At 48.4% G+C, this 72,089-nt stretch overlaps 1 long non-coding RNA gene across 2 annotated transcripts; it reads left to right on the forward strand.

Annotated features, from left to right (window-relative positions):
* Positions 1-26,510: 26,510 nt before the first annotated feature.
* LOC142244538 (uncharacterized) lies at positions 26,511-30,100 on the forward strand. Of its 2 annotated transcripts, none has more exons than XR_012724582.1 (7): positions 26,511-26,619; positions 27,129-27,300; positions 27,444-27,515; positions 27,613-27,903; positions 28,174-28,235; positions 29,294-29,377; positions 29,898-30,100. It is a non-coding gene; the product is annotated as an uncharacterized LOC142244538 (long non-coding RNA). The 2 variants fall into 2 exon arrangements; XR_012724581.1 differs by having other exon boundaries at positions 26,511-26,591.
* The last annotated feature ends 41,989 nt before the right edge of the window (positions 30,101-72,089 follow it).

The following is a 72,089-nucleotide window of genomic DNA, read 5'->3' on the forward strand; positions in this document are numbered from 1 at the left end:
CCCATCACTGCCAAGTAGGAAGCTGTGCAGGAGCACATCAGCAAAGCGGCAACATGCTCTGCTGAGGCTGATCTGTTTAGGTCAGAAACAACACACTGCAGCAGAGTTGTGGCAAGGTATAAAAGAACAGACCAAGCAGTGGCTCTCCTCGCTGCACCTCCAACCCAGTCTGGTTGTCTGCGATAATGGGTATAACCTGGTGGTGGCTTTAAAGGTGGGCAAGCTGGTTCACGTTCGTTTCTCAAAACATACCCTGAAAAAAAAGTGAGCCAGAGTATGAGTTGGTGTACATGCAACATGTAAGTTCATGTTCACTTGAGAAGGTGCGCCGTTTTAAGGGTACTTTACATGCTGCGATATCGGTATCGATTTCGCTAGCGAGCGTACCCGCCCCCGTTGGTTGTGTGTCACGGGCAAATCACTGGCCGTGGCGCACAACATCGCTTACATCCGTCACACGGACTTACCTTCCCTGCGACGTCGCTCTAGCCGGAGAACCGCCTCCTTTCTAAGGGGGCGGTTCGTGCAGCGTCACAGCGACGTCACACGGCAGCCATGCAATAGCAGAGGAGGGGCAGAGATGAGCGGCCGTAACATGCCGCCCACCTCCTTCCTTCCTCATTGCTGGTGGACGCAGGTAAGGAGATGTTCGTCGCTCCTGCGGTGTCACACATAGCAATGTGTGATGCCACAGAAACGAGGAACAACCAGCGGCAAGCCCCACCAATGATATTTGGTAAAGGAGAGATGTGTCAACGATCCACGATTTTTGACGTTTTTGTGATCGTTGAACGTCGCTCCTTGGTGTCACACGCTGCGATGTCGCTAACGGCGCCGGATGTGCATTACTAATGACGTGACCCTGACGATATATCGTTAGCGATGATGCAGCGTGTAAATGGCCCTTTAGTGACCATTTCCGCCATTCCTCTACAGCTTTTGCTGGTCTTACAGTGCTGCAAAAGCACTTGAATTTACGAAGTGATTGAGTCATGTGCGACCTGCCCACGCAGTGGAACTCTATATATCTTATGTTGGCAAGGATTAGTGAGCAGCAGAAGGCAGTAGCTGAATACCAGCTTCAAAATGCTCGTCACACTGAGAGTCAGCCATCACACATAACTGTTGATTGAGTGTGAATCGTTGACATTTGTGAGGTTCTTGAGAACTTTGAGTACTGCACCAAGCTCATGAGCGGTGATCAGGCTTTTACCAGCTTAACAATCCCGCTGCTGTGTCTGTTGAAACAATCACTGCATAATCTCAAAGAGGAAGCTTTAAGTGCCCAGCATGTGGCCATGGAGCCAGATTTCCCAATGCCTAAAGGTGGCTTTACACACTGCAACATCGCAAACGACATCGCTGTAACGTCATCGGTTTTGTGACGTAATAGCGACCTCCCCAGCGACATTGCAGTGTGTGAAACACATCAGCGACCTGGCCCCTGCTGTGAAGTTGCTGATCGCTACAAATCGTTCAGGACCATTCTTCGGTCCTTTGTTTCCCGCTGTGCAGCATGATCGCTAGAAAGTTTCAGTGTGTAAAGGGGACTTTACAGCGACTTTGTTAGCGACTTCCCTTTCAAAAAGCTGCTTTACAACGTCCCCAATGACTAGCTAGGTCGTTCTGCAGGTCCGGATCGCTGTTGCGTCGTTGGCCAGGTTTGCCTGTTTGACAGCTCACCAGCGACTCACCAGAGACTTTGTAGCGATCCCGGCCAGGTTGGGATCGCTGGTGGGATCGCTGAAAGTCTCAGTGTGTAAAGGGGCCTTTATACTATCCAACCCAGCCACTATTCTGAGGCAACATTGGGTGATGAGGAGGAGGATAAGGAGGGAGAGGACTTGTTTTTCTGTGCTACTGTGGAGACTCCCAACACTACACAGGGGACTCTCAACCCTAGCATCATGTCTGTACAGCATGGATGGGCTGGAGAGGAGGAGGTGGAGGAGGAGAAGGCAAGTCAATGTGAGGAGAGGATGGATATTGTTCCTCCTGGTGGGGACACAGAACCTTTGCCTGTTTGCAGCTTGGCCCACATGGCACAGTTCATTTGTAAGTGTCTGTGGCAAGACCCTCGCGTGATACACATTTTATCCAACAACCTATACTGGTTAGCCACCTTTCTGAACCCATGGTACAAGGAAAAATTTCCTTCTCTCCTTTTGGAGTCACTAAACGGTTGCACAATGGAAGCCTTCAAGAGGCTCGTTGTAGATCAGTTGCAGAAAACATCACCCTCAGACAGCGCTGGTGGGAGAGTTACTGACTCTTTTCAACACCAAGGATTAATGAGGAGAGACACAAACACCAGGTCTAACAGAGGTGGGGGGAAAATGTGCGCAAACTGGGCCATTTTCAATAAACCAGTTCATCAGCAAGGGCTATCTGTGCCTGTAACAATGCCAAAGAGGGAGAATTTGCACAACATGGTCAAGGGGTACTTAAGAGACCATACCTGCATCCTTTCTGACGCTTCAGTTCCCTTTAATTATTTGATGTCCAAGCTGCACACTTGGCCCGCCCTCTCCTTATACGCCTTGGAGGTGCTGGCCTGCCCAGCTGCTAGTGTGATGTCAGAGCATGTTTTGATTACTGATAGGTGCACAAATCTCTCCACAGAAAATGCAGGCAGACTTACTCTGATTAAATTTAACAAGGACTGTATTTTTCCACTGTTTCTAATCCCTCCACATGAGAGCAAGCCAAATTAAATTCCCCAAAAATGTTGATTTTGACAACTGCTGTTAATGTCCACCCCTTCCCATATAAGGGTATGTGCGCACGTTGCTTTTTACCTGCTTTTTACCTGCTTTTTTGCTGCTTTTTCTTCTGCGCTGTTTAATGCCAAAATGGATGTGTTCTTCTATTCAAGCAAAGTCTATGGGAATTTGGGTTTCTTGTTCACACTATGTTGTTCAAAATGCTGCCTTTTTGTGGCAGAACTTTGGTCAAAAACTCAGCTTTGCAGTGCAAAACCCAAATGGCAAAAACAATTGACATGTTGCTTCTTTGAAAAGCTGAGTTTTTGACCAAAGTTCTGCCACAAAAAGGCAGCATTTTGAACAACATAGTGTGAACAAGAAACCCAAATTCCCATAGACTTTGCTTGAATAGAAGAACACATCCATTTTGGCATTAAACAGCGCAGAAGAAAAAGCAGCAAAAAAGCAGGTAAAAAGCAGGTAAAAAGCAACGTGCGCACATACCCTAAAGCTGTTTCTTTCCTGAATCAACCATGGCTCAGCCCACACGGCTAATTTTTGTAAACAATGCACATTGTGCACTGGACAAACCAGGACAGTAATCATACCAAACTAATATTTATCATTGGAGACCCTTGTCACAGGTTGTCCCACATTGTGACTGATATAGGGACAACATATTCGATAGAAATTTACAGTTACTGTGGATGAACAACTGATGATGGCCCTCTGAAAACTTGAATTGAGGGCTGCAGAATGATATGGAGAAGAAGGAGCAGGGTAAAGCCCAAATGCTACAATGGGCACATTGTAAACTGCTATGGAATAACGATGCTGAAGTTGGTTTCTTATTCGTCCAGTTTCTTATTCGGGGCTGAAGTTGGTTTCTTATTCGTCAGTTTCTTATTCGTCAATTTAGTTTTTTCAGTTTTTTATGCATTTATCAACAAAAATGACACATCACAATAATAAAATACAATGCACTGATGAGCCCTAATATACATACACTCAAAACCAGCTGCGAAAATAAAAAACTGGCAAAAAAATGGGCATCAAAGTGGGCACCAAAGTATGTCAGTGAAAGGGTTAAATGGCTTTGGGCCACTGATCTAACACCACAATTGCATATATAATGATGCCTCTAATCAAACTCAAGTGTCTCCAGCCTGGCCCAAAGGGGTTCTGGGCATCAGAACTGGCATCAAAGTGGGCACACAGCCAATTTTCACAGATTTGAATAAGTAACTGGTGTTTTTTAGGGGTTAAATGGCTTTGGGCCACTGATCTCACACCACATTTACATACCTAGTGATGCCACACATCAAATTCAGATCACTCCAGCCTGGCCCAAACAGGTTCTGGGCATCAGAACTGGCATCAAAGTGGGCAAAACCCCAGTTTTCACAGATTTGAATAAGTAACCAGTGTTTTTGAGGGGTTAAATGGCTTTGGGCCACTGATCTCACACCACATTTACATACCTAGTGATGCCCCACATCAAATTCAGATCACTCCAGCCTGGCCCAAACAGGTTCTGGGCATCAGAACTGGCATCAAAGTGGGCAAAAACCCAATTTTCACAGATTTGAATAAGTAACTGGTGTTTTTGAGGGGTTAAATGGCTTTGGGCCACTGATCTCACACCACATTTACATACCTAGTGATGACACACATAAAATTCAGATCACTTTAGCCTGGCACAAACAGGTTCTGGGCATCAGAACTGGCATCAAAGTGGGCAAAACCCCAGTTTTCACAGATTTTAATAAGTAACTGGTGTTTTTGAGGGGTTAAATGGCTTTGGGCCACTGACCTCACACCACACTTACATACCTAGTGATGCCACACATCAAATTCAGATCACTCCAGCCTGGCCCAAACAGGTTCTGGGCATCAGAACTGGCATCAAAGTGGGCAAAACCCCAGTTTTCACAGATTTGAATAAGTAACTGGTGTTTTTGAGGGGTTAAATGGCTTTGGGCCACTGACCTCACACCACATTTACATACCTAGTGATGCCACACATCAAATTCAGATCACTTCAGCCTGGCCCAAACAGGTTTTGGGCATCAGAACTGGCATCAAAGTGGGCAAAAACCCAGTTTTCACAGATTTGAATAAGTAACCAGTGTTTTTGAGGGGTTAAATGGCTTTGGGCCACTGATCTCACACCACATTTACATACCTAGTGATGCACACATCAAATTCAGATCACTTTAGCCTGGCCCAAACAGGTTCTGGGCATCAGAACTGGCATCAAAGTGGACAAAAACCCAGTTTTCACAGATTTGAATAAGTAACCAGTGTTTTTGAGGGGTTAAATGGCTTTGGGCCACTGATCTCACACCACATTTACATACCTAGTGATGACACACATAAAATTCAGATCACTTTAGCCTGGCCCAAACAGGTTCTGGGCATCAGAACTGGCATCAAAGTGGGCAAAACCCCAGTTTTCACAGATTTGAATAAGTAACCAGTGTTTTTGAGGGGTTAAATGGCTTTGGGCCACTGATCTCACACCACATTTACATACCTAGTGATGCCACACATAAAATTCAGATCACTTTAGCCTGGCACAAACAGGTTCCGGGCATCAGAACTGGCATCAAAGTGGGCAAAACCCCAGATTTCACAGATTTGAATAAGTAACCAGTGTTTTTGAGGGGTTAAATGGCTTTGGGCCACTGACCTCACACCACATTTACATACCTAGTGATGCCCCACATCAAATTAAGATCACTCCAGCCTGGCCCAAACAGGTTCTGGGCATCAGAACTGGCATCAAAGTGGGCAAAAACCCAGTTTTCGCAGATTTGAATAAGTAACCAGTGTTTTTGAGGGGTTAAATGGCTTTGGGCCACTGACCTCACACCACATTTACATACCTAGTGATGCCCCACATCAAATTCAGATCACTCCAGCCTGGCCCAAACAGGTTCTGGGCATCAGAACTGGCATCAAAGTGGGCAAAAACCCAGTTTTCACAGATTTGAATAAGTAACCAGTGTTTTTGAGGGCTTAAATGGCTTTGGGCCACTGATCTCACACCACATTTACATACCTAGTGATGCCCCACATCAAATTCAGATCACTCCAGCCTGGCCCAAACAGGTTCTGGGCATCAGAACTGGCATCAAAATGGGCAAAAACCCAGTTTTCACAGATTTGAATAAGTAACCAGTGTTTTTGAGGGGTTAAATGGCTTTGGGCCACTGATCTCACACCACATTTACATACCTAGTGATGACATACATAAAATTCAGATCACTTTAGCCTGGCCCAAACAGGTTCTGGGCATCAGAACTGGCATCAAAGTGGGCAAAACCCCAGTTTTCACAGATTTGAATAAGTAACCAGTGTTTTTGAGGGGTTAAATGGCTTTGGGCCACTGATCTCACACCTCATTTACATACCTAGTGATGACACACATAAAATACAGATCACTTCAGCCTGGCCCAAACAGGTTCTGGGCATCAGAACTGGCATCAAATTGGGCAAAACCCCAGTTTTCACAGATTTGAATAAGTAACCAGTGTTTTTGAGGGGTTAAATGGCTTTGGGCCACTGATCTCACACCACATTTACATACCTAGTGATGCCCCACATCAAATTCAGATCATTCCAGCCTGGCCCAAACAGGTTCTGGGCATCAGAACTGGCATCAAAGTGGGCAAAATCCCAGTTTTCACAGATTTGAATAAGTAACCAGTGTTTTTGAGGGGTTAAATGGCTTTGGGCCACTGATCTCACACCACATTTACATACCTAGTGATGCCACACATCAAATTCAGATCACTCCAGCCTGGCCCAAACAGGTTCTGGGCATCAGAACTGGCATCAAAGTGAGCAAAACCCCAGTTTTCAGAGATTTGAATCAAGCCATTTAACCCCTCAAAAACACCAGTTACTTATTCAAATCTGTGAAAACTGGGGTTTTGCCCACTTTGATGCCAGTTCTGATGCCCAGAACCTGTTGGGGACAGGCTGGAGTGATCTGAATTTGATGTGTGTCATCACTAGGTATGTAAATGTGGTGTGAGGTCAGTGGCTCAAAGCCATTTAACCCCTCAAAAACACTGGTTACTTATTCAAATCTGTGAAAACTGGGTTTTTGCCCACTTTGATGCCAGTTCTGATGCCCAGAACCTGTTTGGGCCAGGCTGAAGTGATCTGAATTTTATGTGTGGCATCTCTAGGTATGTAAATGTGGTGTGAGATCAGTGGCACAAAGCCATTTAACCCCTCAAAAACACTGGTTACTTATTCAAATCTGTGAAAACTGGGTTTTTGCCCACTTTGATGCCAGTTCTGATGCCCAGAACCTGTTTGGGCAAGGCTGGAGTGATCTGAATTTGATTTGTGGCATCACTAGGTATGTAAATGTGGTGTGAGATCAGTGGCCCAAAGCCATTTAACCCCTCAAAAACACTGGTTACTTATTCAAATCTGTGAAAACTGGGGTTTTGCCCACTTTGATGCCAGTTCTGATGCCCAGAACCTGTTTGTGCCAGGCTAATGTGATCTGAATTTTATGTGTGTCATCACTAGGTATGTAAATGTGGTGTGAGGTCAGTGGCCCAAAGCCATTTAACCCCTCAAAAACACTGGTTACTTTTTCAAATCTGTGAAAACTGGGGTTTTGCCCACTTTGATGCCAGTTCTGATGCCCAGAACCTGTTTGGGCCAGGCTGGAGTGATCTGAATTTGATGTGTGGCATCACTAGGTATGTAAATGTGGTGTGAGGTCAGTGGCCCAAAGCCATTTAACCCCTCAAAAACACCAGTTACTTATTCAAATCTGTGAAAAGTGGGTTTTGCCCACTTTGATGCCAGTTCTGATGCCCAGAACCTGTTTGGGCCAGGCTGAAATGATCTGAATTTGATGTGTGTCATCACTAGGTATGTAAATGTGGTGTGAGGTCAGTGGCCTAAAGCCATTTAACCTTTCAAAAACACTGGTTACTTATTCAAATCTGTGAAAACTGGGGTTTTGCCCACTTTGATGCCAGTTCTGATGCCCAGAACCTGTTTGGGCCAGGCTGGAGTGATCTGAATTTGATGTGTGGCATCACTAGGTATGTAAATGTGGTGTGAGATCAGTGGCCCAAAGCCATTTAACCCCTCAAAAACACTGGTTACTTATTCAAATCTGTGAAAACTGGCCATTTGCCCACTTTGATGCCAGTTCTGATGCCCAGAACCTGTTTGGGCCAGGCTGGAGTGATCTGAGTTTGATGTGGGACATCCCTAGGTATGTAAATGTGGTGTGATATCAGTGGCCCAAAGCCATTTAGCCCCTCAAAAACACTGGTTACTTATTCAAATCTGTGAAAACTGGGGTTTTGCCCACTTTGATGCCAGTTCTGATGCCAAGAACCTGTTTGGGCCAGGCTGGAGTGATCTGAGTTTGATGTGGGACATCCCTAGGTATGTAATTGTGGTGTGAGATCAGTGGCCCAAAGCCATTTAGCCCCTCAAAAACACTGGTTACTTATTCAAATCTGTGAAAACTGGGGTTTTGCCCACTTTGATGCCAGTTCTGATGCCCAGAACCTGTTTGGGCCAGGCTGGAGTGATCTGAGTTTGATGTGGGACATCCCTAGGTATGTAAATGTGGTGTGAGATCAGTGGCCCAAAGCCATTTAACCCCTCAAAAACACTGGTTACTTATTCAAATCTGTGAAAATTGGCTGTGTGCCCACTTTGATGCCAGTTCTGATGCCCAGAACCCCTTTGGGCCAGGCTGGAGTCACTTCAGTTTGATTAGAGGCATCTCTAGATAGGTAATTGTGGTGTTAGATCAGTGGCCCAAAGCCATTTAACCCTTTCACTAACATACTTTGGTGCCCACTTTGATGCCCATTTTTTTGCCAGTTTTATAATTTTCGCAGCTGGTTTTGAGTGTATGTATATTAGGGCTCATCAGTGCATTGTATTTTATTATTGTGATGTGTCTTTTTTGTTGATAAATACATAAAAAACTGAAAAAACTAAATTGCCGAATAAGAAACTGACGAATAAGAAACCAACTTCAGCCCCGAATAAGAAACTGGACGAATAAGAAACCAACTTCAGCATCGTTATGGAATATGTATTCCACTATCTGAGTCTCAGTGAGGGAAGGACCACCCAAATGTATAAGTAAGAGCAGTCCCTCCCAAACATATGTTACTGGGCCACCTCTGGTGAGGGTGAAAACACACTCGGACATCACAGAAAGCAAACAAGCAGGCCTGCACCTCCAAGGCATATAAGGAGAGGTGTGTTTAGTGTATCAGGCAGCACAAAATGGTAGAGTCACGCTTTGTATTTGCAAAGGCCACTAGCATTGTATTAATGTGGCTGATGTGGACGGCTGTGAAACCCTAAATATTGTGGAAACGGATGGTGCTTTACTGTATCAGGCACACTGATTGCTAGAGTACTGCTTTGTAATTATTTGCAAAAGCTACTAGCAACGTATTAATGTGGGTGATCTGCATGACACAAGGCAGGCTGGTAACCCCTAAATACTGTGGAAACAGGACCAGATTCCCTACCTAATACACAATCTCTTCCTGCCTGCTGTGACTTTGTTCAGTGCTATCAGCTCTCAAAAGAGCTATTGTATTCTGGTTTTTGGATGGTACCATGGAGGTAGTGACACACACTGCTTTAAACAATGTCCCTGCTTGGAAATCTGTCCCTCTGAATGCTACACTGACCTACGCTGCAGGCAGCCCTGAAAAGGGCTGTTTATGTTATTAAGACACCTACACTCTCCCTAGCAGCTGCTCGCTCTGTCCCTACGCTGATACAACGCAGGCTTCGGTTGCAATGTGGTGGTGGAAGGTCTTTTATAGACCCTATGATGCTGACCGGCCTGCCAATCACAGTAATGCCACAACCAAGATGGCTGCGGCATTACTGTGATTGGTTAAGAAGCCCAGCATTTTTATTGGCTGCAAATCAGGCGCCAAAACGGCTGGGCGGGACATACGAATACACCATTACTTGCATTGTAACGAATAGCCCGAATACAGTACTATTCTGCAAATAGCGAATAGTAACAAATACATTCGCTCATCACTAGCTAAGGGACAGTCTATTGTCCATGGTTGTTATTGGCATCTTATAGGTTTAGCATTTGTGACTAATATCTATTGTGTATAGTTTTCTAACAAGTCTGAGAGGCTACATCCCCCAAAATAATTGGTTTCATTTAAGTTCAACCCTTTTTCCCCTGTTTTACTTATTGCAAAAGACCATTCTTACAGTGAAAAAATATATACATTCTCATGCAACCAGTCTAGCTATATAAACAATAACCAATGGGTACATTTAGCATGCTATTAAACTACTATGATGTATAAAATACTATCTCAAAATACAAGAGGTTTCAAATCTCAATCAAAAAGAAGGCATGCCTTTATAGACTACGCTAAACATAAACCAGACGTCTTGTTTCTCCAGGAGACTCACTTCTCTGTTGATTCCTTTGCTAAATACCCTAATACTCACTATACTAAATTTTATTTGGCATCAAACACTAAAATAACAGAAAAGTGGCATACTTCATAACTCGTTCCCTTTTATACTAGTAAATGTGCGCTGATTCAGAAGAGATACCAGGGAGACATTTGTGGTGTGTTTGTAAATTACAGAATGCCGAAATCAGGCAGAGAGCCCGTGGCAGGACAGGGACGGATCGAACGGACAAAAATTTGTGTTTGTTTTATATCTATAATTGGACCAGAATTGTGGACATGTACATTGTATAGTCTATATAAAGTACAGACTACAGAATATAGGCGGGAAAGAAAATTGTTCAACTTGTAGTTTGACCAGATAAACACTACCTCTTGTGGTAGGGAATTCCACAATCTGACTGCTCTAAATGTAAAGAACCCTTTTCTATTTAGATGCCGGAATCGCCTTTCTTTTACTCGCAGTGAGTGCCCCCTGGTCCTTAGTATTGTCTTTGTAAGGAATAAGTCATGTGCCAGTCCTTTGTTTTGACCACACATATATTTATACGAGGGGCTGCTGATAAGTCTTTGGCTTTACCCAGAAAAAAATGAGATAGGATGATGAAACTTTACATTTATTCCACATACTGATGTCAACACACTTCTTATATCGGTATTCCAAGTTCTGTAAGCCTAGAAAAAAGAAGGTTTTTAGTTGTGCCTGAAAACAGGCATCTGTAGCAGCCATTACATCAGAAATGGTGTGAAATTTGGTACCCTTGAGGTGTTTCTTTAGGTTTGGAAACAGATGATAGTCGGAGGGAGCTAGATCTGGTGAATAAGGTGGGTGGTCAACCAGCTGGAAGCCCAGCTCTGCCAGTTTTGCCGTGGTCGCTTGTGCAGTATGGGCGGAGGCATTGTCTTGCAGGAACAAGATTCCTTTGGTCGGCTTTGCGCGCCTTTTGGCCTTCAGAGCTGCTTTCAGTTGGTCCAAAAGTTCAATGTAATACATTGCATTGATTCTAGAACCCTTTTGAAGGTAGTCCACTAGCAGCACGCCTTCCTTATCCCAGAACACAGAGGCCATCACCTTAGTGGCTGATTTTTGCACCCTGAACTTCTTTGGATGAGGAGAACCACTGTGCCTCCACTCTTTTCACTGCTCCTTGTTTTCAGGGTCATACAAATAAATCCATCTCTCATCCATAGTGACCAGTCGATCCAGGAAGTTGTTATCAGTCCTGAAATGCTGACAAATGGACCAGGAAGTTTTCACTCTCATGCTTCTCTGATCTGTTGTCAAACATTTGGCCACCCACTTTGCAGATAGCTTCCTCATCCCCAAATATTCATGGATACTGACACAAACAGATTCACAGGAAATCCCCATGATGTCTGCTATTGCTTTAGCTGAAATTTTTCGATTCTACAGTATGAGGTTGTGCACAGCATCGACAATATCCGGAACAACAACCACTCTCGGTCATCCAGGACGTTCCTCATCATTAGTGCTGAAGTGGCCCGTTTTAAATTTGGCAACCCAGTTCTTATCTGTGGAATATGAAGGGCATTGTTCTCCCAATGTCTGTGACATATCACCATGAATATCTGTTACGTCACCACCGGAGTCCGCTCCATCGACTTCTACTCCGATCGCCAGGCGACGCCGTGTTCCTGACGTGGATAGTGCTGGTGATTTGAGAGGAGTCGATGACAGCGGCGCCGGTGGGCGCAGGCTCCGCTCATCCACTGGTCTGGGTTTCCTGGGGATCTGCAGTGCCACTGGCTGACTGTAGGTGGCGGGTGTCTCCCAGCTGAAGTACCATCATTTAGCTACAGCCTATGGGATGACACCACACCCTTTTTAATGCCCCTCCTGTCTGCTGACTTCTGCCAGAGATAGTTCTGAAAATTCTGGCTCCTATTTTGTCCTGTGATTTTGTGTGCTGATTACCGCTTGTTTCTTGACTACCCTCCTGCCTGCTGTTTTTGTACCTCGCTGCCCGGTTTTGACCTCTGCTTGTTTCTGATTACGTCCTTGCCTGCCAATTCTGTCCCTGTTCCGCAATTCCTGGTTTGACCCTGCCTGACAACTACTCTCTCAGACTGCAGCCTTCCACAGGTAGTGATCTCCAGGGCCCTGTGTAATTCCAAATCCCTGTATAGGTGTTAAAGGGTTTCAGGGTTTTGTGGGTCCTGCTTGGTGAGTGGCTCCGTCTAGCCTGTCCATAACAGCCCATCTGAGTCTGTGGATCCAGGCAGGCGTTACATTATCTCTGGCCCATCTAACACACACACACACAAAAAAAATAATAAAAATAAATGGATTCTCTCCATATTGTGTTAAATCAGGTGCACACCGTGTCTGGCCTTGTTCAAGAACTTGCACAGCAAGTGCAAGAGCTCAAGTCTGCTCAGGTTCAAGCCTCTGCAGCACCTACCTCAGCATTTCCAGAGTCCCATCGACTTCAAGGGAGCAAATCACGTTGTGGAGCCAATCTTGGAGAGCCTGGATCTCAGAGGCAATCGCTTCCAAAGGAGCAGCAGCACCTGAGTGGGCCCCAGGATACTCACTCAGGTGCCCAGGTACTCCCTGCAGACCCTATGAGGTTAATGTTACCTGTCTCATTGTCTCACCAGGGAAAATCTTTGCGGTTGCAGGACTTTATTGATTGTGGCTCTGCAGCTAATTTTATAGACACTATTGCAGAAAAAGAGCTGGGTTTGCCTTTGTTAAGATTGAATGCTCCCATTAGAATACCTCTCACACAGGGTGTGGTTAATTTTGTAACTCCAGAGATCTCCATGCTTGTTGGGGCTCTGCATGTAGAAACTGTGTCATTTTTTGTTCTTGAGAATCTGATGTCAACAGTGGTATTGGGCATGCCATGGCTGCGCAAACATAACCCGGTCATAGACTGGCATCAGGGTGAGATTGTGCACTGGAGCCCTGACTGTCAGGAGACATGTATGCCTTTATCTATTAACATGACTAGAGCTGAACCTGTCTTTATACCTCATGCATTCAGGGATTTTGCTGATGTGTTTTCTGTTTCTGGCTCTGAAAGATTACCTCCACACAGAGTATATGACTACCCCATAGATTTGGTCCCCAATTCCCGACTCCACAAGGGTAAAACTTATAATCTTTCAGATCCGGAGCGTCAGGCCATGAAAGATTATATAGCAGACAGTCTGCAGAGAGGGTTTATTAGACCATCCAGGTCACCAGTCGGCACTGGATTTTTTTCGTTGATAAAAAAGACGGTGGCCTCAGACCTTGTATTGACTACCGTGAACTTAATGCTATTACTGTAAAGAATCGGTACCCTCTAGCACTCATCCCCGATCTATTTAACCAGCTCACAGGAGCCCGGTGGTTCACCAAACTGGATCTCAGGGGTGCATATAACTTAATCCGCATCAGAGAAGGAGATGAGTGGAAAACAGCATTTAACACTCCAGAGGGACACTATGTGTACCTTGTAATGCCTTTTGGGTTGAGTAATGCACCGGCTGTATTTCAGAACTTTGTCAATGACATTTGCAGAGATATCTGTGGTCAGTATGTGGTGGTCTATCTGGATGACATCCTGATTTATTCTCCTGATGCTACGTCACATGTCTAACATGTTCGCACTGTACTCCAGAGACTCAGGGAGAACTCCCTATTTGCTAAATACGAGAAATGTGTTTTTTTTTAGGCAGAGGTTAATTTCCTGGGTTATATTTTGTCTGCAAAAGGCTTCCGCATGGATCCCTCTAAGCTTCAACCGATTAAGGAGTGGGCGCAACCCAAGTCTCTGAAAGCCTTGCAGCGATTCCTTGGATTTGCTAATTATTACTGCAAATTTATTAGAGATTTTTCCAAAATTGCCAAACCCCTCACCGATCTGACTAAAAAGGGGGCTGATGTGGTTAATTGGAAGCCAGAGACGATCCATGCCTTCTCTAAATTAAAGGAATGTTTTTCCTCCGACCCGATTCTGGTTCAGCCTGACCTTATGCGTCCTTTTATTGTAGAAGTCGATGCATCTGAGGTCGGAGTGGGAGCGGTGCTATCACAAGGTAATCCGTCTCTCACTCAGCTTCATCCTTGTGCCTTCCTTTCCCGCAAGTTTTCTCCCACGGAGAGAAATTATGATATTGGTAATCGAGAGCTGTTGGCAATCAAATGGACCTTCGAGGAATGGCGCCACTTCCCCGAAGGTGCCAAACATAAGGTCACAGTTCTCACAGATCATAAGAATCTCACTTATCTGGAATCTGCTAAGAGACTCAATCCTAGGCAAGCCAGGTGGGCATTGTTCTTCTCCAGATTTGATTTCGTGGTAACGTTTCGGCCCGCTACCAAGAACACCAGAGCTGATGCACTTTCCCATAGCTTCTGTCCCTCTCAGTCTGACAACTCTGAACCAGTCCCTATTTTAGCTAAAGGCATTATTATGTCATCTGTTTCCTTAGATTTGATAGAAGAAGTCCAAAATACCCAAGACCAAGCTCCTGAAACTACTCCTGACCATAAACTGTTTGTCGCCCCCTCACTTCGCCTACGGGTACTCCAAGAATCCCACAATTCTGTGCTGGCAGGTCACCCTGGTATCGGCAATACCCTCTGACTAGTAACCAGGTATTTTTGGTGGCCAACCATAGCGAAGGATTGTAAGGAATATGTATGCTTGTGAAACTTGTGCTCGAGCCAAGGCACCCCGTACCTGTCCTGCCGGATTTCTCCAGTCCCTACCTACTCCAGCAAGCCCTTGGACCCACCTCTCCATGGACTTCATCACTGACCTCCCACACTCAGAAGGGAAGACTTGTATCTGGGTAGTAGGTGGATAGATTCAGCAAACAGTGTAATTTTGTTCTTTTGTCCGGATTACCTAATTCTGAAACTCTTAGCAGGTTGTTCATTAGGCATATTGTGCGGTTACACGGGGTTCCGGAAAATATTGTTTCTGACCGAGGAACACAATTCGTCTCGAAATTCTGGAAGGCGTTCTGTAAAAAGATCAATATAGAGTTATCTTTTTCATCTGCCTACCACCCAGAGACCAATGGTCAGAATGAACGTTCCAATCAAACCCTTGAACAATATCTCCGGTGTTATGTGTCTGACCGTCAGTCTAACTGGGTGGAATATCTGCCGCTAGCTGAGTTCGCCATCAATAATCAGTATCAGGAATCCATCCAGACTACTCCTTTTTTCTGCAATTTAGGGTTGCATCCACGTTTTGGTTCTTTTTCTTCCATTGCGGTGGATACTCCTGAGGCTGAAAAAACTGTGGACAAGCTGAAGGCTATCTGGTCTGAGGTGAAAGAGAACTTGAAGAAGGCACAGGTTGGTCAAGCCTCCTCTGCTAATAAGAGATGTTCTATGGGCCCAACCTTGGCGTTGGGGACAAGGTATGGTTATCCACACGGAACATTAAACTCAAGGTCCCTTCTGCTAAGCTGGGTCCCAGATTTATTGGACCTTACGAGGTAATTGAGGTCATGAATCCCACAGCTTTCCGCCTGCAACTCCCCCCATCCTTTAAGATATCAAATGTGTTCCACAAGTCCCTCCTCAAGTTATATCGTGTCCCCATTCACCCAGTCAGGCCCCCCCTCCTCCTGTTTTGGTTGAAGGTAACTTGGAGTATGAGGTACAAAGAATACTTGATTCCCGTGTTGTCTGAGGGACGGTACAGTATTTGTTGCATTGGAGGGGTTATGGCCCTGAGGAGAGGTCATGGGTCCCTGCTAGCGATATTCATGCTAAGGGTCTGGTCTGTCGGTTTCACCTCCAATTTCCTGGCAAGCCTGGTTTCGAAGGTCCGGAGGCTCCTCGTGGAGGGAGGGGTACTGTTACGTCACCACCGGAGTCCACGCCATCGACTTCTACTCCGATCGCCAGGCGATGCCGTGTTCCTGACGTGGATTGTGCTGGTGATGGGAGAGGAGTCGATGCCAGTGGCGCCGGTGGGCGCAGGCTCCGCTCATCCACTGGTCTGGGTTTCTTGGGGACTGGCTGACTGTAGGTAGCGGGTGTCTCCCAGCTGAAGTACCATCATTTAGCTACAGCCTATGGGAAAACACCATACCCTTTTTAATGCCCCTCCTGTCTGATGACTTTTGCCAGAGATAGTTCTGAGAATTCTGGCTCCTGTTTCATCCTGTGATTTCGTGTGCTGATTACCGCTTGTTTCCTGACTACCCTCCTGCCTGCTGTTTTTGTACCTCGCTGCCCGATCCTGTTTTGACATCTGCTTGTTTCTGATTACGTCCTTGCCTGCCGATTCTGTCCCTGTTCCGCAATTCCTGGTTTGACCCTGCCTGACGACTACTCTCTTAGACTGCAGCTTTCCACAGGTAGTGATCTCCAGGGCCCTGTGTAATTCCAAATCCCTGTATAGGGGTTAAAGGGTTTCAGGGTTCTGGGGGTCCTGCTTAGTGAGTGGCTCCGTCTAGCCTGTCCATAACAGCCCATCTGAGTCTGTGGATCCAGGCAGGCGTTACAATATCCTTCACAGACTTTCCTTGCAGAAAACAAGAATTTTATCACTCCTCTGGTCTCAGTTGCTCTGAATATCACATTAGACTCCACCATTTTGTTTTCTCGCATGCGTACAACATTCTTGCCATAAGCAACAAGCACAACATTTTGAAAACATATATTAGACACATAAGGCTTTCATGTGATGTAACATTCATTACCATAAAAACAAAAAAAAAATCACAAAGCCAAAGACTTATCAGCAGCCCCTCATACATATACAGTTAGGTCCAGAAATATTTGAACAGTGACACAAGTTTTGTTATTTTAGCTGTTTACAAAAACATGTTCAGAAATACAATTATATATATAATATGGGCTGAAAGTGCACACTCCCAGCTGCAATATGAGAGTTTTCACATCCAAATCGGAGAAAGGGTTTAGGAATCATAGCTCTGTAATGCATAGCCTCCTCTTTTTCAAGGGACCAAAAGTAATTGGACAAGGGACTCTAAGGGCTGCAATTAAATCTGAAGGTGTCTCCCTCGTTAACCTGTAATCAATGAAGTAGTTAAAAGGTCTGGGGTTGATTACAGGTGTGTGGTTTTGCATTTGGAAGCTGTTGCTGTGACAAGACAACATGCGGTCTAAGGAACTCTCAATTGAGGTGAAGCAGAACATCCTGAGGCTGAAAAAAAAGAAAAAATCCACCAGAGAGATAGCAGACATGCTTGGAGTAGCAAAATCAACAGTCGGGTACATTCTGAGAAAAAAGGAATTGACTGGTGAGCTTGGGAACTCAAAAAGGCCTGGGCGTCCACGGATGACAACAGTGGTGGATGATCGCCGCATACTTTCTTTGGTGAAGAAGAACCCGTTCACAACATCAACTGAAGTCCAGAACACTCTCAGTGAAGTAGGTGTATCTGTCTCTAAGTCAACAGTAAAGAGAAGACTCCATGAAAGTAAATACAAAGGGTTCACATCTAGATGCAAACCATTCATCAATTCCAAAAATAGACAGGCCAGAGTTAAATTTGCTGAAAAACACCTCATGAAGCCAGCTCAGTTCTGGAAAAGTATTCTATGGAAAGATGAGACCAAGATCAACCTGTACCAGAATGATGGGAAGAAAAAAGTTTGGAGAAGAAAGGGAATGGCACATGATCCAAGGCACACCACATCCTCTGTAAAACATGGTGGAGGCAACGTGATGGCATGGGCATGCATGGCTTTCAATGGCACTGGGTCACTTGTGTTTATTGATGACATAACAGCAGACAAGAGTAGCCGGATGAATTCTGAAGTGTACCGGGATATACTTTCAGCCCAGATTCAGCCAAATGCCGCAAAGTTGATCGGACGGCGCTTCATAGTACAGATGGACAATGACCCCAAGCATACAGCCAAAGCTACCCAGGAGTTCATGAGTGCAAAAAAGTGGAACATTCTGCAATGGCCAAGTCAATCACCAGATCTTAACCCAATTGAGCATGTATTTCACTTGCTCAAATCCAGACTTAAGACGGAAAGACCCACAAATAAGCAAGACCTGAAGGCTGTGGCTGTAAAGGCCTGGCAAAGCATTAAGAAGGAGGAAACCCAGCGTTTGGTGATGTTCATGGGTTCCAGACTTAAGGCAGTGATTGCCTCCAAAGGATTTGCAACAAAATATTGAAAATAAAAATATTTTGTTTGGGTTTGGTTTATTTGTCCAATTACTTTTGACCTCCTAAAATGTGGAGTGTTTGTAAAGAAATGTGTACAATTCCTACAATTTCTATCAGATATTTTTGTTCAAACCTTCAAATTAAACGTTACAATCTGCACTTGAATTCTGTTGTAGAGGTTTCATTTCAAATCCAATGTGGTGGCATGCAGAGCCCAACTCGCGAAAATTGTGTCACTGTCCAAATATTTCTGGACCTAACTGTATATGAGATCTCCATGCCTGTCGATTTTGACCAATCTCACAGACCGAGCACACCACATGTTTCGCAATTCACCATAACATCTCTGCCTGGATCTCCCTAGCAGTCCACCAGTTTGTCATGTACAACGTACTGCTCTCTCTCTCAGCACACCAGCTAGTCCTTGGTCCTGCAGTTCTGGTCACGGAAAAGATTATATCCTCCTATACATGCCAAAGGAAGAGCTTAAACTTTACCATATCCAATCTGTTGGCCACGGAAATGCTGCCTTTCTGCTTGGTGGATACAGAAGGTTTCCAAAAGCTGATGTCTGTTGCAGTTCCCCAGTATCAGTTGCCCAGTCGCCATTACTTCATGTCATCATGTCATAGATAACATTACCTTTTCCTTGAAAAACTGTGTCTCCCGAGGTGCATTTCACCATTGACACATGGATGAGCAAGCATGGCCAGGGGGAATACATATCGCTGACTGAGCACTGGGTTACTCTGATGGCTGTGGGGGTGGCAGGGAAGGGGCTGTTTCCCAAGTCTTGAAATCCCAAGGCTTCTGGGACAAACTCCTGAATCTACCACTTCCCCCACTGCTTTTGCTGACTCCACCTCCTCTAGGGCCCACACCTGCTCCCTCAACCTTAATGTAACACTCGTTTCAACAGTGCAGAGAGAATCCCACCCACCTCCGTACAGCGTAGCCAGGGCTCAATGCAATCAGGTAATGCTGAAATTCATATGCATTGGAGAATGCAGTCATATAGATGTAGAGTTGTGGACCACTATCCAGGCCGAGATTCATCAATGGCTGTCTCCACTGAACCTGGAGCCAGGGAATGCTGTGTGCGATAACGGTGGGAAACTGGTGGCAGCCATATGCTTGGTTATGATTCATGTCCTCAACCTGGTTGTACAGCAGTTTCTAGGTCACTATTCCGGCATTGACGCGCTGCTGCATCAGGCACGGTCGCTGTGTGCTGACTTACGCTGATGTTCCCTACAGAGATTAGGTATAAATTGCACAATGGAAACAGAAAAAACATATCTAGACTTCAACAACTATCGTAAAATCAGGTGTTTACACTAAAAATGAATTTATTAAGCACTATAATCCACCGTCCACGGAATTCTTTAGAATAGAACAAATATTTCACTTTATACAAACCCTTAAAATTGTCATGGTCTCCTCACAGCCCTCAGGATTTGAACTAAGGTGTCTATACGGCCCCCTTAGAAAAGTAATGATTTCCCTTATCTGCTGCATAATAAACCAACCATTACATAATCAGAAACTAAAAACTATGGAACAATGGGAAGCTGACCTAGGGTTTACCCCAACTGTGAGTCATTGGCATCATTGTCATAACAACATTTCGAAAGGAAGCAATCAAGTCTCCCTGATGGAGACCTCCCTTAAGCTCTTTCACAGAACATACCTTGTTCAAACCTTTCTATATACTGTAACATCTACCCGAGGGTCTCCAATAAATGCTTTAGACGGTGTGAATACTTGTACAGTTTAATACACATCTGGGGGACCTGCCCTACAGTTAAAGTGCTTTTGAAGGACACCCATGGTATTGCTACTTGGATATAAACCACCTGGGATCAATAATAAAACATATCACCTCATCAGGTTTATTACAATGGCAAAAAGAATTCATATTACCAGACAATGGTGATCCCCCTCTCTGTCTCTTGCTTCTGTTAAAAATGTAAGTAATCAAATTATGTTACATGTATGTTGCTTATGTTATATGTCATGTAAAATAAAACTTTGCTGAAATTAAAATAACTAAAATTGCCCTTTAAATCCACACTTGCACGAGCTAGCGCTTGGTGTGCTCCCGTCCCACATATGAAGAGGAACCGCAGCGCAGCACTGGCCAGCATCACCCAGCACAGTGTATGCCCTCCTGAGCTGTATGGGTCCCACATTTGAGCTGTATAGCCTTCGCATCAACTCACCTGAGCTGTTTGTCCCCCCTCCACCCTGAGCTGTATCCAGCCCCTCCTGTGATACATATTCTCCAGCCCCCAGCCCCTCCTGTGATGTATATTCCGTAGCACACAGCCCCTCCTGTGATATATATACAGCAGTGTCAGTGTGCACTGTGCGTAGCCATGTCTGTTAGTGATGGTGACGGCCATCAAACAGGGTGGCCTGCACAGTCACATGTCCAAGAGGGGCTGGATGGAGAAAAGTGCATAGGTGAGTGAGGCTGCTGCCGTTTTCCCCATATTAAATTTAATTCTAATATGTCTGTGTATGCATATATGATGTGTATATCTATGTATAGTGTATATGACTGTATATATATATATATATTTATGTCTGTTTCTATATATCCCTGTGAATTTGTCTTTATATTTATACGTACGTATTCTTGTATGTGTGTCTGTGCATGTGCATGTCTGTGTATGCATGGGGCTCACTGAGGCTCTTTCGTCCAGGACCTACGTAAACTGGGAGCCGGCCCTCTGCACCACACTGGGACAGGCTGACTAGTTTATAAGGCCAAAATGGGCTTATCTGGTACCTCTCCTATCTATCTATCTATCTATCTATCTATCTATCTATCTATCTGTCGCGGGCGGAGGAGGGGACGCCGCGCTCTCCCTACTGCTCGGGTCCGGCTGACACTGCGGCCTGCTGCCGCTGCTCGGTAGCTCGAGCGGTGGGCCGGATCCCGGGGACTCGAGCGGCGCTCCTCGCCCGTGAGTGAAAGGGGTGGTTTTTGGGTGTGGGGATTGTTTATTGTCCGTGACGCCACCCACGGTTGTGGTGATTTGTTAACACCACCGCTGCTCTGTATGGGGATCCCGGGAAGGATGGTATGGAGCAGCCAGTTGTTGTATTGCCCCTCCGTGGGTAGGGGTTGGTGATCCCGGGGCCCAGTGATGAGGTGGGTGATGCAGGGCTTGGTGGGCGCAGGGACGCGGGGGCAGCGCTGTGCCGCACGGCACAGTGGTACTCACTCAGCCCAATGAAGCACACAGAGTCTCTGCTGAAACAAACGGCTGGATGGACGGGTCCCACAGGCGGCTGCGGTGTTTTCCCCTGACCCCAGGTTGTTAGTGTAAGTCCTTTCCTTCGCCTCCGTGCACACTCTTCCTGCACTCCGGTTTCCAGCTGGCTCCCCGATTCAGTGCCGGTGGGCCACCGCCCAGCACCGGCTACCTGCGGTTCCACCAACTGGCTCCCCGGCTCCCTGCAGACGGCCACTACCGTCTGCCTGACTTTCTTCACAGGAGCCCAAGGCTCCAACCTAGGCCCCAGTCTGCGTCTGCCTCTCTGCAGACGTCCTCTCTCCTTCACTCCTGAACTTCTCTCTGGGCTTGTTTCCTGCCTCAGGCCAGCTCACTCCAGGGTGGGCGTCTCCATCTCCTGACTCCGCCCACCTGGTGTGTCAGTCTGAGCCCGAGGCAGAAAGCAGGTCACTTTGGGGATGTCTGCTGTGAACTGCTAGGGGTGGGGGTGTGTGTGTTGTTACCTGTGTCCCCTGGCTTGTCCAGGGCGACACATTCCCCCTTAGCAAAATGCAGACCGTCCTCGGGCTGCCCGTCCATCACCGGTTTTATTTTCTTTTAAACTGCAGAAGATAAGGAAAAAGAAAAAAAAAACAATACAAGGATACTAACATCATCCCACAGCGGGAGGCATATCAAACATTAAACACTTTTAATAACGGCAACGGGTCCTTCAGTCACCCACCCAAATAACCTAGCCTTGGTGCTGCCCCTAGGAAGTGGGCAGCACCCCTTGACCCCAGTCCAGGAACAGCTCCAGATTGGTCAACGGGACCGGTACTTCGCTGCCGTTGCGGCCGGGCGGACTGCCGGAGCCGTCGTCATCTCCGTCGCGGCCGGGCGGACTGCCAGGGCCGGTGGCAGGGCGGTGACAAAGGTGAGGCCTGGGGACCCCAGGTCTGGGTCCTCCCCCACAGACGCTGCGGGCTCCGCTACCAGTAACAGGGGTAACGGGTCGGTGCATCACTGCGGCGGCCTCTTCCAGGAACCAAATGCTGGCAGAGACCTGGCGTCCCTGCTTCCACAGCCGCAGTTCACATGCGGCCGGACGCCATCCCGTCCCCCTTAGCCTCTTTTTAGCACTTCCTTCTTCAGGGGGCGGGGCTCCACTTTCGCGCCTTTCCCGCTCGGGGAAGACGCTCGAGCGGGAAATTTTCGCGCCCAAGATGGCGGTTTTACAAAATTTTCGTCCGGACACCTCCGGTGGTCACAAGGCGCACTTCTACCCAACGGCAGAGCGGTAAGATCCTGTTCGTGACGCCAAGTTGTCGCGGGCGGAGGAGGGGACGCCGCGCTCTCCCTACTGCTCAGGTCCGGCTGACACTGCGGCCTGCTGCCGCTGCTCGGTGGCTCGAGCGATGGGCCGGATCCCGGGGACTCGAGCGGCGCTCCTCGCCCGTGAGTGAAAGGGGTGGTTTTTGGGTGTGGGGATTGTTTATTGTCCGTGACGCCACCCACGGTTGTGGTGATTTGTTAACACCACCGCTGCTCTGTATGGGGATCCCGGGAAGGATGGTATGGAGCAGCCAGTTGTTGTATTGTCCCTCCGTGGGTAGGGGTTGGTGATCCCGGGGCCCAGTGATGAGGTGGGTGATGCAGGGCTTGGTGGGCGCAGGGACGCGGGGGCAGCGCTGTGCCGCACAGCACAGTGGTACTCACTCAGCCCAATGAAGCACACAGAGTCTCTGCTGAAACAAACGGCTGGATGGACGGGTCCCACAGGCGGCTGCGGCGTTTTCCCCTGACCCCAGGTTGTTAGTGTAAGTCCTTTCCTTCGCCTCCGTGCACACTCTTCCTGCACTCCGGTTTCCAGCTGGCTCCCCGATTCAGTACCGGTGGGCCACCGCCCAGCACCGGCTACCTGCGGTTCCACCAACTGGCTCCCCGGCTCCCTGCAGACGGCCACTACCGTCTGCCTGACTTTCTGCACAGGAGCCCTAGGCTCCAACCTAGGCCCCAGTCTGCGTCTGCCTCTCTGCAGACGTCCTCTCTCCTTCACTCCTGAACTTCTCTCTGGGCTTGTTTCCTGCCTCAGGCCAGCTCACTCCAGGGTGGGCGTCTCCATCTCCTGACTCCGCCCACCTGGTGTGTCAGTCTGAGCCCGAGGCAGAAAGCAGGTCACTTTGGGGTTGTCTGCTGTGAACTGCTGGGGGTGGGGGTGTGTGTGTGTTGTTACCTGTGTCCCCTGGCTTGTCCAGGGCGACACATATCCATCATCTATCTATCTATCTATCTATCTATCTATCTATCCAACCCTTTTTCATTGTATCCATCCATAGATGAGTACAATACAGTGTTATGTATGAATTAGGTAAAATTAGGAATATGGAAATAATCACCATAAATCTTTAACTGTCATGTTAAGCATAATTAAACTTTATATTCGCCTCTTTTTAAATCCTTTATTATGTTCTGTTAGTTTCGCCTCTATCTATAACCGACCCTTACCCCTTTCAATCCTTCAGAAATATCAAAGCAAGACTTTTATTTCCTGAATTAGAAATACAATATCTGCTGGAATTCTTTCTTTTTTATCATTTTATGGGTGAGCGATTTGAGTATAAAAAATAAGATAAATTTATCCTTATCCTAAATCTACAATTTCTATGATAGATTAAGGCCACTTGATGTAGTGTCACCTTTCATTTCACTCATAATCTCCTGTAACTTTCCTTCCCATAGGGAAATATACTGCCCAAAAAAATAAAGGGAACCCTAAAATACCAGTTTGTTGTTTAAGTGTTCCCTTTATTTTTTTGAGCAGTATATTTAAGCTCCATGTGAGTGAGGAGAATTGCAGGTGACTAAGGCCAAGTTCAGATGTGGCAGATTTATAGCAACACAGGAAAGTCAGCCAAAAAATTGCAGCAAACTCTACACCACACAATTACTGCGATATCTGAATAGAGCCTAGAGCTCTGAGTACGGATTTTCTGAAATCATTGTGTTGTGTCCTGTTTTCTGTGTATCACTGTTGGAGTACGGACCTTGATGCACAGAACATCTGCGGGTCTCCTGACCTGAACACTGCAGCCTCAGATGCCGATATTCACACTGATATCTGTCTGGAGTCTCTTCTTACAATATCTAGAGTATAAAAATTGTGCATTTTTATGTAACATGAAGTTCCATTTTGTGTCTTTTAGCTTTTTTGCGCCAGTCATACACTTTTTAAATATTGGTAAATGTGTTAAAACTTGGTGTCTCTATTCTATAACTACTTTCTATATCTGATCATAAATATTGTCTAGTCACCACTGATGATCTTCTGCTGAGTGAGGTTTTCATTGAATCACATTCACTTTGCTGGGAAAAAATAATTTTTGTGCAAAAAAACAAGTAGACAAAACGCAGCATTTATGCTACATGTGAACACGGCCTAAATTCCCAAGCAAAGTGGATGTGATTTCATGAATTCTCCCCCGAATGTTCGTCTAAAGACACCGCTGAACTGTGCAGTCTTAGTGATTATTTTCTCTATAAGCTTCCAGATGAAGCCTGAAAAAAGCAGGAAATAACAGGAAAAAAACACTATTTACAAGCCAGAATCAAAGCTTTTCTGTAATATTAAAAACGCAGATTCAAATCTGCACCAAAAACGCATCGAATAAAAGGGAGAAAACACATAAACGAGACACAATAATCAGAGCAGATTGTTATGTGGTGCGGACTTCTCTGTTATGGAAGGTGCTATAGGGGCCAGTATTTGTTAGTTGGTCAGAAAGGAGGTAACGAAGAGAAGGACACAAAAGTGACCATACCTGGATGATGGCTGCTGAATTCAGTCTCCTGAATACCCGAGTGTCCCTATTGATTCTTCTATTGTCGCACAGTAGTGATCCACCACAGAGATGTAATCACTAGGGATGATCGAATACCAAAATGTCCGATTTCGCGAATATCCAACGAATAGGCCACTGCTAATCGACTATTCGTGAATATTCAATGCGCAATGTAAGTCTATGGGAAACCCGAATAATTTCACGTTGGACCAAACGGCGAACTGTGGGGACTAAGGAAAAGTCTCTCTCTCTCTCTCTTCCACTGTGGAGCTGGAAGCCGGAGCAGCGGGGACTTCAGTGCCGGGGACCACATCCCTGAGGGACAGGTGAGTATACAGGTGTGTGTGTGTGTGTGTGTGTGTGTGCGTGTGTTGTATACATGCATGTGCGCTGTGTGTGTGTATGTGCTCGGTGTAACGTGCCCAGAAGCTGCGTCGACATCTATGTCACTGCGCGGTGTATGTAAATGACGCTATGCGGCCAACCCAATCACACTAACACCACAACAGAGATGGCTGTGGCGTTACTGTGAGAGCAAGCAACGTCAGATGTGTTCATTCGCTGGAAAACAGGCGCCAGGAAGTCAGAAATGAAATGAAAGTATCGGAGTGGATGTTGTTTTAGTCATCGGATACTGAATGGCGTGAATAGCCTGTTATCCGTCGTATACCGAATAGTGGTGAATACATTCGCTCATCCCTAGTAATCACCTAATGCTCACAATGGCTAATGTAGGTTTAGTACTTGTACAGCCTCAGCCCCTGACAGAGAAGGATGCGGCTGCCTAGTGCTCTGTCTTATGTCCGGACCCCTGACTGCAGACCGGCGGGATTCACTGCGCTGATCTGTCCACTATTCACTATACAAGTGATTGCGTTCTTGGGCTCAGTAGCGCCACCTGCTGGAGCTGTTCAGATCTATGCGCTGTCCTGGAAAGCTCTGAACTCATAAAAAAAATGTCACCTGTTCATGAATGGTGGATTTATCACCACTAGGGTGGGTTCACACTACTCAACTGAGGCGTATTTCTCGCCATGTTTTTCCAAAATCACAGTAAAGACCATTCCAATAAATGCACCATGACTACAATGTGTGTACACGCTCTAACCCTCTCTTGTAATGGGTTATGTTATTTAGTGCGGAAGAGACAGAAGAGAAAGAAGAGACCACCATCATGATAGAGGACATCGAGATAGAGATCAGTGACGAGAACATCAGACCGTAAGTAAAGAGATATACAGGTATTATGGTGAGTATATGACTGTGGATGTGTAATAGTAAGTGATGACTGATGTGTTATAACTGGGTACAGACTGAAGAGGGCTCATGCTGGGCTTTATAGTAGTTTTCACATGCCGGACACAGAGGCCTCCAGAAGGTTCCCGGCTGCCATAATAACCGATCGGCACCCAACAATCGCATCTCATTGGGATAATAGCAGTCAGAAGGGACTGCTGCCATGTTAAAGCCTCTTAAATGCTGGTGTCACTCTTCACAGAACCATTTAAAGGGTTAAAGTAATGCATTTGGAGATGCTCCAGTTATATCAGATACTGTTGGGGGCCGAATATGTAACCGGTTTTCACATACAGATGTAAAGGCATTATTTAATTCAAGTTCCTATGATGTACATGCCCATATAGATGATTTAGGAGGGATGATTCAACTGATAGTTTCCTTTTAAGTCATTGCATGTATTTAGGAGACACACCATATAGATGATATTTTCTGATATTTTAAGTATCTGTGTTTCTTCAGACCGGCAGGATTCATTGCGCTGATCTGTCCACTATTCACTATACAAGAGGCCGCGTTCTTGGGATCGAAGCGCCACCTGCTGGAGCTGTGCAGAACTGTGCGCTGTCCTGTAAAGCTCTGAATTCATAAAAAGAGTTCACCTGCTCATGAATGATGGATTTATCTCCACAAGGTTGGGTTCACACTACTCTATTGAGGCGTATTTCTCGCCCTGTTTTTTCCAAAATCACAACAAAGACCATTACAATAGATGCTCCATGATTGCAATGTGTGTACACGCTCTAACCTTCTCTTATAATGGGTTATGTTATTTAGTGCGGAAGAGGCAGAAGACACCATCAAGATAGAGGACATCAAGATAGACATCACTGAAAAAAACATCAGACCGTAAGTAAAGAGACAGTGAGACATATATATTATAGGGAGTATACGACTGTGGAGGTGTAATAGTAACTGATGACTGATGTGTTATAACTGGGTACAGACTGAAGAGGGCTCATGCTGGGCTTTAGGAGAACGAGCAGGAGCAAAGTCAGGAACATGTAAGTACCTTAACCCCTTCTTACAAATGGATGTGCCGTACTTTACCCAGGTCTGATCTATATCATGTGGAGATGTATATGAGACATGTCAGACATTCTCCTCATTGTCTGTGTCGCTATAGGACTAGGATTTGTTCCTCATTATTATTTTACTTGGTATTTACTTGTTATCATTTCTTCTATTTCTCCAGCAACAAAAAGGACAGCAAAAAGACAGAGAGCCATCCACAAAAGTAAGGAAACGTTTCCCCCATTGTTGTAAATAACATTGTGTTATACTGAGGCTCATAATATATTTAGATATATTTGTGGCTTCCCATTATTTCTCTATTCTATATTGTATGTCTTTAACGGAAGAAACCAATATTTCACTGTCTATCTATTCGCCCCATAGTGAGAGAAAAGCATTTCCCTTTTCAGTTCCCGACTTCTAAACTCACTATCTCTCCCGTCCTTCCTTTTCCATTTAAACACTTTTTACCAATTGTCTGTCTTCCTTTTAGGCTCTTCAGATTATTTTCATGCTGCATCGGCAAACGAGTGACAGAATGAAAAAAGAAAAAATGTAAGTACTTTTAAAACTTTTTATTGAAAGATTTTAAGATTTACAAATTCTTTTCAGTATCATCTTAGGCTACTTTTCACACTTGCGTTAGTTGCAATCCGCCGCTTTGGAAAACAGCGCAAACCGTTAACGGCTCACACTTTCTTATAGACTTATATGTGACGACGGCTTGCGGCTATTGTGTCTGCGTTGCATCCGCCGGCCGTCGCTGAGTCGCTATTTTGACTGAGCACCTGCCGTATAGAACGCAGAATATAACGTTTTTTAATGACAAATTGTGTTGTATCACACTGAGCATGCTCAGTGCTTGTGTGAAATCAATGTCTGGGGAATCTCTCTCTCCCCGGCAGCGGCCAATCGGCTGATCGGCCGTCTTTTATGAAGATCAGCTGAACGGCTGATCAGCTGATCGCTCATAAAAGCCGGCCGATCAGCTGATTGCTCACAAAAGCCAGCCGCCGGGCGATCAGCTGATAGCTCACAAAAGTCGACAGGTTTTGTGAGCAATCAGCTGATCGCCTGGCAGCCGGCTTTTGTGAGCAATCAGCTGATCACCCGCCAGCTGGCTTTTGTGAGCAATCAGCTGATCGCCCAGCCAAACAGTAAAAAAGCACAAGGCAAGTGTGAAAGTAGCTTTATCTATATGCAAGTCCAAACACGGCCCTCCTGTATACAGCATGAGTCCCCGCATAGCTCCTATACACAGTTACACAGTATGAGCCCTCACATAGCCCCTATGTACAGTATGAGTCCTTACATAGCCCCCTATATACAGCATGAGTCCCCACATAGCTCAATGCAATCCATCTGTTCTACATGTGAGAGGCATTGACTTAATTCATCCAGGAATTAGAATGGAAAATAGGCTGCCTCATTGTTTAGTGAGGGTTAATAGTTCTTGCACCCAAACTGTCCAACCTCATAGTTTCAATTAGACCCTTAGCTTCTCTCCATTTCTCTGATTTGTTGTCCATAAGTCATTCTGATGTTTCTTATATTTCTGCTTCTTTATTGTATGTATTGTATTGTATGTAATTTTGCTCTGTTTTTATGTACAGTTTTTATGCTACAGAAAAGAGGTGATTATTCTGACCTGATGAGCTGATGACTGATCCAGAAGAACCTGTTATACAGCGATGAAGGTGGGTGTGTGTATAGGAAGGGAGGTAGGGGGATTACATCACAGTCAAGCTGCGATAATCAATACCAGGTTTATTACCGATGTCCTCCAAACTCGGGATTAAGTAATTTATTATGGTGAAATTAGTATGATGTAGTGCCAGTGCTTGAGCTCCACATCTAGGAGTCCAACCAAGATTGCCAAATACTGAAGAACTTATTGTGTTTTCTGTGACCAACTATACAATTCTTTAGGTCTACAATTGGGAGTATAGAATAAAGACAATTTCCACAAATTATAAAGAATAGTTGAAAGTGCTTCTCATGAAGTTCTAGGCAACTCTATTGGAGACCTGTTAAGTTTGCATCATTTCCATATTCGAATCTTGGCAAATTCAATCATATCTGATGCTTTTAACACTTAAGATGTCCAGCAGGGGTTTCTGTATGTGTCTCATTTTAGCGTCAATGGTACAACATCCTGATAGAAATGAATATAAAGGCTGACATCTGTGACTTTTTTTTGTTTCTTCTGTCCTACAGCTAACAAATGATAGGAGCTCACAGAAGACTCCACATGGCAGATATCAAGATTTTGGCTTTGGTTAGAGCACCGGGTATATTCTTCCGATGGTTATGGTAGACAAGCGGTTCTGGCCGAGCAGATTGATGAAGATCTGTAGAACAACAGTTTACAAAACTTTGACAGTCTGTCTCCTCCTATTCTCCTGTTATTCTATTAAAGTCAGAGCCTTGTTTAGCTGCTCGTTTTCTTATTTTATTTATGTGCTTATGGTTGCAGTCTAGTTCATCATGTCCATGTGTGAGGTCTCAAAATTCTCGAATTTGTGCCCGAACTGTTTCATCTTAGATTTTTTATGCACAAGCTCAGCTATGACAGGACACAGTGCCCGCAGGAGGGTCTTACAAAGACAAAGAAAGTCTTGTGTGATTATAAAGTCCAAGATTTACATTCATTATAGACCAATCCTACATTCCACTTAAAGGCATTATCTGAAAGGACACAGTTGAAACCAGAAGCTTCCATACACTATCTAAAATGACACATATGCATGCTTTTCTCACTATCTGAAATGAAATCAGAATAAACATTTTAGGTTTTACGTTTTAGGTCAATTATATTATATTTGCCAAATGCCAGAATAATGAGAGAGAGAATGTTTTAAGACATTTTTATTACTTTATGCAAAGTCAAACGTTTACATACACTAAAGGCGGCGTTACACGGTACAATATATCGTGCGATCGCATGAGCGATCGCACCCGCCCCCCATCGTTTGTGCGTCACGGGCAATTTGTTGCCCGTGGCGCAGAATGTCGTTAACCCCCGTCACATGTACTTACCTCCCTAACGACGTCGCTGTGGGCAGCGAACATCCTCTTCCTGAAGGGGGAGGGATGATCGGCGTCACAGCGACGTCACACAGCGGCCGCCCAATAGAAGTGGAGGGGCGGAGATGAGCGAGATGTAACATCCCGCCCACCTTCTTCCTTCCTCATTGCCGGCGGGACTCAGGTAAGCTGTGTTCGTCGTTCCCGAGGTGTCACACGTAGCGATGTGTGCTGCCTCAGGAACGACGAACAACCTGCGCACAGAAGGAGGAATGACATTATGAAAATGAACGACGTGTCAACGTGCAACGATAAGGTGAGTATTTTTGCTTGTTAACAGTTGTTCGGAGGTGTCACACGCTATGACATCTGTAACGTTGCCGGATGTGCGTCACAAATTCCGTGACTCCGACGACATATCGTTAGATATATCGTAGCGTGTGACGGGGCCTTAAGAGTACTATGCCTTTAAACAATATGGGACAACACATATGATGATGTCACGTCTTTGGTAGCTTCTAATAGGTTTATTGGTAACATCTGAGTTAATTAGAAATATACCTGCGGATGTACTGTATTTTAAAACACACTGCAGATGTGTCTTTTTAGATAGTGTATGTAAACTTCTGGTTTCAACTGTTTAAGTAAACTCAAAATCAATCTATTTAGTTAACCCTTTATCAACTGTAAAATATTAATATCATCACATGAACATACCTGTAGCCTAGAAATGTGAATTATATAATTTCTAATTGTAAGAGAAAATCTGCCATATCGCCCTATGGATAATTTCACAAGATCAGATCTTGTAACATTAAGACTTTCCATGTAAAAGAAATTTCATGTAAACGGATATGTTGGCAAAATATTTTGCAATTTTCTGACTTTCAATTTTTATGCCTTTAAACCAGAGTTATGTTGTGACGCTCTGGCAGGGCCAGGTAGTCACAGATAGAGCCCTGCCAGAGCGTCCCTGCTGGTGACTGTCTGCAGGAGCGGCTGACCGGAGGTTGCCGAAAGGACCGCGGACGGGTGGTGGCCCGGCGGTACCGGAGCGGTATACAAAGTGAAGCCAGCACCAGTGGCAGGGGCCTTTCGGATCCTGGCAAGGCTAGGAGTCGCCGTGAATTTGCCAAATCCGTTAGTGAAGGGGACCTCTGGTCTCCCAACAATCAAGTCCCGATTGAAGGCCACAGTCCAACCGTTGGAGAGAGACACCGCCACCGCCAGGGCACCAGTTTCTCAGGGCCAGCACCTGCGGGCAAAGTAGGGCTCCTCCGGCCCATATCCAAGCCGGGGAGCGGGTTACCGGTGGGAACCCATCGCAACCATCATCATCTTAGGTGCAGGAAAAGGGACCGTCACCGTCAACTACTGGGGAAAAGCAAGTGCAGCCGTCCGTGAGAACCGTCTTTCCAGCCGTGTGTTTTACCGAGAACTGTGTCACCGTCTCAGGCTGAGTGAGTACCACAGTGCCGTGAGGCACAGCGCTGCCCCCGCGACCCTGCACCCCACCAAGCCCTGCATCACCCACCTCATCACTGGGCCCCGGGACAACTACCCCCTACCCACGGAGGGGAGAACCAACAACTTTGCTGCTCCCTGTCACCGCTCCCGGGATCCCCATACAGAGCAGCGGTGGTGTCCACACAATCACCACAACCGTGGGTGGCGTCACGGACAATAAACTATCCAAAAACCAAACCCCTTTCACTCACGGGCGAGGAGCGCCGCTCGAGTCACCGGGATCCGACCCATCGCTGGAGCCACCGAACAGCAGCAGGCCGCAGCAGCAGCCGCAGCCGGACCCGAGCAGTGGGAGAGCGCGGCGTCCCCTCCTCCGTTCGCGACAACTTGGCGTCACGAACAGGATCTTACCGCTCTGCCGTAGAGGTAGAGGTGCGCCTTGTTACCGCCGGAGGTGTCCGGCCAAAAAATTTCAGAAGCCGCCATCTTTGGCGCGAAAAGTTCCCGCTCGAGCGTCTTCTCGAGTAGTGGAGGCGCGAAAGCCAAGACCCCGCCCCGATAGAGGAGGGGCCGGAAAGAGGCTGAGGGGGACGAAATGGCGACTGGTCGCAGGTAGCCGCGGCTATACAGATAAAGACGCTGGGACCCCCACGATCCGCCGACCCCTGAAAAGAATGTCCGCTCCCCCTAGCTATGCGGAGGCTACCGAACCGGTGCCCGGGACAGCAGCATGGCTGAGGGCCCGGACGGCAGGGATCTGCCGACACTACCGGAACCAGATATGCCGGCTGATGGAACAGTGGACCGCGGAGGTGGAGGATGCAGCTGCAGTTGCACGAGTGTATGGAATGGAGGCCATGATGGAGGAGCTGGTGAGCGACCCACGCCCCTATGTCCCCGAGGGACCGGCCGCTGCGGCTGAGGGACCCGGTCTACCCCTGGCCCCCATGCCACCTCTGTCTTCCTTGCCCGTGCACCGCGCTGCGCCTGGCCCGTCGGGCGTACACCCCTTCGTGACAGTGGCCGAGAGAGTGACAAGCCTGGAAGCTGCTGCAGCTGGCGGCAACCCGCCTGGCGCAGAGATGGACGATAGTGATTCCGGGCCTGCACCGAGCCCGTTTCGGAGGAAGATGAAGGAGTCGTCGCTCTGCAGGGCACGGAGGCCACATGTATCCCCCGGAGTGGAAACAACGGGTATCGGGCGGCCCTTCCTCGCCGCGCTTGCTATGCGCTGGAGGGGCTGGTGCCCGTGTTCTTCCACCCAGAGCCGGGTGAGGAGGACGAAAATGCACAGTAAGTGCAGCGGAATGTCGCTGCACCGTCCCCGTAGGGACCACCAGTCTGTGTGTTTACAAGTTGAAAGTTTTAAAAAGTTTGCCAAAGAATAAAAATGAGAAAATGATTATCGTGAAAGTAACCTGATTATCTGCAACAGTGATTTGGAAACCGGCCGTTGCCGGCACCGTTGTCCCCGTGGGGACCATCTAGCTGCATAGGAACTTCTATGGACAAGCCCGTGAACTTGCAGGGCAACCACAAACGTTAAGTGGCTTGTAAATAAAAATCCGTTGTTGCAGCTAACCGTTACCGCCTCCGGAGAGGCAGGTTGGAGGGAGGGCCCACAGTGGAGCAGGCTGGGGCCCAGCCACCACAGGAACCGGTGGCTACCCTTTGGAGGGGAAGGACAGATCCCGCTCGGGTAACTGGTTCAGGACTGGGGTCAAGGGGTGCTGCCTGGGTTTTAGGGGCAGCATCAGGGCCAGGTTACTTGGGTTGGAGAGAGCGGCAGCAGCAACCGTTAAAACCGTTTTGCAACGTTTAAGTACCGAACCTCCCGGTGTGGGATCATGTTATAAATTGTATTATGTTTACCTGTTACCTTTTTCAGAAAATAAAACCGGTGTTGGACGGGCAGCCCGCGGACGGTCTGCATTTTGCTAAGAGGGAATGTGACGCCCTGGGCAAGCCAGGGGTCACAGGTCATAACACCACCACACCCTACACCCCAGATAGGAACACCAAAGCTAACCTAAAAACCTTGTTGCCTTCCTCCAGGGGCTGATGTCCACACCAGGGGGTGGGCCAGGCGGTTGGCTCCGCCCACCGAGGAGTTCACAGCCCTGGAGGCGGGAAAACCAAGCAGAACAGTCTAGAGTGTGAAGTAGAAGGAAGTGATAAAGGAGGACAGTGAGAGTAGTGACAGAAAAGTGACAGTTTGTAAAGCCTGAAGTTGGTCCGGGTGTGTGCCCCGGACTGAGACAGCAAGGTCAGCAGACGGCGGTGACTGTCTGCAGGAGCGGCTGACCGGAGGTTGCCGAAAGGACCGCGGACGGGTGGTGGCCCGGCGGTACCGGAGTGGTATACAAAGTGAAGCCAGCACCAGTGGCAGGGGCCTTTCGGATCCCGGCAAGGCTAGGAGTCGCCGTGAATTTGCCAAATCCGTTAGTGAAGGGGACCTCTGGGTCTCCCAACAATCAAGTCCCGATTGAAGGCAACAGTCCAACCGTTGGAGAGAGACACCGCCACCGCCAGGGCACCAGTTTCTCAGGGCCAGCGCCTGCGGGCAAAGTAGGGCTCCTCCGGCCCATATCCAAGCCGGGGAGCGGGTTACCGGTGGGAACCCATCGCAACCATCATCATCTTAGGTGCAGGAAAAGGGACCGTCACCGTCAACTACTGGGGAAAAGCAAGTGCAGCCGTCCGTGGGAACCGTCTTTCCAGCCGTGTGTTTTACCGAGAACTGTGTCACCGTCTCAGGCTGAGTGAGTACCACAGTGCCGTGAGGCACAGCGCTGCCCCCGCGACCCTGCACCCCACCAAGCCCTGCATCACCCACCTCATCACTGGGCCCCGGGACAACTACCCCCTACCCACGGAGGGGAGAACCAACAACTTTGCTGCTCCCTGTCACCGCTCCCGGGATCCCCATACAGAGCAGCGGTGGTGTCCACACAATCACCACAACCGTGGGTGGCGTCACGGACAATAAACTATCCCAAAAACCAAACCCCTTTCACTCACGGGCGAGGAGCGCCGCTCGAGTCCCCGGGATCCGGCCCATCGCTCGAGCCACCGAGCAGCAGCAGGCCGCAGCAGCAGCGGCAGCCGGACCCCAGCAGTGGGAGAGCGCGGCATCCCCTCCTCCGCCCGCGACATTAACACTTCAGGTACTTCACAGGAAATAAAGCTATGTGGAAGGAAAAAACAAAAATGTTACTTTTTCCGACAAAAATGTTGTTTAAGTGTGATGATGATGAACACTTTGAACCCTCAGGTGCTTGATCGAATTTTATAATATTGAGCCGTGAAAATAAGGAATCACTTTTTTCCAACAAAAATGTTGTTTTAGCGCCAATTTTTTTAGTTTTTATTTTCACAGGGGTAAAAGGAGAAAATGCACCATACAATTTGTTGTGCAATTTCTTCTGAGTACGCTGATACCTCATATGTAGTGGAAATCAACTGTTTGGGCGCACGGCAGGGCTCAGAAGGGAAGGAGAAGCATTTGACTTTTTGAATACAAAATTGGCTGCTGAGCTACCTGTAACATTACAGGTGAAATTAGCAGACCCAGAGGAAAAAAGTGCTGTCATCTCCTTCTCTTCAGAGTCGGCTATATTGTTCTTACCCATAGACCTGTCCCCACCAAACTCTTTTGTCTATGTTTCCCGCCAGAGACGTAGCTAGAGGTTCAGCACAGAGGGAAGCCGAAACATCTGAGTGGACCCATATCAGGGTGAACGTGGTAACAACTATGGTGGTACACTCTAATCGTGGGTACAGGGGAACCTTAGCAGATGAATGGGCTGTTACTGGAAATCGATCTTTATACAAAGGCCAACACTGATATTACTACCATACAGTGGACCATATAGTGGTAGATACCAGTCCTGCAGAACATATAAGAGATTACAGTACAATTATAGATGGTAACTTACAGGTGACATTCTTTCTCCTCGAGCAGTTCACTCTTCCCGTATTTTCTATCTGGCCCAGACCAACATTACATCCCTATCTATCGCCAAACTGCACAAACTCCTCATCCTACAGATACCCCAATACTGAGAAGCTGCTGTCGTGTATTACTACAACTGCCCGTGCTACAATAACAGTGCTCTTCTTACCGCCCCATATACTAATGCTGCCATTGTAACCCTTACATGGTAATAATGCCTCCTTTGTGACTTCTAGATGGCAAAATTGCCCACTAGAAAATATTAATGCCTTGTGCAATAGAAAAGTGTCCACATTTTGCTCCTAGAAAGTAATAATGCTGTCACGCTAGGTATGGAGAAGTACCAAGCAAGTGGCGAAAGGTAAGGGAAGAGAAGCCCTGCGTCTAGGGAAGGAGGAGATGGTGACCCCTGACCAAACCTACAGCTGGTCCCAGGGGTCCCTCACCACCCTAGATAGCTTCCACACCTATGCGTCGAGCTGGACACCTGACCTTAGGTATCCCTAGTGCTGGACCCTAAATAGGGAACGGGTAGGATGAGCTCTTCGTCAACCCCACTAAATGCTAAAGGATGACACACGGAGGACACACAGGGGAAAATACATGAACTGCTTATCCACAGATGACTCAGGCAGGAGCTAAGCAAAGCTTCAGCAATGATACTACAGATGAGAGCAAGCCACCTGGGACCCGTGGAAGCCTAATTACAGGCGAAACGGCCGTCGTCCATAGTGAGGGGCCGCATCCAGGTTTCCTCCACCCGCTATTCTATTTGCACCTTTTAACCTTGGTTATGGAATAAAGATCCGGAAAAAGATATCAGCATTGGTGCGGTCTATTTCTTCTTCTATATGGATTAATCCTATACCAATAATGCTTCTTAAGTGTCCACTTAACATGTAATAATGTCCCCTGAGTCCTCCCCATATACAGATCCACTCTACACAGTATGCTGGACCTACATCTTTGCTATACACAGTATGATGGGCCCACAGCTCCCCCAAAACAATGGTCCTCACACTGTATATTGGCCACCACAGTAGCCAACACACTGTTTACTGGTCTCCACAGTAGCCCCCATATTGTATTATGACCTCCATAATGACCCCACACTGTATGAAAGCCCCTAAAGTAGCCCCCAAGCTGTATAATGACCCCCAAAGTAGTCTCCACAGTTTAAAACAGCCCTCACATTAGCTCCCACTCTGTATATAGACCCCCACATTAGCTGCCACATCAGTGTCGTAAATAGAGTCTGATGGCCAATGGTGCAAGATTTGGATCTGTCCCCCACCCTCTCCTGCATGTTGGTGAGATGTATGGGCCATTGCAACATTCTAAATCCTATATAAACATACAGGTTCCCCCCCTCCCCCTTCATTATGGAGTAATGTCCTCCAGCCTGTACTAATGTCCCTTATTCTGAGCCCCTTTCTGGTATATGTCCCCTATCCTGGAATATGTCTCCCATTCTGGTATATATGTCTTTCATCCTGGTCCCATTCTGGTATATATATATATATATATATATATATATGTCTCCCATCCTGGTTTATCTGTTCCCATCCTGTTACATATGTCTCCATCCTGGTATATATGTCTTTCATCCTGGTATATATATATGCCCCCGTCCTGGTATATGTGTCTCCCATCTTGGTACATAAGTCTCCTATCTTGGTATATATGTCCTCATCCTGGTATATATGTCCTCCCCGTCTTGATATATATGTCACCATCATGGTATATATATATATATATATATATATATATATATCTCCCATCCTGGCCCCATCGTGGTATATATGCCCCGATCCTGGTTTATATGTCTCCTATCCTGGTTTATATGTTTCCCATCCTGGTATATATGCCCCATCTTGTTATATATATATATCTCCAATCCTGGTATATATGTCTCCTATCCTAGTGTATATGTCCCCATCCTGGTATATATGTCCCCATCTTAGTATATATGTCTCCCATCCTGGTTTATATGTACTCATCCTGGTATATATGTCCCCTTCCTAGCATATATGTTCCATCCCGGTATATATGTCTCCCGGACTGTTATGTATGCCCCCATCCTGGTATATATGTCTCCTATCCTGGTGTATATGTCCCCATCCTGTTATATATGTCCCCATCCTAGTATATATGTCTCCCATCCTGGTATATATGTCCCCATCCTGATATATATGTCCCCATCCTGGTATATATGTCACCCATCCTGATATATATGTCCCTTGGTGTCTATGTTTCCCATTCTGCCATAAAAATAAATAAATAAATAAGAATAATAACATGCTATACTCACCTAGTCCAGTATCCAGGGTCCTGATGGCTCCAGTGCAGGTGGATCATCGTGCTTTCATCGCACACATAGGACATCTTCGTCCCGACACTGCGTGATGATGTCACTGCACTGGGACTCTGACATCCTGTGTGTGTGCGCTGTTGCATCTCCTACTATTTTGTATACTTCAGAATTAGAGTGCCCTGCGGTCTACAGAATAGATAGTGGTAATGCAGGGAGATCATGTCTCCCTCCTCTGCCGCACAGATTAACTATAGTGGTGCTGCATACGTCGATATAGTTAACAGTAGCAGTAGCTCAGGATGGGCCTCTGTGATAGGGGGGCCCCATACAATCGCACTCTTTGCGCCCCCTGGTAGCTATGCTCCTGACTCCGGATCTAAGTGCCTAGCAACATCCCTGCCCAAAGTTAACTGTCTCTTACCCTTATGGTCTGTTGTTGGGTATTATTCAACTTCCTCACCGCACAGTGCACAACGTTATACAACAATACACATTTCACTTATCACATTATACATTTCAGTAGCATTGATATCTTCAGGAGGGAACGTGACAGCATATCCACCTCCTTACACAATTCTGACAGAGATTAAGCAAAGTTATCTAGTAAGATATATTTCAAAGTTGCGGATTTTCATGCGTAGTATTGATTTATTAAATAAATATTAAAACGACGATTAAACTTTAAGGGTTCCTACACACAGAGGTGTTAGTAAGTGGATTTTGGAGCTCTTCAAAATTCATGTCAGAAAACTCCATGTGATCATAACCCTAAAATTATGCTTTTCAAATAGTGCTTGAGGGTATTGTGGATGCAAGGACATTTAGTACCAGGAGATGGCAATAATGTATAATACTAGATGAGAAAGGTAAAAAAAATAAAACAAAAAATGTGTTCCGATAACTAGAATTTTAGATATTCATTTTATAGATATCCAGATAGATATGAACTAACTGGAGAGTTCAATAGTTAGAAAACAATTTAGTAGATATTGAATAGATATAAACAGCTTAGATATTTGATCAATGGTGATATGGAATATATCCCAGAAAGAAAATATCTGTCATCTCACAGTGAAAATAAACTGAATGTTTATTTAGACGTGAGGTTACAGGAAAAGTTTAAGAAACACTAATGAAAGATTAGAAGAACCGAGACCACTTGAGGTTTCAGCAGAATGAAAAGCGAGCAGAGATCTGGTCGCAAAGCAAGGATAATTGGCTTTTAAAGTTAAAAGTTTAAACGTTTTAATGGATTTTTCTCATTATACCATTTCTGGAACCCTCGTTCCTCCTGCCTTCCCGCTTGCGCTGGGACAGTGCGATTCTAAAAATTCTAATTTGGAGCTGGCGTCATGATGTGCACTGTGCAAATACAGGAGTTATTCCTCAGCAGAATCAAAGGAGCGCAGGATCACTAAATCTGACCGGATCCAGCATCAAAGCTTGCAAGTCTTGAAAAAGGAGAGGATTTTTAGTAAGAGGTAAATTGAAAAGTTGCTTATTTTTACAAGTACTTTGCAATTTTACCTATATGGGATTGTGAGAAAACCCCTTTTAGCTGAAATCTCTGGCAACATTTTTTTTATCACAATATATAGGCTATTATTAATTTTTGCAAATAACACATCTTTAATTTATAAGGAATATTATTGTCTACAAAACTACCTTTGACTCCAGCCAATGTGATATCTATATAGCTAGATATAAGCCTTGTGTAGGCCTCACCCATATGCTAAAAAATCCAAATCCTTAGTTTTGTTTAAAAAAGTTTGTTTAAAAGAACTAAGGCGGGCTTTGCACGTTGCGACATCGGTAACAATGTGTTACCGATGCTGCAGCGATAGTCCCGCCCCCGTCGCACGTGCGATATCTAGTGAAAGCTGCCGTAGCGATTATTATCGCTACGGCAGCTTTCCACGCACATACCTGCCGTGCGACGTCCCTCTGGCCGACGACCCGCCTCCTTCCTTAGGGGGCGGGTCGTGCGGCGTCACAGTGACGTCACACGGCAGGCGGCCAATTGAAGCGGAGGGGCGGAGATGAGCAGGATGTAAACATCCCGCCCACCTCCATCCTTCTCATTGCAGCCGGCGGCAGGTAAGATGAAGTTCCTCGCTCCTGCGGCTTTACACATAGCGATGTGCGCTGCCGCAGGAACGAGGAACAACATCGTACCTGTCGCACCATCGGCATTATGGAAATGTCGGAGGCTGCAGCAATGATACGATAACGACACTTTTGCGCTCGTTCATCGTATCAAAAAGGTTTTACACGTTGCGATATCGACTGCGTCACTTTCGATTTGACCCCATCGACATCGCACGTGTAATGTCGCAACGTGCAAAGCCGCCCTAAGAGTCCTCAATTGCTGATACCTTTTAATGGCTAACTCAAAAGATGGTAATAATAGCAAGCTTTTGAGACTACTCAGGTCTCTTCATCAGGCATGGTATAACACAAAATCTGAAGAGTCACATATTTATACACAACAGGACATAGAATAGTGCAGTAAAAAAAAACAACAAGTTATGTGAAGCAGAACTATCACTATGGCAAGTGGGCAAACTGTTGTGGCCGTAAATATTGTTGTAGTTCATAGATAAGCAGTGTGAAAGTTTTATTTTCCTCTGATTGGGGTGTCTGGTCCGGGCTGTGATGCCCCCGGATTTCCTCATAAATGTGGTCCTCAGACCATCCTGGGGCATCACAGCCCGGACCAGACACCCCAAACAGATGACAATAAAACTTTCAAACTGCTTATCTATGAACTACAACCATATTTATGGCAACAACAGTTTGCCCCCTTGCCATAGTGATAGTTCTGCTTTACATAACTTGTTTTTTTACTGCACTATTCTATGTCCTGTTGTGTATAAATATGTGACTCTTCAGATTTTGTGTTATACCATGCCTGATGAAGAGACCTGAGTAGTCTCGAAAGCTTGCCCTCTTTTCAGTTAGCCATTAAAAGGTATCAACTACTGAGGACTCTCAGTTCTTTTAAACAAACTTTTTTTTTATCTCTACTGGCTAACTGTCACGCTCCCCGGGTCCTCGGCTCCCCTCCCCGGGTCCTCTGCTCCGCTCCCCGGGTCCTCAGCTCCGCTCCCCGGCTCACCTGCCATGCTCCCCACTCTCCAACCTCCGGTGCCCGTCCTTCCCAGGCCCCCTGGTCTCCGCTCCCGGCGCCCGACGGCTTCCCAGGTCCTGGCCGGCTCCCCTGCGTCCTCCTCTCAGCTTCCTTCCCTGGCTTCTGGCACCCGGGCCGCGCGCATGCGCATTAGGGCGCGCGCGCGGTCACTGACCCTTTCTTAAAGGGCCAGTGTCAAATTACAGGAAATGATGCACATAGGTACAGGGTATATAGGGGGTTAATGTCCAAGGGAGCGGGGCCTGTTCTTCGTGTTTTCCCAAGCTAGGAGTAAGGTCTCCTTGTGTTTTGTGAGATACTTACCTCTCTATCTTCTAGAGGCGATCCTGCATCGCCATCCGGTTCTGCTGTGTCTCGAACCCCGAACACTGTCCATCTGCCATCCTGACAGTCCGTACCATCTCGGATCCCTGCGGTGACCCGTCATCTCGCTCCAACGGTTCCGGACCCCGCCTGACACCATCACGGCTTCCGAACCTGAGCTCCGTCACCCGGACCACCATCAGTGACCTCGTGGTCCCAGGGACTTCTCCATTTTCTCCCAGTGCACGGACTGTCCTGCTACCTACAGTGCTCCGGCTACCGGACTCCTTTCCCTCATCCGGGAGTTCGGCCCAGTGGATCCACCTCCAGGGTCTACCCGTCCATCTGGCCCTAACAGTAAGAACAGGCCATGGATCCCGCCGAAGCACTAGCGGCCTTGCATGAGGAACTCCAACGCCAGCGTGAAGTTCAGACCCGCATGCTGAACTTTATGACTTCCGTGGACACCCGCCTGACCACGCTACAAGCGGCAGTCACGTCTTCAACATCCCGAGCCTCCACTAGTCAAGCCACGACCCCCGCTCCCGTGGCTGCCTCTTCGGATGCTTCCAGACTGCGTTTGGCCACACCACCCCGGTACGCCGGAGATCCCAAGACCTGCAGGGGGTTTATAAACCAATGCTCCCTCCATTTCACGCAGCTGCCACATCTGTTTGCCTCCGACCAAGCCAAGGTCGCCTTCATCATGTCTCACCTAGAGGGCGAGGCACTGGCGTGGATGAACCCCTTGTGGGAGAAGGAGGAACCTATGACCAAGAACCTCCAGGAGTTCCTGCAGGCCTTTCGCAGCACCTTTGACGAACCCGGACGCGCCTCCGCGTCTGCGTCATCACTTCTCCGGTTACGTCAGGGAACACTGACGGTGGGTCAATACGCCATCCGTTTCCGCACCTTGGCTTCAGAACTCGGGTGGAATAACGAGGCCCTAACCGCCGCCTTCTGGGAAGGACTATCGGGTCGAATCAAAGATGAGCTGGCTGGACGTGATGTACCGTCCACCCTGGACGCCCTGATTACCCTAACGACTCGAGTGGACATACGCTTTCAGGAGCGGTCCAAAGAGGTATCCCGTGAGAGACGTCCGGTACGGCATTCCTCTCCTCCACGGAAGCCCGCCGTACTCCAGTCAACGGCCTCTGGTGTCTCCGTCCATGAGCCCATGCAGATCGACCGTGTGCGACAGTCTGAACAACGTCGAGCAGAGCGGCTCGCCAAGGGTCTCTGCTTTTACTGCGGAGAGGGCACACACCTGCTACGCGCCTGTCCAGAGAGGCCGGGAAACTCCAAAGCCTAGGGTTGGTAGGAGAGGCCACCCTAGGTGCTGGGACTCTCTCAGACCCAGTTACATGGACTGTGCAAGTAACAACGGGAGAGACGCGGTTTACGGCTGAGGCGTACCTCGATTCTGGGGCAGCAGGCAATTTCATCCAGCAGGCCACGGTGGACAAGTACCAGGTGCCTGTTACTCCACTCGACAAGCCCCTCGTGATTGCCTCTGTGGATGGGAGACCTCTCTCTGACACCATCTCCTGGATCACCAAACCGCTTGAACTGCGTATCGGTGCTCTGCACACCGAGAACATCGCTCTCTACGTCCTCCCACATATGTCACATCAAATTCTGCTGGGTCTTCCCTGGTTGTGGACACACGAGCCTTCAGTCAGCTGGGGCACTGGTGATATTACTCGATGGGGGCCTTCTTGCCATGAGAGGTGTCTGAAGACCATACAACCCATCCAGCGACCTCCGGTTCCCGAGTCCCTACCGGGACTGCCCTCAGCCTATTGGTCCTTCGTGGACGTCTTTGACAAGAAGGAGTCCGAAGTACTTCCGCCACATCGTCCTTACGATTGTGCCATTGACCTGCTCCCGGGAACTACACCACCTCGAGGACGGATATATCCACTGTCTCCAGCCGAAACAAGGGCCATGTCTACGTACATCACAGAGAGCCTGGCTAAGGAAGTCATCCGGAGATCCTCCTCTCCTGCTGGAGCAGGCTTCTTCTTCGTAAAGAAGAAAGAGGGTGACCTACGCCCATGTATAGACTACCGAGGATTGAACCTAATCACCGTGAAAAACAAGTACCCCTTGCCGCTCATCCCCGAATTGTTTGATCGGCTCAGAGGAGCTCGTGTGTTCACCAAGTTGGATCTTCGGGGTGCCTACAACCTGGTCCGTATCCGCTCAGGGGATGAATGGAAGACCGCGTTCAACACTCGCGATGGGCACTATGAATACTGCGTGATGCCCTTCGGCCTGTGTAACGCACCAGCTGTCTTCCAAGAATTAGTGAACGATGTGTTTCGGGACCTTCTCTACGTCTGTGTGGTGGTATATCTGGACGACATCCTTGTCTTCTCTCCGGACCTCCAGACCCACCGAGAGAACGTGCAACTGGTTCTACAACGACTGAGAGAGAATCGTCTGTACGCCAAGTACGAGAAGTGCGTCTTCGAACAGTCTTCTCTCCCCTTCCTGGGGTACCTCATCACCGATACCGGACTGCAGATGGATCCCAAGAAGGTCTCCTCCATTCTCAACTGGCCTCCTCCTTCTGGACTGAAGGCAATCCAACGCTTTCTGGGATTCGCTAACTATTACCGCCAGTTCATTCCTCACTTCTCGGCTCTGACTGCTCCTCTCTCCGCCTTGACCAAGAAGGGGGCTAATCCAAAGGACTGGTCACCTGCGGCCGACGCCGCGTTTGGCGCTCTAAAGCGAGCCTTTGCCTCCTCTCCTGTACTCCACCGTCCAGAGTTAAACCGCCAGTTCACCTTGGAGGTGGATGCCTCCTCCTCGGGAGCCGGAGCAGTGCTCATGCAGAAGTCCTCCTCCGGGAAGATGGTGACGTGCGGTTTCTTCTCCAAGAGCTTCTCCGCGCCTGAACGCAATTACACCATCGGTGACCGAGAGCTATTGGCGGTCAAACTGGCTCTGGAGGAATGGCGCTATCTTCTGGAAGGAGCAGTGTACCCTGTCATTGTTTACACGGACCACAAAAACCTGGAATACCTGCGGACTGCTCAGCGACTGAACCCACGGCAAGCCAGGTGGTCCTTGTTCTTTGCCCGGTTCGACTTCCAGCTTCATTTCCGACCCGCAAACAAGAATGTACGCGCTGATGCCTTGTCTAGGTCTTTCGTGCCCATGGAACAGGAGGAAGAGACATCTCAACCCATCATCTGTCCAAGCAAGATTATTCCGGTGGCTCCTGTCACCCTGGCCCAGATACCGCCCGGGAAGACCTATGTCTCTGAGACTGACAGGCAAAAAGTGTTACACTGGGGCCATGCCTCGAAAACAGCCGGTCATGCAGGTCAGAAGAAAACATGGAGCGCTATTGTACGTCATTACTGGTGGCCATCCCTGCGCACGGACGTCGCCTCTTTTGTCTCTGCCTGCTCCTCCTGTGCCAGGAACAAGACACCCAAACACCTGCCATACGGCCGTCTTCTGCCTCTGCCCATACCCTCAGTTCCCTGGCAACACATAGCGATGGACTTTATTACGGACTTGCCATTGTCCTCCGGACACACAGTCATATGGGTCGTGGTGGATCGATTCTCTAAAATGGCCCATTTCGTTCCTATGGCTGGACTGCCCTCTGCTCAGGAACTCGCGGACGCCTATATACATCACATCTTCCGCTTGCATGGCTTTCCATCACACATCGTGTCCGACAGAGGAACTCAGTTCACCTCCCGCTTCTGGAGGGCTCTCTGCAAACATCTGGGAGTGACTCTAGACTTTTCATCTGCCTACCATCCTCAGTCTAATGGCCAAGTGGAGAGGGTCAATCAGATATTGACCTCTTTCTTACGTCACTACGTGAACGCCCATCATGACGATTGGTCCACGCTTCTTCCTTGGGCAGAATTCTCCCATAATCACCACGTCAGTGAGTCCTCCTCCAGTTCTCCCTTCCATGTCGTCTACGGACTTCAGCTGTCTGTCCCATTGCCTGTATCCTCGTCCTCGGACATCCCTGCTGCTGATGCAGTACTCCGTGACTTTACTACCATTTGGGACTCAGTTAAGGCGTCCCTTGCACGGGCAACCCTGCGGATGAAGAGACACGCGGACAAGAGACGCCTAGATCCTCCGTGTTTCTCTCCGGGAGATCTCGTCTGGCTTGCTTCCAAGTACATCCGACTGAAGATACCATCCTACAAGCTGGGACCTCGCTACATCGGGCCGTTTAAAGTCCTCGGCAAGATCAATGAGGTTTCCTACAAACTACAGCTCCCGGCCACAATGAGAATACCCAACTCCTTCCACGTCTCTCTGCTCAAGCCGGTTGTCCTTGGTCCCTTCTCCGCTGCCGCCAGCCCGGCTCCTCCTCCTATTGCTGAGGACGACATCTATGCGGAATGGGATATCGTGGCCATGAAGACCGTACGTGGTCGGCAGTTCTTCCTGGTGGACTGGGAGGGGTATGGTCCTGAGGATAGGTCCTGGGAGCCCAGGGAGAACGTGGGCACTCCTCTGATCCGTGCCTTCATATCCCGGTTGCAGGGAGGGGGCGTGGGGGGGGGTACTGTCACGCTCCCCGGGTCCTCGGCTCCCCTCCCCGGGTCCTCTGCTCCGCTCCCCGGGTCCTCAGCTCCGCTCCCCGGCTCACCTGCCATCCTCCCCGCTCTCCAACCTCCGGTGCCCGTCCTTCCCAGGCCCCCTGGTCTCCGCTCCCGGCGCCCGACGGCTTCCCAGGTCCTGGCCGGCTCCCCTGCGTCCTCCTCTCAGCTTCCTTCCCTGGCTTCTGGCACCCGGGCCGCGCGCATGCGCATTAGGGCGCGCGCGCGGTCACTGACCCTTTCTTAAAGGGCCAGTGTCAAATTACAGGAAATGATGCACATAGGTACAGGGTATATAGGGGGTTAATGTCCAAGGGAGCGGGGCCTGTTCTTCGTGTTTTCCCAAGCTAGGAGTCAGGTCTCCTTGTGTTTTGTGAGATACTTACCTCTCTATCTTCTAGAGCCGATCCTGCATCGCCATCCGGTTCTGCTGTGTCTCGAACCCCGAACGCTGTCCATCTGCCATCCTGACAGTCCGTACCATCTCGGATCCCTGCGGTGACCCGTCATCTCGCTCCAACGGTTCCGGACCCCGCCTGACACCATCACGGCTTCCGAACCTGAGCTCCGTCACCCGGACCACCATCAGTGACCTCGTGGTCCCAGGGACTTCTCCATTTTCTCCCAGTGCACGGACTGTCCTGCTACCTACAGTGCTCCGGCTACCGGACTCCTTTCCCTCATCCGGGAGTTCGGCCCAGTGGATCCACCTCCAGGGTCTACCCGTCCATCTGGCCCTAACACTAACACGGTACAAAGATATTTTTTTACTAGTTTCGTTTAATAAGATGACGTCACTGGAAATGAGAACAAAAGAAAAAACTGAGAGTGACTGGACAACTTCTGAACAAATGGCTGAAAATAATGATGAGCGCGCATGCTCGGCATCACTCATTACTCAATGAAGCATCGGGGTGCTCGGGTATTCGCGAAGCTAGGCCAAGTATCGCGGGTGGTCTGATATTTTGTTCATGAAACAATGACCACAATACACAGGCCATTTCCAATCTCTGATTGGCTCTCCAAGGGAATAAAACAATATTCTAAGATGTATTGTGACCAACCACCCCCCCAAAAAAAAATAAGAGTAGGCCAATGATTAATGTTCCATGCTCGTTATTTAAGTTGAGCTCATCCGAGCGTCTGACCAGCTTGAACCGCGTAACGAGCATTTTAGTGCTCACCTATCTCTAGCTGAAATTAGTGCAAGCCTAATCAATACAAGTGAGAAGGTACAGCCAGACTAGAACATGGAGAAATCGGAGGACACTACAAAATAGATGGTAAGGGATCTATCCGGCATGTACCAAACATGAGTGTGAGATGAAAAAAAGCCTCTGAAGAAGCCCCACTTTGAGTGCGATACACGTGGGGTCTCCCCCACTGTGACCTCTTTGGTGCAGGTGTACCACTGCTTATTCCATCTTCACATTGCTGCCACCACAATTCTTGTCATCTATTTCTGTTATGTTAAAGGTTTTGTTTAGGGGGTTCCCCTCGTCACCATCCCCGTGTTCACGCTGGCAGTTCTTTTGTAATTGTCCACAAATCTCTTTATGCACATCTAGTGTTTTATTAGTACATTTACTTTAGTATTGTTGACCAGTTCGTTACCTTTGGTGGTCATTTACATTTCAGTGCTATTTACATTATTGGCCTGCTTGGCTTTTTGTGGTCTTGTGTTTTATACCCAATTGACTGTATTAACTGTTTTTATTGGTGTGTGTTTTCTCTGACTTTGTTACATTTATATTAATAAAATTTACTTTATTATTTGGTGATCATCCATTTGTGGCATACCTTTCTTTTTTAGGTACAGCCAAAATCACATACAGAACCAAAGGGATCAACAAGAGAAAACAAAAGTAAACCACCTGTATGTCTGAAAAGACAATCTCAGCTCTTAGAAGAAGAAGGCCAATAAATGGCTGCAGAGGAAGAAATTAAATTCACGTATGTCAATTAAAGATGCCTGGCACTCACATCGATAAAGATAGTTAACGCAATACAAAATATATTGAAGTGAGGTTCTGTTTTCTGAGAGATTGTCAAGAATAAGGACTTACAGTAGTGCCAAATTGAGCATCACCATAAATATTTTGGAAAAGCCATCGACTTGAGAAAGAGACATTAGGAATTGCTGAAGAGGCTGCATTTAAGTGACTGATCCTTAGCTTTTAAGAAGGGCATGTTGGGATATACAACAGCTGCAGGCTTGTGTTAATAAGGACTATTTGATCAGACAGGAGATGGCGCTGAGTTATTTGATAGAATTTTTTAATATTATTATTATTAATATTTATTTATAGAGCTCCAGTAATTTTATGGTGCTGTACATGAGAAGGGGTTACATACAAAATAAAAAAACAAGTTACAATAGACAGATTGGTACAGAGGGAAGAAGACACTGCCCTTGTGGCCTTACATTCTATAGGATAAGGGGGAGGGAACAGTAGGTGGGGCGATGGTGAGGTGGCAGCTCCAGAGTGGTGGTGAAGCAGTGGGGTCATTGGACGTTGTAGGCATTTCTGAACAGATGAGTTTTCAAGTTCTGTTTGAAGCTTGCAAGTATAGCGGATAATCTGACGTGTTGAGACAGCGAATTCCAGAAGACAGGGGATGCTCGGGAGAAGTCTTGTAAACGGTTGGATGAGGAGTGAATGAGAGAGGAGGAGGGAAGGAGATCTTGGGAGGACCGGAGATTATGTGTTGAAGTGTAGTGGGAGATTAGTTCGGAGATTTATGGAGGTGTGATGCCCTGATAAAATCAGGTTGTCACAGGTGACTGCATTCATCTTCCAGATGCAGGACTCTTTCCTCCTTGTCCTACCAACACAACCCCACACAGGTACAAACACCAGCCACAAAAGCCTAGTCACCCCGCCAGGACAATAGGGACACACGATTGGGCAGGGCCAGGCAGATGGTGACGCCCACCTAGGGGTCCTGAGGTGTTATGGGAGGGAACAAGACAGTCTAGTGCTGACAGAGGAAGCGAGAGGAGTGAAGTGGTAGTTGGGGGTTGTAGCTCCCGGACTACCGGACTACCTGAGCTGACTAGGTGGCAGATCGCAGAGCAGGGCCACAGGCGACTGGGATCCGGTTGCAGGAGACCTTAAGTGGACCGGGGAAGGGTTGTAGCCCGCCGGTGCCGACAGCACGAATTCGGTCTGGAGGCCGTGCACAGTTGGGGTACCTGGACCCTAGGGCGAGGAGAGCTGCAAGCACCTTTCCAATTAACCAGCAGGGGACAAGATTCCAAGTCTTGTCCCACTAGAAGCCCAGATAGAGCGAGACGAAGCCCCACGCGGGGAATAGGGTGTCTGCAAGTGCCTGGGAAAATCCCATGGGTCAGATCTCGCGGGCCACAGCTCCCACAGCAAAGACACCAGTAGTGGACTTTTCCCGTTTCATGCGGACTAGTCAACAAACGAGACACCAAACTAGAGTGCAGGAGGAAGGGCCCCTGTTCTGTTCACCGATGTGCGGGACCCGAGCACACCCCTCCGGAGGCTACCGGTATCCGGCACTTGGTTTACTATCTGGACTCTGTGTGATTCATTCAAAAACAGTGAGTACACCGGTATCATCTGGTCCAGCCTGCAGACTGTGTCCCAGCATTCCACTCCACCTACACCTGGGCCCCGGGACATCACCTCCCCTACGCGTGCAGGGGATACCATCCTGCTGCCCTGGTCCATCAGCCCCGGGTGCCCCATACCAAGGCAACGGCGGTGTCACGAACTATCACTGCAACCCACTGGTGGCGTCACTGACAAACTCTCCCCTGTAAATAACCCCTTTATTGAGTTGTGGGCGATGGGCTGCTGCACGAGCCCCGGATCCGGCTGCCACTCGAGTCACAGCCTCGATCCTGGATCCGAGCGTCTCGAGTAGCCCCCCTGCCATGGTCTGCACCCCCGCCCGCGACAGAGGAGACAGATTATGGATGGCTTTGTAAGTCAGTGTTAGTAGCTTGAATTGGATACGGTGGAGGAGCCAATGGAGGGATTTGCAGTGGGGAGAAGTCGGGTGGTAGTGAGGAGTAAGGAGGATTAGTCGGTCAAGAGAGTTAAGGATGGACTGGAGAGGGGCGAGCGTGTTGCAGTAATCGAAGCGGGAGATGATGAGGGCATGCACTAGCATTTTTGTAGATTGGGAATTGAGATAAGGACAGAGTATGGAAATATTTATTTATTTGAAGACAGCAGGAGCTGGTGAGGGACTGGATGTGTGGTATGAAGGAGAAGGCAGAGTCGAGAGTTACTCTGAGGCACCGAACTTTGGGTACTGGGGAGAGCGTGGTTATACTTAATATTGTACTGATTGAGCCTTGTGTGTGTCATGTCTTTACTGTAATCCACCATGTTGTACAGATGAAGATAATGGTTGTTGGATGTCCCAAGTTAAACAGTTCAATCTCCCACTATGATTCTGCTGAAAGCTGAAATCTGCAGCACCTATGACCACCATTCAACGCTTCTAAGGGTATGTGCGCACGTTGCTTTTTACCTGCTTTTTACCTGCTTTTTTGCTGCTTTTTCTTCTGCGCTGTTTAATGCCAAAATGGATGTGTTCTTCTATTCAAGCAAAGTCTATGGGAATTTGGGTTTCTTGTTCACACTATGTTGTTCAAAATGCTGCCTTTTTGAGGCAGAACTTTGGTCAAAAACTCAGCTTTTCAAAGAAGCAACATGTCAATTGTTTTTGCCATTTGGGTTTTGCACTGCAAAGCTGAGTTTTTGACCAAAGTTCGGCCTCAAAAAGGCAGCATTTTGAACAACATAGTGTGAACAAGAAACCCAAATTCCCATAGACTTTGCTTGAATAGAAGAACACATCCATTTTGGCATTAAACAGCGCAGAAGAAAAAGCAGCAAAAAAGCAGGTAAAAAGCAGGTAAAAAGCAACGTGCGCACATACCCTAAAAGACTGTCTTGGTGACTGAGCAAATGGGTGTCATAAAACCTCCATTGTCCCAGAAGGTAGGAGTTCCTGTCAATATTCCAGGAATGTACTGTATATGATGGGAATACCACATCAAAAACAGTAGTATTCCACATACATATAGCTAAATCCATAAAATAATCGGGTTGTTACAGTGCTTTTTTTCTTCTTCAGTATCAAATCTCTAAAAAGATGGGTGGTGCGGTCCTAATACACAATAACATCACAAAATCGTTCCAGATGCTGAATGAATAAAGATAAGAAAACAACATTATCCACTCAACTGAAGCACATTGCCAAATATTACAAAACTATGTGGATTTTCATTGCACATTATTGTTGCAGGGTGACCTATGGTGTGTGGGATGGTATTAATTCAATGCAAAAAAAATAAATAAAATGAAGATACTTATTGTGCAACTCTTGGCTCCATCTTCATGTATCAGGAAGACGGGACAGATAGGAAACATATACATTTTGTTGTGGGGTCTGAGTGGGTGTGTCCCAACAGGCTCGTAAAGATCGAAACTCCAACGCCATGTGCTTATGAGAGCGACCATCCTTAATATCTCACATCCGTTTACACCATAGAGAAAAAACAAGAAAACCTACAAAAATACATTTATAAGATAACAGTCATTAAAAGAAAGATTCGGAAATTTGAACACAGGATGTAGGAGGAAAGTTTATTATGAGAAAATGACTAAATGGGCAAAGTTGTGTTGTTCTCTAATTAAATTCCATTGTTTGACTTAAGGCTACTTTACACACTGCGATATCGGTCCCGATATCGCTAGTGTGGGTACCCGCCCCCATCTGTTGCGCGACACGGGCAAATCGCTGCCCGTGTCGCACAACAGCCGTCACACATACATACCTGTCCGGCGACGTCACTGTGACGGGCGAACCGCCTCCTTTCTGAGGGGGCGGTCCGTGCGGCGTCACAGCGACATCATTGAACCGCCGCCCAATAGCAGCGGAGGGGCGGAGCTGAGTGGGACGTAACATCCCGCCCACCTCCTTCCTTCCTCATAGCGGCCGGGAGGCATGTAAGGGGAGCTTCCTCGTTCCTGCGGCGTCACACGCAGCGATGTGTGCTGCCGCAGGAACGAGGAACAACCTCGTTACTGCTGCAGTAACGAGATTTGAAAATAGACCCCCATGTCGCCGATTAGCGATTTTGCACGTTTTTGCAACGATGCAAAATCGCTTATCGGTGTCACACGCAACGGCATCGCTAATGCGGCCGGATGTGCGTCACGAATTCCGTGACCCCAACGACTCCGCATTAGCGATGTCGCAGCGTGTATAGCCCGCTTTATCACGGAATGAGCAGTAAGAAGTCTAAGAAATGTAATAATTGACAATTAGTGACTATTTTCTATGCACAGCTTTTTTTTTTTTTTTTTTAATTTTGCTTGGGCCCAATGTATAGGAAAGCTATCAACTGCATTTTCCTGTGCAAAGAGAAAAATGTATGTGGTATATTCCACCTCAATGGAGGTAAATATTACACTTTTTTGCCTTACATTTAGACACTGCGGATGGGATTGAAGTAAAGTGTCAGTCTTTGCTGATGACACCAAACTATGTAGGATATTAAAATTGACCTTGATAGTACAATATTACAAAAAGATCTGGATAAGATGTCAGAATGGGCAGATACTTGGCAAATGAGATTTAATGTTGAGAAATGTAAAGTAATGCACTTAGGTCAGAGTAATCCTATAACTGCGTATACATTAAATGGAAGTAAACTCGGGACTACAGAACAGGAGAAGGACTTGGGTATTCTCATTACAAATAAGCTGAGCAGCAGCACTCAATGTCAGGCAGCAGCTGCTAAAGCAAACAAGATTCTAGAGTGTATAAAAAGAGAGATTAGATCCCGGGATCCCAATGTATTGTTACCCCTCTATAAATCACTTGTAAGGCCACATCTGGAATATGGGATCCAGTTTTGGGCTCCGCATTTTAAGAAGGACATTCAGAAGTTAGAATCAGTTCAAAGGCGGCTAACTAGACTACTACAAGGGATGGAGGCCGCCCATATGATGACAGGTTGGGAAAGTTAGATATGTTTAGCTTAGAAAAAAGACGTCTCAGAGGAGATCTCATGTATATGTATAAATACATGTGTGGTCAATATAAAGGACTGGCACATGACTTACTCCTTCCAAAGACAGTACTAAGGACCAGCGGGCATACACTGAGAATGGAAGAAAAGCGATTCCGACAGCTAAATAGGAAAGGGTTCTTTACAGTTAGAGCAGACAGACTGTGGAATGCCCTACCACAAGAGGTAGTAATGGCAGACACTATAACAGCTTTTAAAAAAGGACTGGATAATTTCCTCAGTACACACAACATTGTTGGTTATAAGTGACTTAGGGACAAAATGTAGAATTGGTGGAGGAAGGATGAACTAGATGGACTTAGGACTTTTTTCAACCTATGTAACTCTGTAACTCTGTAAGGCTACACTTGGTGTGTATGCCTCTAGACCCAATGAAGACAGTTGTGGTCTACAATTTATTTGCCTATGTATTATTCACCCTTCTTTTCCCTGTCTTGGCTGAATGTCTTTGTAAGGTCTCATAAAGAAGGCCGATTTTGCATTTGAGTACTTGTTACGGGGGGCTGTCTGATAATAAAACCCAAAGGAATATCAGACAGTCAGGGTCCACCGTGCAAAGACTCTGCTGCAGACTATGGCAGAGGATAAGGGGTATATAGTAATAGCACAAGTGCAGAGTGCAATACCTCTGTTAAACTCACAGAGGAATATAATTAGGAAATAAAGCAATTCCTCCCTTACTCGGAGGGTGTGTGGTATGGTCTCTGTTAATGGTCAAAGAGACAAAAGCAGTGAGTGTGAAATGGCACCTACCTAGGTCCGTTCCTCTAGCGGTGCCAGGAGACGGACAGCAGCGTAAGCCGCACAATGCTCCTACCTGCGTTCGCTCCACTAGTGTGCGAGGACACGAACCACTAGATATGGCACCTGCCTGGGTCCGCTCCACTAGTGGTGCAAAAGAGACGGACAGCAGCATAAGCCGCACAAAGCTCCTACCTATGTTCGCTCCCCTAGTGTGCGAGGATACAAACAACTGCCAGACGCAGTATAAGGAACGTTACCCTAGCGGCAACGTCCACCTACGAGTAGAATCACAAGGCCCAGCCGGACCATGTGCCTCAGGCACCTGCCTATGTCCGCTCCACTAAGATGTAAGGATACGGACCGCAGCCGAAGCTGTAAGGTATAAGAACGCTACCCTGCCGGTAGCGCTCACCTAGCATAAACAGAGAGATGCCTAGAGGGACGTGCACAGAGCGTCTACTCTCATGCATGAACCAAGAGGACTGAGCACCGGGCGGCGTGCGTCAGGGTCTTATATAGACTTTGTGCCTCATCCAAGATGGAGGACACCAGAGCCAATCCGCTGCCAGAACGACAGGAATGACGTCACGCTGGCCTATCACCGAGCAAAGCGTCACAAGCACATGACCAGCAACCAATCGGCATAGAAGGTGTCAGACATGTGACCACGTGTCACAAGCACATGACCAGCGGCCAATCAGCTTAGAAGGTGTCAGAGACATGTGACCTCGTGTCACCCGCACATGTGCAATGGCTCCAAGATAGGACTTAGTCTTCAGCGCTTGCACATGTGCAGTAGCAAGAAATCCAAACATAGTCTCCAGTGCCACAGCAACCGTAACAGTACCTCCCCTTCAAGGACCCCCCTCCCGGCGACGCAGGTAATCGGCAACTAAGTCGGGAGCATGGACAGCCTCCTCAGGCTCCCAAGAGCGATGTTCCGGGCCGTAGCCCTCCCAATCTATCAAGAAGAACCTGCGCCCTCTAACCATCTTAGAACCAACTATGGCTCGTACCTCATAGCTAGAGCGAGAGGAATCAGAGGCAGGAGAGTGCACTTCATGAGCGTGACGTAAAATAGCCGGCTTTAGCAGTGAGACATGGAATTTGTCATGGATCCTAAGATGGACAGGTAACTTCAATTGGTAGACTACAGGATTTACCTGTCGAAGAACCTCATAAGGACCCAAGAAGCGAGGAGCAAATTGACAGAGCTCACTCTAAGTTTCACGTGTTTTGCAGAGAGCCACACAAAGTCCCCCGGAGAAAAGACAGGAGCCGGGCGACGAAACCGATCGGACACCGTCTTCATACGGTCCTTAGCTGCTTGGATCGACTCTTGAGTCCGATCCCAAACCTCTCTGGCATTAGTTGCCCAGTCAGCCACAAGAGGAGGAGGTGCAGCAGCGGGAAACGGTACCGGTACCCTAGGGTGTTGCCCACTATTGAGTACGAACGGTGTCTGCCCAGTGGCCTCAGCCAGCGAATTGTTAAGGGCAAATTCTGCCCATGGTAGGAGGGAGGACCAGTTATCGTGGTTCTCAGCAACAAAGTGTCGAAGGTATATAATCATGGATTGATTGGTACGCTCAACCAAACCATTGGTCTCCGGATGGTATGCCGAAGAGAGATTCAACTCAATTTGCAGAAGGCTACAAAGATCTCGCCAGAAACGGGAAGCAAATTGCGGGCCTCTATCACAAATGATACGATCTGGCATCCCGTGAATCCTAAAGACATGCTTGAGGAATAGTTTGGCTAGTACCCTGGAAGATGGGATTCTCGATAATAGTACGAGATGAACCATCCGAGAGAAATGGTCCGTAATGACCCACACAAATCTATGTCCCTGTGAACACGGAATATCACCCACAAAGTCCATGCCTACCACCTCCCATGGTCTATCTGGCACTGGTAAAGGATGCAAGAGCCCAGCCGGTCTCTGCCATAACGGACGGTTGCGAGCACACGAGTAGCAGGAACCGACATATCTCTTGACGTGGCTGGCTAAGTGTGGCCACCAATACCACCTCTCGAGTAACTCTCGTGTTCGTCTAATACCAAAATGCCCACCCACCTTTGAGGTGTGGACCCACGACAGTATATCATTCTGTCGATCCGGCGGAACAAAGGTCTTGCCCGGTGGGATTTGGTCTAACGTCACAGGGGAGAGCGTATGAAAAACACTGGAGGGAAGGATAAGACGAGGTTCGTCAATCTCTTCCTGGGTAGAAACCATAGAGCGAGACAGGGCGTCTGCCTTGTTATTCTTACTCCCAGGTAGATAGTTGATGGAGAAGTGAAAGCGGGAGAAAAACAAGGACCAGTGGGCTTGGCGAGGATTCAGATGCTGAGCGGTTTGTAAGTACGTCAGATTCTTATGGTCTGTATAGACCTGGAAAGGATGTTTCGCTCCTTCTAGCAAGTGACGCCACTCCTCCAAGGCTAATCTCAGGGCGAGCAGTTCCCTATCCCCAATGGTATAGTTTCTCTCTGCCGGTGAAAAGGTTTTAGCAAAGAAGAAACACGGCCTTTTTCTGCCTACACCGTTCTTTTGATACAAGACCGCACCAGCACCAACTGAAGAGGCATCAACCTCCAAGAGGAAGGGCTTATTCTCATCGGGTCTTTGAAGAACAGGAGCAGTTAAAAAGTGTCTTTTTACTGCCTCAAAAGCCTGGGATGTCTCAGTAGACCAGACTTTTGGATTAGCACCTTTCTTAGTCAAGGCCACCAAAGGGGCCACCAAAGTGGAGAAATGGGGTATGAACTGCCGGTAATTTATGAATCCTAAGAAGCGTTGCACCGCCTTCAAGGAATGAGGTTCGGACCATTCCAGGACAGCAGAGAGCTTCGCAGGATCCATAGCCAGACCCTCTTGTGAGATAATGTAACCCAAAAAAGGCAAGGATGACTGCTCGAATACACACTTTTCGAGTTTAGCAAACAATGAGTGCTCCCTTAAACGGGAAAGGACACGAACGACATTCTGACGATGAGTCTCCAGATCAGGAGAAAAAATCAGGATGTCGTCCAGATACACCACGACGGAGGATAACAGTAAATCCCTGAACACATCGTTTACGAAGTCCTGAAATACTGCGGGTGCATTACATAAACCAAAAGGCATGACGAGGTATTCATAGTGACCGTCTCGGGTGTTAAAAGCGGTCTTCCATTCGTCACCCTCTCGAATTCGTACCAAGTTATACGCACCCCGCAGATCCAACTTCGTAAAAACCTGAGCTCCCCTCAGTCTGTCAAAGAGCTCTGAAATTAAAGGTAACGGGTATTTGTTCTTTATTGTGATTGCATTGAGACCCCTCTAATCTATGCAGGGACGCAAATCACCCTCTTTCTTCCGAACAATGAAAAACCCAGCTCCCGCGGGAGAGACAGACTTGCGAATGAACCCCTTATCTAAACTCTCTCTTATATAGGTCGACATGGCCTCCAACTCAGGTATTGACAGGGGGTAAACCCTGCCCTTAGGTGGAACCGAACCTGGGATAAGGTCTATGGCGCAGTCATACGGCCTATGGGGTGGAAGAACCTCAGCACCCTGTTTGGAGAACACGTCAGCGAAATCCAAATAGGGTGTAGGTATGGGAGAGAGATCAGTTGATGCAACCGCAACGACCTTAGGTGGTAAGGGAAGACATCTGGACTGACATTTCGAACCCCAACTAATAATGCTGTCGGACTCCCAGTCAATTAGAGGAGCATGGGTCCGAAGCCATGGGAGACCCAGAAGAACGTCGTCTATACCCTCAGGCAAAACAAGAAAAGAAATCTCCTCTATGTGACCCTGAGACAGGGAAAGGCGCAAGGGAACTGTCCTCAATGTAATGGAGTCAGACAACATAGTCCCATTAACAAAACGGACAGGAATAGGCGCCTCTAACATGATAGAGGGAATATTGTGTCTCTTTACAAATCCTGAGCACACAAAAGTCCCGTCAGCTCTGGAATCCACAAAAGCCATAATAGGCCATGTATTCTCAGAGAATGAGAGCTGACCTGGGATACTACACTTAGAGGGTGCAGAAGACGTCTCTAGTAACCCCCCTCTAATGGTTACTAGGCCAGGGAGTTTCCCTGACGACTAGGACAGGGTCTTATATAGACTTTGTGCCTCATCCAAGATGGAGGACACCAGAGCCAATCCGCTGCCAGAACGACAGGAATGACGTCACGCTGGCCTATCACCGAGCAAAGCGTCACAAGCACATGACCAGCGACCAATCGGCATAGAAGGTGTCAGAGACATGTGACCACGTGTCACAAGCACATGACCAGCGGCCAATCGGCTTAGAAGGTGTTAGAGACATGTGACCTCGTGTCAGTGATGATGTCACCCGCACATGTGCAATGGCTCCAAGATAGGACTTAGTCTCCAGCGCTTGCACATGTGCAGTAGCAAGAAATCCGAACATAGTCTCCAGTGCTCGCACATGTGCAGTTGCAAGAAATCCGAACATAGTCTCCAGTGCCACAGCAACCGTAACAGTACTATCCACAAGCCCTCACTTCCTTTGGTATTTTTGAATCCGTATTTTTTGGATTGTAAGACACACTTTTCCTCCCAAACAATTTGGGAGGAAAATAAGGGGTGTGCCTTATGTGACGCCCCTGTGGTAACCAGGTGTCACAAAAATAAGGTAGCAATCAAGGTAACAGCCCAAGTCCAACATAACTGTGCCAGTCACTACACACACACCAGCACACCAGGACATTTACACTCGCTGTACCCGGCTGGGAGCCTCACCTAGCCTGATGACAGGGCTAGGCATTGTTAGATAACAGGCAGCCAACTGGGAGGAAGAGACCAGACCTGGGGGAGGAGAATGTGAAAGTGACCTGGGGAGTGTGGGTAGAAAGTGAAAAAGTCAGAAGAGTTTAGCAGGAGGAAGTAGAAGGTTGAAGTGAGCAGTCTGCAGTAGGAAGTGAAAGACTTAGGGCGGCTTTGCACACTATGACATCGCAGATGCGATGTCGGTGTGGTCAAATCGAAAGTGACGCACATCCGGCGTCACTTGCGATGTCGTAGTGTGTAAAACCTTTTTGATACGATGAACGAGCGCAAAAGCGTCGTTATCGTATCATCGTTGTATTCTCCGACATTTCCATAATGCCGGTGCGGAGACAGGTACGATGTTGTTCCTCGTTCCTGCGGCAGCACACATCGCTGTGTGTAAAGCCGCAGAAGCGAGGAACATCTCCTATCTGCCTCCCGGCTGCAATGAGAAGGAAAAAGGTGGGCGGGATGTTTACGTCCCGCTCATCTCCGCCCCTCCGCCGCTATTGGCTGCCTGCCGTGTGACGTCGCTATGACGCCGCACGACCCGTCCCCTTAGGAAGGAGGCGGGTCGCCGGCCAGAACGACGGTCGCAGGGCAGGTGAGTGCATGTGAAGCTGGCGTAGCGATAATTTTCGCTATGCCAGCTATCACAAGATATCGTACCTGCGACGGGGGCGGGGACTATTGCACTTGACATCGCAGCATCGGCTTGCGATGTCGTAATGTGCAAAGCCCGCCTAAGGGTGTCAAGATAGACCAGAGACTCTTGAGACACATAGAAAGAAGGAAAAACACTGTAAATACCTGAGTTGTAAGAACAGCCACTCAGAGGAGGAAAGTAGCTGTTGCATGAGAGAGCAAGCTCCAAGGACAGAGGGACCCTGTGGGGTGGTGTCAGGGCCGGGAGGACTGGTAGGCCCAGGAGGTGGATCCACTGGACCATGCACCCCACCGGAGGGCAGGGTACACGGCAGCCGGAGCACTGGCGTGGCAAGAACAGGTATAACCAGGTCACCAGGGTCACGGAGTTCTTTAAGACGGTACAGAATGCTGGTACAGGTAAACAGGACACGGTACAAGGGGACCTGAGCACCTAGCTCAAAAGACAAGGCTTCAAGACACGTTGATCAGGCGCCGCCCACATGGAAAGGCCAGTCTTATATACCCAGCACAGCCTCATGTCATTTCCTGCTGCAGGTGTGCTGAGCCTATAAAACCAGGAGAGTGGGCGCAGCCAGGTCCCATACAGAACCATGTGGCTAAGACTCAGAGTCAGACTCATAAGACCAGGAGCAGGACACAGGAGAGCACGAGCGGGAGCGGCAGCCATGACCGGTGGACACGTGGACTGGATCAGTGGTTAAAGAGCAGTGCAATGACGGTGAGGCCGGATCAGTGGGTACGGAGCGGTGTCGGGATGGTGCGACCGGATCAGCGGGTAAGGAGCGGTGCCGAGGCATCGGGAGCGTGACAGTACCCCCCCTCTATGCCCCCCCCTCTGTGCGCAGTACCCCAGGGGCACCCCGGATCGAGTCACCGGACCAGGACCCAACACAAAGGCGGGGAAGGACCGCTGACCCCGTACCGCCTTTTTGGCCGCACGACGCTTAGCCTAAGATCTACCAGCAGTGGCAACGGGGGCAACGGGAAGCGGGGGACAGACAGAAGCAGGACAGGGGTCATAGACGATCGGATCGGGCGTCTCGGACTGGGTACAGGACATCGTCTCATCCTCAGTAGCCGGTGACATCGAAGTCTCAATAGCCAGGGACGGTGGAGCGACGCTAGACTGCGTAGTTTCTTCTTCAGGGCCCGGTGGTACCAAGGACTCAGGCAACAGGAGTTGTGGTACGACGCTGGACTGCGTCGTCTCCTCTTCTTGTTCTGGTGGCACCACAGGTACAAAAGACAGGAGTTGTGGTTCGACGCTGGACTGTGTCGTCACTTCTTCCTCCTGTTGTGACATGACAGGCCCAGGTGACAGGGACCGAGGAACAGGCTGTAGACAGGTATCCTGGCACAACGGACTCCAACGAGTGATTGCGCCAGAGCGCCAACTGATGTCAGGGTCATGGAGTTGTAGCCAGTGCAGACCCAGCAGGAGCGCGGGAGTCATTCTCGGGATGACGTAGAAAGCAATAGTCACAGTGTGCAGGGCACCAACAGAGTCATACGGGTTCGGTGGTGTACCGGACGGGTTCGTATAGCGGTTTTCCGTCCACGGAGGCGAACCAAAGGGGTTTAGCAAGCGGGATGACCGTTATTCGATAACGGTCCACTGTAGCTTGTAGAATGAAATTACCCGCTGCTCCCGAATCAATGTGAGCCTCTGCCGTGAACCGGGTCTTCTCAGTCGTTACCTGGACAGTTTGTGTAACCGGGACTGAGGGGATTCCGGTACCAAGGGTGGCGGTTCCCACCATCCCTTGGACTTGGGGTCTTCCTTGCCTCTCAGGGCAAGAGCGGAGCAGATGTGAACCACTTCCACAATAGAAACACAGGCCCCGGGCGAGCCGCTCTGCACGGCGTTGTTCGGCTTGGCTTAACCGGTCTATTTGCATAGGTTCGGGAGTTGAATCACAGGAAGGCAATGGCGGGGGAACGGTAGACCTCTGCAGGACAAAGGCGTGACGGACTGGTCGCTTCTCCCGGGATACCTCCTTGGTCCGTTCCTGAAAACGGAGATCAATCCGGGTGGCTAGGGATATCAAAGCGTCCAACGTACGGGGAACATCACGCCCGGCTAATTCGTCCTTGATGCGACCGGAGAGCCCCTCCCAGAAGGCGGCAGTCAATGCCTCATTGTTCCAGCCTAGCTCGGAGGCAAGCGTGCGGAACTGAATGGCGTACTGGCCAACCGTTAGGGTCCCTTGGCGTAGCCGGAGGAGCGAAGAGGTAACCACGGTAGTACGTCCTGGTTCATCAAAGGTACTTCGAAAAGCCTGAAGGAATTCCCGGATGTCGGTCGTCACCGGATCCTCGTTCTCCCACAACGGATTTATCCAGGCCAGAGCTTCGCCTTCTAGGTGTGACATTAGAAATGCCACTTTTGCTTGGTCCGAAAGCTGGAAATGCAGAGAGCACTGGTTCAAGAAGCCTCTGCAGGTCTTGGGATCTCCTGCATAGCGAGGCGGTGCAGCGAGGTGGAGTTGCGAGGCCGGGGAGACAACGGGTTCGGACGTAGTCGCTGTTCGCTGCGTCGACGGGGTCGAGGCGGCGGTCTGTAACGTATACAAGCGGCTGTCCACAGACGTCAGGAAATTCAATATACGGGTTAAGGTTTCTCTCTGTCGCACCAGTTCCTGGCGCAGTTCAGCCAGTTCAGATGTCTGTGCTCCGGCGGAATCCATGGCCTGATCAATCTGTCAGGGCCGGGAGGACTGGTAGGCCCAGGAGGTGGATCCACTGGACCATGCACCCCACCGGAGGGCAGGGTACACGGCAGCCGGAGCACTGGCGTGGCAAGGACAGGTATAACCAGGTCACCAGGGTCACGGAGTTCTTTAAGATGGTACAGAATGCTGGTACAGTTAACAGGACACGGTACAAGGGGACCTGAGCACCTACCTCAAAAGACAAGGCTTCAAGACACGTTGATCAGGCGCCGCCCACATGGAAAAGCCAGTCTTATATACCCAGCACAGCCTCATGTCATTTCCTGCTGCAGGTGTGCTGGGCCTATAAGACCAGGAGAGTGGGCGCAGCCTGGTCCTATACAGAACCATGTGGCTAAGACTCAGAGTCAGACTCATAAGACCAGGAGCAGGACACAGGAGAGCACGAGCGGGAGCGGCAGCCATGACCGGTGGACACGTGGACTGGATCAGTGGTTAAGGAGCAGTGCAATGACGGTGAGGCCGGATCAGTGGGTACGGAGCGGTGCCGGGATGGTGCGACCGGATCAGCGGGTAAGGAGCGGTGCCGAGGCATCGGGAGCGTGACAGGTGGACATCCAAAGCTCACAGTACTTTGTACGCAGGGGTGCAGATCCCCAGAACAGATACGGACTTCAAGCCCTCTGTTAACTCTGCCAGGCGGGTAGTTTCCAGGACTCATCTGCCACCATTTAATGTCTGAGGCATCAGCAGCAAAGTGGGGACCAGGACATAGTCCCTTAAATAGTCCAAGCTGCCTGCGGCAGGACTCAGACACCAGGAGGACCTCCAAGTGCTCCACGCCAGGGAGGACCCACATACACAGAAGTGCACAGGTGGAGAGTGGCACCAGGTTGGCAGGCACAGTCATCAGGACAAGGGCGCACCTGGAATCCAGGATGTCTCAGGGCGTCGAACCAGTGAGTAAACACCATCAAACTGCTCTCCTTTTCTGGACTGCTTCATTGCGGTGCGCCATCCCGTTACCCCTACCCCTGGGGAAAAACCCTGTTCGTGTAGGGCTCCACCATCCACGCTGCCCCCATCCATCATCCTCAGTGGGAAACTGCAGCAGCGGCCCTATTATCCCTGGCCGCAAACCTTGAGTGGTGTAGTCGGACTTTTATTTTATTTTTATTTTATCATTTAAAAACTGTTCGGCGGTGCCCCCAGGTCCAAGACCCCTCGAGCCACGGACCGCCTCGATCCGAGCAGCTCGGCTGCCCTGGGGCACGACACTTACAATCTGAATGTAGTTTCCCAGGAGGTGGAGAATTTGCACTGTGCTGGCATCGGGGGCAATGCTGGTGGTGGGGACCTATGCTGGTGGCGGGGGCCCTGCTGGCTGTGTGGAGCAGGGCAGTCTGGCAGGTGTTCCATATGCTCTGTTGGCGGTGTGGGCATCAAAGAAATGGCGCGTGTGCAGATGGAGCTCTTGGCTCAAGACCTCATGTGCACACGCGCGGCCTCGGCCCATTGATCTTCCACCAGCGGACTTAAGGAACATGGTGCCCGAGGTGGCAAGATCTCGTCTTATCATTGAGCCGAGAGCTCAATCTGCGCATGTGCCACCTCCAGACACCATTTCTGTGAAGTCCGCACTGCCGACAGAGCATCTGGGAGTGGGACACCCGCACTTCAATGCCCCCGCAGGCAAGACAGATCCTGCAGCCAGGACAGACCCCGCAGCCAGCACAGCCCCCATTGTTGCACCTGCAGCATCGCCCTACTCCAGCACCTTCCTTGTCTCCTGTGACCCCGCTCCTCCACCGTTGGTGCCCCCCCCCTCCGGTAAGACACCACTGGAGTATAAGACAGACCCCATTTTTTTTTACTTTTTTTCTTTAAATTTGTGGTGCGTCTTATAATCCGGTGCATCTTATGAAGCGAAAAATGCGGTATGTTATTCTGTAATGTCTGTATTGTATGTACAAATAACCTCTTAATTGTAAACTGCTGTGGAATATGTTGGTACTACAGAAATAAACATTTTTAATATTATTATAATTATTTCTATATCTGTGGTTTTGACGGAGAGCACTCGTACCTGTGATAGTCAATGGGGCCATTCACATGTCCGATTTTTTTCCTCGGAACAAGTGATCAGCGGAAAATATCAGAGACGTCCTATTTTAATCCGAACGTTGGATTAAAAGCAACAATGCAAGTGAATGCGTCCGAGATAAAATCAGACCACACTCGGATGACATCCAAGTGCAGTCTAATTTTTACACACTCTCAGAATGGAGAAGGTGGGGTTTTGTTTTTCATTTTCCGCATATGAGAAAGCCACTCGGACCGCATTCTGATCTGAGTCTTATCAGAATAATAGATCCATTTTTGTCATACACGAAAGAATCTGATGACTCAATGAGGCCTAACTTATACTCTGTATTCTTTTGATATTTTCCGCTGGTGTAATTAGTGGACATCAGTACTGTGCAGAGTAAAGGCCCCGTTACACGCAACGACGTATCTAACGATATATCGCTGGGGTCACGGATTCTGTGACGCACATCCAGCATCGTTAGTGACGTCGTTGCGTGTGACAGCAAGGAGCGACCGTTAATGATGGAAAATACACACCTTATCGTCCATCGTTGACACGTCGTTCCTTTTCAAAAAATCATTGATTGTTGAGCACGCAGGTTCTTCGTCGTTCTCGAGGCAGCACACATCGCTACGTGTGACACCTCGGGAACGATGAACTGCAGCTTTCCTGTGGCCGCCGGCAATGCGGAAGGAAGGAGGTGGGCGGGATGTCACGTTCCGCTCATCTCCGCCCCTTTGCTTCTATTGGGCGGCCTCTTAGTGACGCCGCTGTGACACTGCACGAACCGCCCTCTTAGAAAGGAGGCGGTTCGCCGGCAACAGCAACGTTGCTAGGCAGGTAAGTCCGTGTGATGGCTCCTAACGATTTTGTGCACCGCGGGCAGCGATTTGACAGCTGCATAGAAATATCTGAACTTGTCATGATCTGGTTGGAAGAACCGTGGTCAGTCCAAGTATTTTACGATACGATCTTGGACCAGTTTATATAGTTTTCTGAATGTGCCCTAAAGCCTGCTTTACACGTTGCAATTTCGCATACGATATCGTATGCAATTTGCAAAGCCCCCATCGTATGTGCAGCACGTTCAATTTGTTGACGTGCCGCACATACGAGTAACCCCTGTCACACGTACTTACCCGTCCATACGACCTCGCTGTGGGCGGCGAACGTCCACTTCCTGGAGTGGGAGGGACGTTCGGCGTCACAGCGACGTCACACGGCAGCCGGCCAATAGAAGCGGAGGGGCGGAGCTGAGCGGGACGTAAACATCCCGCCCACCTCCTTCCGCATTGTGGGCCGGGAGCCGCAGGACATAGGTAAGATCTATTGCTCGTTCCCGGGGTGTCACACACTGCGATGTGTGCTACCCCGGGTACGATGAACAATCTAACTTGCAATTCTAGAAACAGGTACAATGTGTATGCGATGAACGTTTTAATGTTCAATCGCAATCGTACGTACCTGTTACACACTGCAATGTACTTACAATGCCGGATGTGCGTCACTTACGACGTGACCCCGCCGACACATTGTAAGATACATTGCAGCTTAACAAGTAGAGATTGTCCAAAGTGGAGAGCCCCTTTAAGAATCAGAAATTCAATTTTAGAATAATTATCTCTGACATGCATAAGGTTAATATACTATGAACGGAAAACTTATTATCAGCTCTAAAGCTCCTAATTTTGTTTGTTTGTAGGAGAAAGTCTTTTGAGGAGAATCTGGATTAAAGCACAATACATTTCTGAGAAAACGACGGAAGGATGTCTGCCTCAGTCTTACAAGAATGCCTTGTATAATAAAATGGGCATTTATTCATTTCCATAGACGGCTAGATTCTGGCCGTCTCCGGTGCCTTGCGTCTTCTTGAGGTCGGACTCTTGAGACAAGCTGGCATTTCCCTTTAATGTGTTTAATATGAGAGACACAGCTCGGTATGTTTGTTGGTCAGGTTTAATACTCGGCGGCGGCTCGGGCAGAATGAGGCTTCTGTGTTTCAGTTTGTTTGATTAAGCAATTCACGGCTCCAGAGATGGTTGGGAGTTGGCTGAATCTGTTAAAAATGAAAAACATTTTGACAAGAAACAGGAAATCGGACTTCAAATGTTTCCCACTTTCTAGCTGCGTTAAGTGCTTCTGCAAATAAAAGGTTTTAAATACTTAAAAGGGAATATTTATGTAGAGGCGAGCCTCACAATAACACACCAACAATGTCAGGATGGGGAGGTAATAGCCACGTCCAGTAACTGGACAGAAATGAATGGAAGCTTTTAGTAGGATCTTTTACAAATATTAATCTCTGCTTCTTAGGACTCCGCTTTTATGTGGAAACACGGCTATGGGGAGCATTAAAGTGAAGCCTGGGTGACTACTAGTCTAAAGGGTGCTTTACACGCTGCGATATCGCTAATGATATATCGTCAGGGTCACGTCATTAGTGACGCACATCCGGCGCCGTTAGCCACATCGCAGCGTGTGACACCAAGGAGCGACGATCAACGATCGCAAAAGCGTCAAAAATCGTTGATCGTTGACACGTCGCTCCTTTTCATAATATCGTTGGTGGTGCATGCCGCTGGTTGTTCGTCGTTCCTGTGGCGTCACACATCGCTATGTGTGACACCGCAGGAACGATGAACATCTCCTTTCCTGCATCCACCGGCAATGAGGAAGGAAGGAGGTGGGCGGCACGTTCCGGCCGCTCATCTCTGCCCCTCCTCTGCTATTGGGCGGCCGCTTAGTGACGCCGCAGTGACGACGCTATGACGCCGAACGCACCTCCCCCTTGAAGGAGGGATTGTTCGGCGGTTACAGCGATGTCGCTGAAAAGGTATGTGCGTGTGACGCTGCAGTAGCGATAATGTTCGCTACGGCAGCGATAAACAAATATCACACGAACGACTGGGGCGGGTGCTATCGCTAGCAATGTCGCAGCGTGTAAAGCACCCTTAAGACTTGATGAGCAACTAAGTAGTCATGCTACTAACTTGATAAGTAATAACTCAAAGGGTGGTCCCCTGGTATAGATTGGCATAGGGTGGACAGATCTGTTTAAGAGAGAAATAGTAAAGAGGTTTTCCCATGAAAACAGTTAGATCTCAAAATAATAATTTCCACAATTGGATGAGGGTAAAAAATATGTTCCTGTGCTGAGATAATCTTATATATGTGTCCCTGCTATGTGGTGTGTAATGGCCGTGTCTGACCGTACACAGACATTGTCTGATCACACCACAGCTCCTGGGCCATCATAAAATCATAATCATAAATTATTCTGTCTGAGTTAAAACATTTCATTAAAATGTTTTACCTCACAAAACCAACCAGCTGTGACCTCCTGCTGTGCTATCTATGCACTGTCTTTGTGTGACACCCTAGCAAAACCAGGTAGTCACACAGATAGGCCCCCGCACAACACCTTCCTACACAGAGTTACATTCAGCCGACCTGAAATCCTAGCCACGCCCCTTTGGGTAGTACAGACACACCAGTGGGCCAGACCAGGCAGATGAGAAGCGCCCACCTAGGGGTCTGGAGAACCCGGGGGCGGGAAAGCAGTCAGTTGAGTTGAGAGTTGAGCTAAGTGAGTGGAGGAGTGTGGAGGTGCTAGTTGACAGGCGTCGGGGTTGGAGCCCTGGCGTATTGGCTAGGTGGCAGACAGTGGCCAGTGTCAGCAGGAGACGGGAAGACGGCTGCCGGAGATCCGAGGTGGACCGGGGCAGGGTTGTAGCCCGCCAGTACCGACACCGGAGAACCGACCCGCAAACCGTGCATACAAGGGGTACTTGGACCCTGAAGCCAGGACCGAAACCAACGGCCTAGCTAATTAACCAATTGAGGGCAGGATTATAGGTCCTGTCCCAACCTAAGTCCCGAAAAGAGACAACCACCCACCGAGAGGGATAGGGCATCCGCCAGGGCCCGGTAGATCCCAAGGGTCAACGTCAGCGGGCAAGGCTCTGAACCAAAGGACCGGGAGCGGACCCCCGTGTTTCACACCGGGAGGTCCAACACACAACACAATGCGTGCAGAGGAGAGAGACATTGACTACTAGTCCGGGTGTGGGATCAGATTCACCCGTCTGCGGCCAGCCACCAACACTTTGGTTTACCAAAAAGGACTTTGTGTTTATTGACTTCACACATCAGTGCAACCTCATCCAGCACCAGGACAACCGAACTGTAAGTTTACTGGTCCCTGCAACCCTGCACAACCCTGGGCCTTGGGGCATCCATCCCTACCCATGAAGTGGTTACTATCCAGCTGCCATCCCATCGCCCCAGGGTACCCCATAATAGCAGCAGTGGTGCCACATCTCACCACACACCGTGGGTTGCGTCACAGACTAACAAATCCCATTCAAATACGTCCCCTTTTATTCGAAGTGTCCGCGCGACCCACGGGTCCGGCAGAGTCCCTCGAGCCATACCAAAGATCCGGACCCGAGCAGCACAGCTGCTGGCACGGGGGCGGCACATTTGCATCCTCCCCCGGCCCAGGAGCTCTGGCATGATCAGACCATGTTCCTGTACGGTCAGACACGACCATTACAGAGAACATAGCAGGGGCACATATATATGATTATCTCAGCACATTTTTTTTTAAACACGGATCCGAGCCGGAACTGCTCGGATACGCGGTGGCTCGAGAGGTCTCCGGACCTGGGTGTCGTGCGGCCACTCAAAACAAAAAGGGGGGTATTTACAGGGGACTGTATGTTTAAAGTTTGTGACGCCACCCACGGTCTGTGGTAAGGTGGACATTGGGAGCACCTGGTGGCGATGGGATGGCAGCCAGTTATTTAACCCCTCCGTGGGTAGGGGGATGCCCCAGGGCTCGGTGATGCTGGCGGAGGAATACTGTTGGGGAGGAAAGGGGCACTGCGTACTCACTCAGTCCAATAACACTGACACCGACAACTTGTAAACCGAAGTTCTGAGCACCGCTGCAGCAGGGAGGGAGCACGCCTGGATCCCGTGCCCTTTGGTGTTGCTTGTTAGCCTATGACCTTTTCCTTGGCACCTTTCTACTGTTTGGTCCCTGTAGTGTAAAATTAGTCGGGTCCCGCTCACCAGTGTGGCTAACTGGGTGAGCTTGCTCTCAGGGTTCATGCTTGGGATTTTTTGGACTGCGGATTGGGAAAGTCCTATCCCCCTCGTTGTGCTAGTACCCCGATTTTGGTGCAGGTGGAGAACGAATCTTGAAGGCTCTGTCCTCCTCGGGTGAATTACCAGGACGCTTAAAGCTACTTCCCGGCCTAGGGTCCACGTACCCTATCGTGCCCTGGCCCCTGCCCGGAGATGGCACAAGTCCGCCGGCTGCCCTCCTTGGCAGTTCCGTGCCCCTTGTCATGATCCCCTGCGACCGGGGTTCCAGCTCCTACCAGGCCCAGACCAAAGTCTGCCACCTAGTAACATGGAGCCCAGCTCCTGACCTCCTCTCACTTTCACCTCCAGCACAACACTGCTCTCTCCTGACACTCCTGACCCTCCCTCACCAACCCCCCAAGTGGGCGGCCCTATTCCCTTCAGGTTACCCATTGGTCTGTATGGTGGGTGTGGTGCAGTGTTCCTAGGATTTTGATTAGCTTGTTCTTAGCAACACCAAAGGTCAGGGACCCGTAACCAAGGAGGATGCGGATACTGTGCAGAAGGGCAGATTGCACAATACCCTGTGACGTCCTGATAGGCCAGGACATCACACATCCAATTGTGGAACTTATTATTATTCCAAGATCTATTGATTAAATTCAACTTTAAAATTAAGTTTGTTTGTGGGAAAACCCCTTTAAGTCATGTACATAGATGCCTGTATACTGAAGTAATACAACTTCAAATCATGAAATCTCTTTGTAAACCTCAGCATGGTACCCACTGGTTGCTCCAAATGTATAGCATCCTTAATAATATTAATGCCCATAATTGTAATAATAATTTCCAGTAGTTTTTCACATATGGAAGTAAAGCCATTGCTGTGCAGGCGCCCGTCCTTCAATTGAAATTAAACCATTTCTGTAGAGATCTGATGTGCCAGTCATGCAAAATCTTGTGTGGAAACCATTTACAAATTACCCTGGATATGCACTGGGGGCATGTCTGTGTGGCGCCCCTGAGGCTCCAGTCGCCACAGAGGTACTGCAGCCTGGTCAGAGGTGTGGTATCCCCTTCCCGGGTAAGGAGGAGGTCACAGGTTGTTGCACACAAACACAGACACACTCTTTATTTAGCAACACTCCATCAAACCAGGGTATTGTCGGCCAGATGGGGGTATTGTTGGGAGGTGGGGTTTAGTTAGTGGGAGCACACTGTAGAATGTTAGTCAATCAGGAAGTAGGAGTGGAGGAGTGAAGACCTGTGGTGTGGAGCTGGAGCAGCTCAGTCCGGGATCAGGAAAGAAGGGGTCCTAGAGCCCACGGGAAGTGCGCTATATACCTGTGGTCTCGTTCCACAAACGGCATACCGGAGTGGAGGGACTTGGCCGCAAAGGGGACTGTCCCCTCAACTAGTGGAGAACTACAAGGCTCAGCTAACAAACCGGAGGCTGAGGTTACTGCAAGTACCGGAGCCACATCCACACACATCCAGTGAAAAGGTGACCACATAGGGCCAAGGGAAAGAGCTTCAAGCCACCCAACAGGGTCCGCGGACACCGGCTCCGGGCTCTGTGTGTGTAGGCACCGGGCAGGCGGGAGAGGCCAGCGCAGGAAGACGACTAGGAAAGGAACACAGATGGGTGCACCGGGTTGTGCCTCCAAACTATCTGGTGATTGGCTGGGGCCCATAACAGCAGGACTCAGCACTCCGAGGGCCGCATGTGACTATTCGTGGTAACCTGGAACTTTCAACAGTGAGTAAAAACCTTTAGACTGCATCCCCTGTGTTATCCAGTTATTTGCCTGTGCCTCCAGCCCTGCACCCCATCTACGCACCCCAACGTTAAGCCCCTCCATCATTTGTAAAGACTACTACTCCCATCAACAGCCCTGGGGCTCAGCTCTACAAGTGGAGAGCTATACCAACTCAGCTGCATCACCACTGACCCCAGGAAACTGAATAGCAGCAGTGGCACTTATCTTGCCTCATACCATAGGTAGCGTCACAACATATGCCCTGTAAATTATCCCCACCATCATCTTGATTAATTAACGACACTGCCGGGGTCACGGAACCGGGCCCTGCCGCCGTGATTCTCCCAAACAGAAACTGAGTGTCATCTGCTCTTCTTCCAAGTGCACTGACAAGCACTGTTGCACCTGATTTGAATATAACTTGTCCACTGGATTTCTTGTGGCTGACACATTGGATTTCTACAAAAAAAGTATAATTTGGGGGCAGCATGGTGTCTCAGTGGTTAGCACTGTTGCTTGTGTGGCGCCCCTGAGGCTTCAGTTGCCACAGGGTACTGCATCTCCCTTAAGATGTAGTACTCATCTCGAGTAAGGAGAGGTTAATCACTGGTGTTTCTCACATTCACACACCACAGGTGACACAACACCACAAAACAGGTGCTTTCCCACCAGGGGCATGGCCTGGGGTAGCTA

This window comes from Anomaloglossus baeobatrachus, chromosome 6 (genome assembly GCF_048569485.1).
Source record: "Anomaloglossus baeobatrachus isolate aAnoBae1 chromosome 6, aAnoBae1.hap1, whole genome shotgun sequence".
In the NCBI taxonomy this organism is placed as follows: Eukaryota; Metazoa; Chordata; class Amphibia; order Anura; family Aromobatidae; genus Anomaloglossus; species Anomaloglossus baeobatrachus.